The 70,528-nt window shown below is 46.6% G+C and overlaps 5 protein-coding genes, 1 long non-coding RNA gene and 1 pseudogene across 12 annotated transcripts; 4 read left to right on the top strand and 3 right to left on the bottom strand.

The window, feature by feature from the left end:
* Positions 1-689: 689 nt before the first annotated feature.
* On the bottom strand, positions 690-3,085 carry LOC136546424 (protein MICROTUBULE BINDING PROTEIN 2C-like). Its single transcript, XM_066538402.1, has 5 exons — positions 2,880-3,085; positions 2,738-2,786; positions 2,156-2,440; positions 1,253-1,474; positions 690-1,086 (listed from the first exon to the last, which is right to left on the bottom strand). The coding sequence occupies exons 1-5, from the start codon at positions 2,954-2,956 to the stop codon at positions 937-939; spliced, it is 783 nt and encodes a 260-aa protein (XP_066394499.1). The 5' UTR covers positions 2,957-3,085; the 3' UTR covers positions 690-936.
* A 12,846-nt stretch (positions 3,086-15,931) lies between these two features.
* On the bottom strand, positions 15,932-17,485 carry LOC136546423 (dof zinc finger protein MNB1A-like). Its single transcript, XM_066538401.1, has one exon. The coding sequence runs from the start codon at positions 16,939-16,941 to the stop codon at positions 16,177-16,179; it is 765 nt and encodes a 254-aa protein (XP_066394498.1). The 5' UTR covers positions 16,942-17,485; the 3' UTR covers positions 15,932-16,176.
* Positions 17,486-19,233: 1,748 nt separating this feature from the next.
* Positions 19,234-24,275, top strand: LOC136542052 (uncharacterized). Of its 7 annotated transcripts, none has more exons than XR_010780567.1 (5): positions 19,234-19,941; positions 20,014-20,155; positions 20,699-20,839; positions 21,071-23,748; positions 23,828-24,275. It is a non-coding gene; the product is annotated as an uncharacterized lncRNA (long non-coding RNA). The 7 variants fall into 7 exon arrangements; XR_010780570.1 differs by having other exon boundaries at positions 19,239-19,941; positions 21,071-22,018; positions 23,730-24,275; XR_010780569.1 differs by having other exon boundaries at positions 19,239-19,941; positions 21,071-22,018; positions 23,639-24,275.
* Positions 24,276-27,097: 2,822 nt separating this feature from the next.
* On the bottom strand, positions 27,098-30,196 carry LOC136544198 (uncharacterized; annotated as a pseudogene).
* Positions 30,197-30,538: 342 nt separating this feature from the next.
* Positions 30,539-37,229, top strand: LOC136546422 (uncharacterized). The gene is made up of 12 exons (XM_066538400.1): positions 30,539-30,992; positions 31,657-31,814; positions 32,031-32,253; positions 32,353-32,495; positions 32,605-32,807; positions 33,149-33,283; positions 33,559-33,687; positions 34,021-34,412; positions 35,420-35,630; positions 35,783-35,976; positions 36,173-36,664; positions 36,910-37,229. Exons 1-11 carry the CDS (start codon positions 30,631-30,633, stop codon positions 36,375-36,377), a joined length of 2,355 nt encoding a protein of 784 aa, XP_066394497.1. The 5' UTR covers positions 30,539-30,630; the 3' UTR covers positions 36,378-36,664; positions 36,910-37,229.
* Positions 37,230-40,807: 3,578 nt separating this feature from the next.
* LOC136546421 (rhamnogalacturonan I rhamnosyltransferase 1-like) lies at positions 40,808-44,387 on the top strand. The gene is made up of 8 exons (XM_066538398.1): positions 40,808-41,339; positions 41,682-41,749; positions 41,943-42,031; positions 42,123-42,288; positions 42,387-42,676; positions 42,767-42,971; positions 43,057-43,211; positions 43,599-44,387. The coding sequence occupies exons 1-8, from the start codon at positions 41,042-41,044 to the stop codon at positions 43,837-43,839; spliced, it is 1,512 nt and encodes a 503-aa protein (XP_066394495.1). The 5' UTR covers positions 40,808-41,041; the 3' UTR covers positions 43,840-44,387.
* Positions 44,388-48,549: 4,162 nt separating this feature from the next.
* LOC136544197 (uncharacterized) lies at positions 48,550-49,251 on the top strand. The gene has a single exon (XM_066536438.1). It carries the CDS (start codon positions 48,550-48,552, stop codon positions 49,249-49,251), a length of 702 nt encoding a protein of 233 aa, XP_066392535.1.
* Positions 49,252-70,528: the final 21,277 nt, after the last annotated feature.

Genomic DNA, 70,528 nt, shown 5'->3' with positions numbered 1-70,528 from the left:
GCCGTCGCAGCCGCCTGGCGGTGGATCTCATGCGGGAGGACACCTCCGGGAGCTGCTTGAAGTAGTAGACCTCATGGTGTCTCTGAGAACCCACAGAGAATAAAATCGGGGTGGGGGAGAGCTCTGGTGAGGAGATCGAGAGCTCGGTCGTTCGCTCAGCCATGGCGGCTATGGTGGTGATTGGAGCGCTGGAGAGAGGTAGAGGGCTCGGGGAGGGCAGAGGCGGCGGCGGCGTGCTACGTGCGGAGCTCAGGCGTGCTTTTGTAAGGCGAGGCGAGAGGGAGGGCTCGGTCGCAGAGGAGCTCGGCGGCCACCCATGGCGGCGGGGGAGGAAGACGACGGCGTGGGAGGGAGTCACTGCGGCGGGGGCTCGGGAGAAATAGAATCGAACCGTTTTTCTATGTAATCAGTGACAGTAGTAGGTAATTTTCCACCAACTCCACGAGGAGGTTCATATTGAGTGGTTTTGGAGCTACAAAAGAGGTGCTCGAAAACTCCACCTCCATTTGTACTACAGCTCCATGGAGTCGGCAGCTCCATAGAGTTTCGGAGTTAGGATGTTTGGCTGGATTTTTTAATAGAGTTGCTGGAGTAGAGCCATGTCAAATAGTCCCTATATATGAGATTGCAGCACGGGCCGCACCGCAACAAAACAAGAACGTGCGGCCGTCAACACAGGCCAAACCATCTTGTTGCTGGAAAAGTACACGATGCCATCTAGTATTAAGGAGGTTCAGTCACGTACAACACGGTTCATAGCCTTACAAGTTACAACAAGCTCACTGGCGGCCGTGATCAGATCCAAAGTGGGAGAAGAACACAAACAAGGCCCGGAGCGAGCACAGTCAGCAGGGAGTGGGGCGCCATCGGCAAAACACAGTCATCAGCGAGGGTATCGACTTCACTTGCTTTGGTTATACACTCCCTTCAGTCTGGTCAGAGTACAACGGCTTGAAGTCTTAACCTTGCTTCGGTTACTGCTCTCATGAACTCGTCGGTAGGGTTCTCCTTCGCGGCAGCTAGAGCTGAGGCGTAGGCTGACATTTCCTGCTCCATCTTCTCAGCATCAGTATCATCAACTGTGTCCTACCACATGTCAAAAGGGGCAGCAAGTTAGAATTCAGAAATAAAACATAAATATATGCATGCTTTCGCTGGTTAGAGTAAACTTGTATTACAGGAAAGAAAAATCGCACAACTATTATGCTAAAGACTGAAACGGAACTTCAACCAGGAAAAAATAGTAACTTACATCAAGTTGAACTGGCTCGCATTCCAAAGACAAATCATCAGTTCTATCCCTGGGTGGAGGGGCTTTGTCATTCTCTGTAATTTTCCTGAACAACTTCATAAGAGCAGAAACCTCAGCATCCATAGAAGCTACATCAACTTGGAGTTCTTCCACCTTCGTACTCGACACATTTGCCTCCCACTCTAACTTCTCTAGTGCTGCCTGCTTCTCTGCTAGCATGATCTACAATAAATGGAAGTTAAACAAGTTACTACAGTTTTGCTATTAAACATGTGATTTTAGAGAGCATCTTTAGTTATGTGTCACATAAATAAAGGTTACAGGAGGTGATTTCACATGATGCAAGCAATCTATAGCATGAACAAGCATAAGCACAAAAGTCAGCAACAAATATATCATAATGGACAAAGCGGTTCAAACATGAATAACAGGATCGCTTAGCAACAAACTTCAGGAAACATACAGGAAGAGTAGAATTATGAATGGGGCCCCCTTTCGTATTTGAAAATGGATTGTCTAAACCATGGAACAACACTGAATGTCCAACTACAGTGTACTTAGAGCCTCAAACTATAGCACAAGAAGTTCCTTTGTCCATTGCAGTCCAACATCAATCATGAAATGATAATACAAAGATGGACTAACTAGTGTGGGATCATCATGGGTTTATGAAAGATGGTGTACATATAATGGCACTATTTCAGGATGACCATTTAAATTAGCCCTCAATTGGGCTGCAAAGTATATTCAACAGTGAGCAATGCCAAAAGAAAAGCAGTTTTCTCTAACTTTGAAAGACAATAATGTGATAGGTAAAATGGTGCTTTCTCGTGTGAAATTCCAAAGAAAACAGTATATTCAATGTATTGCACTGCAAAAGGTATTGACCAAATCCTAATTCACCTTAGCACCATGTAGCTCCGAACCAGTAGATTCAATCAGTAATTCCTTCTCGGAGAGCTGGCTCCTCAAGCCATCAACTGCTTCATTCGCCGCAGTAATTCGGCCGATCAAGTTCTCCGCGGATCTCAGAGCTTCATCTTTCTCATGCAACTTCCTTTGCAGGCCACTAAGCTGCTCCTGGAGAGCAGTAATATCTTGTCTCCGCTTCTGAGCCTGATCCACTTGTGGCCGCTTCTTGGCAGGCGTGGCTCTTGTTGGCCTCACGGCCTTTGGGGGGTCAGGAACCTGCACATAGAGATGTTGGAGTAGATATCAGCAACAACCAGTAGTACCGCGGCTTGCATTTCTGGTAACCGCACTGTACACTATTAAAAGATAATTCCTCACTCTACTTCATCAATGCATTGTTCCGTGCCCAATCACAACAACTTCTGTGGCACTACTAGTGCAGAAAACAAAAGAAGATTCGAAAATCGATCAGAGGAACCCCACTTACTACCCAAAAAAAACACCTGATCTCAAAAGCTAGAAAAGCGCAGAGCAAAGTTGCAGGTATTTTGAAAGGGACGAGCGGAACCGCACCTTCTTGCTCTGATTCGGGGCCGCGGTGAACGATATCGAAGACAGCCTCCTGCATCAGGAAATGCGGAACGAACAGCTGAACCGAGTTCAAAAAGATTCAAAACGAAACGGCGGTGGAAATGCAGATCGAGGGAAGGGAGACCTGGAGGAGGGAGCTGAGACCGCGAGGCCGCCTCGGGTCCTCGTCCTCGAGGTGGGCCCCGCCGGCTTCTCGGCCATCTTCTCCGGCGGGGGAAGCGGCGGCGGCGGCGGCGAGGGGAGCACGGTCTCCCTCTCAGGTCAGGTGGTTCGGGGTACGGGAGTGGTGGACCGATTCTATCCCGCACGACCCGTGGAACTGTCCGAATGCCGCTTACAACACTAGCACTACCTGTGTAGTTGGCCCATTGTATGGTTAAAAGTAGTACGCCGCCTATCAGCGAATTTTTGCGTTGCTTTTCTTTTTTAAATGATGAATAAGTTGCATGGATTAAGAATGTTTTTCAGTGGGGCCGGCACCCAACACCCTTTGCTGAGTTCTGGGGTCCAAGTTTATTTCTTATTCTTCGGTCCTTCAGCAGTCAGCACTAACACCTACTACCTACTACTGGTATAGTGTTACCGCTACAATAATATTTGGTAATACAAATCACACAACTAAAAATAAATCTATCACCCCTATAATACACCAGTTAGAATAAATATACAGCCATACAACAAATGCATGCTCCACAGTCATAACCTATGCTACATCCACACCCATGAATACACCCAGAAAATATAACACCATCAAAACGGATGCACCAGATTATCTCTTAGCTATTCTCTCTCATTACTCATCCAAATCTGACGGCTCATGTTTAGTGTGTCTGCCCTCTATCGTCCTCCCGCGGACCTCCCACACGCATGTGCCTGCAGGTCAGGAGAGGACGGCGGCGGCTCCACGCACAGTAGCGCCCGCGCCTAGGGTCTAGGCGAAGGGCACGATGGCTCCACGCGTCGGATGTACCTCCGCGATGCGCAGGCCTAGGCGCGGGGCAGCCGTCGGTCTTCGAGGAGGCGTCGTCGTCTTCGGCCGCGGCAACACATGAGGCTGCCGCCGCCGCCGCCATCGCGTGCGCCCCGACGGCCACGCCTCCGCCGAGCGCTGCTGACAGGTCGCGGCGTCGCCCTGCCGCACTCCACCGGCACCATGAGTCCTTCTCGATGGCACGCGTGTCCTGACCTTGCCTAGCTTCCCGTCGGCGTCGTGTTGTCCGTTACCTGCATCTCCCTTCAGCCATGAGTGTCCATGAGGTATTGATCCTTCCCTCAATTTGCATATGGATAATTGAAGGCTTTTAATTAAGCCACAATTTTTGCATGGTTGCCTTCAGGTGGCTGAAGATCCACTCGAGCATGGCACCAGGTATTTGAATAGGTATGCCAAAGATCCATCAAAGCTATCAGGGACACTGTGGGGGTATGGCCCCCGGTATCCACAAGACAAGACATTGGTCGCACCATCAGAGGTGGCCCAGCCCACAAGATCAAGGCGTACACGACACTGCTCGGCGTGCACCGCAAGATATTATATAGTACCAAATAGGCTACTTTCCTTATAACTCTACCCCTCCAGAGTATATAAGGAGAGGCAGGGGTCCCCTAGTGGACACGATCTATACATCTCAATGCAATACATACTGATGGCCAAACCTGTCTAAATCTTGTGTCTTGGTGCTTGTATTACCATCTCACTCACCTCTACGATAAATCTACCATCGTGGGATACTCTTTGGAGGACTACCGACGATATTCTGTCGACAGTTGGCGCGCGCAGGTAGGGATGTGCGCTTGATCCATGGCGAGCCAGATGGGTCTCGTCATCAATCTCGTTGAGATCCATGCTGGTCCACGATGATGATTCATCGCTGGCTACATAATCCCCCGCGACTGCAGATTCGATCTCGAAACTGCCTCCAAGGTCGCCTTCATCAATAACTCGCCGCCCACTTCCTCGCTACTAGAGGAGGTAGATCAACAACGACGATCTGATCGCATCCATTGATTAAATCTATTGGAGGCTGCTTGAGAAACTCTAGGGGTTACGGCCCTACCTTTTGGGTTCACCGTCGCCGCCACCTTCCATGATGCCCTAAGGGGCAAATTCATCAACCAGGTTGAAGACGTCCATTCTCTCGCCGATCAGATAGCGCCATACGCCACCGATCAGTCGTTCTGTCTAAAACTAAGTCACGCTTTAATATTGTTTAAAATATTCTCTAATCTTTGTTAATCGCCATGATATTTCTCTGAGCTGTTTTCTCCATGTTTGCTCTCCAAATGATTTTCTGGACCCCTGAACAGTCCTGTTGATGCTCGGACGCCTCTAGAGATGGCCCTATCTCCGGCTCCTTCCTACACGTGCACGAGCGTCTACCCTCTACATTATGGGTGGTCAGCAGCGGCTCTTTAGCGATGCTTGTTCCTCCTATATGTGCACGGGCTCCGTGCTCCGTGTTATGGTTAACAGGCTAGCTAGGGCTGGAGACTCAGCTATACACTAACTGTTTGGACGGTTTATATTAAATACATCTTCACTCTAACTGATCGCCAAGCTACATACGCTATTTTTTTCTCTAGAGTTCATATATTTTTACATCATGTACTACCCGTTCTACATGTTTATATTGCAGGATCATCGTCTAGGTGATCGGACCACCTGGTGCTTGGACTTCTCCACCGATCAACTGGTCGGACCGCTAGGTTCATGGACTTTGTCGCCGACCAGTTGATCGGACTATTCGCCAATCGCTTCTCCTCAATGCTCACTTCACTGCCAACCAGTTGACCAGACTGTTCGTCGCTCGTGCTTCATCACCAGCTACACCGGTTACTCCTCGGTGCTCGGATTCTTCGTGCTCAAGGGCTAAGTGGGCACACTTCACCGCACGGACATCGCCAGCTATGCCGGGGACTCCTTGGTGCTCGGACCTCGCCAGCTATGCTAGGGACTTCTTGCTCCTCGGTGCTTGGGCATCGCCAGCGACGCCGGGAACTCCTCACTCCTCGGTGCTCGATCATCGCCAGCGACGCCGGGGACTCCTCGCTCCTCGGTGCTCGGACATCACCAGCGACGCCAAGGACTCCTCGCTCCTCGGTGCTCGGTCATCGCCAGCGACACTGGGAACTCCTCGCTGCTTGGACGCCGTCAGCTACACCGAGGACTCCTTGGTGCTCAGATTCTTCGTGCTCGAGGACTAAGTGGGCACACTTCACCGCACGGATGTCGCTAGCTACGCCGGGGACTCCTCGCTCCTCGGTGCTCTGACATCGCCAGCGACGCCGAGAACCCCTCGCTCCTCAGTGCTTGGTCATCGCCAGTGATGCTAGAGACTCCTCGCTCCTCGGTACTCGAACATCGCCAGCAATGCCGAGGACTCCTTGCTCCTCGGTGCTCGGTCATCTCCAGCGACGCTGGGAACTCCTCGTTGCTTGGACATCGCCAGCTACGCCGAGGACTCCTCAGTGGTCGGACGTCGCTAGCCACACCGGGAACTCCTCGCTGCTCGGACATCGCCAGCTACACTGAGGACTCCTTGGGGGTCGGACGTCGCCAGCTACGCCGAGAACTCCTCGCTACTCGGACATCGCTAGCTGCGCCAAAGACTCCTCGGTGCTCGGACCTCACCAGCGACGCCGGGGACTCCTCGCTCCTCGATTCTTGGTCATCGCCAGTGATGCCAAGGACTCCTCGCTCCTCGGTGCTCGATCATCGCCAGTGACGCCTAGGACTCCTCGGTGCTCGGTCATCACTAGTGACGTCGGGGACTCCTCGCTCCTCGATGCTCGAACATCGCCAACGATGCCAGGGACTCCTCGCGCCTCGGTGCTCGGTCATCGCCAATGACGCCGGGGGACTCCTCGCTCCTCAGTGCTCGGATATCGCCAGCGACGTCGGGGACTCCTCGCTCCTTGGTGCTTACACATCGCCAGTGATGTCGGGGACTCCTCGCTCCTCAATGCTCGGTCATCGCCAGTAACACCGGGGACTCCTCACTCCTTAGTGCTCAGACATCGCCAGCGACGCCGAGGACTCCTCGGTGCTCGGTCATCGCTAGCAACGCCGGGGACTCCTCGCTCCTTGGTGCTCGGACATCGCCAGCGACGTTGGGGACTCCTCGCTCCTCGGTGCTAAAAGCTCTAGTTTGGTTTTGGTTAATTGATGAAACCCTAAGTGCTAACCTAGTTTATCAAGTGATTATAAGATAGGTAGCACTACTCCAAGTGATGAAGCAATGGCGAAGATCATGACAATGGTGATGGCATGGTGATGGTCAAATGCTTAAACTTAGAAAAGAAGAAAGAGAAAAACAAAAGACTCAAGGCAAAGGTATAAAATATAGGAGCCATTTTGTTTTGGTGATCAAGACACTTAGTGAGTGTGATTACATTTAGGATTGATAGTCGTACTATTAAGAGGGGTGAAACTCATATCGGAATGCGGTTATCAAAGTGCCACTAGATGCTCTAACTCATTACATATGCATTTAGGATCTAGTGGAGTGCTAACACCCTTGAAAATGTTTGTGAAAATACGCTAACACATGTGCACTAAGTGATACACTTGGTGGTTGGCACATTTGATCAAGGGTGGTGAAGTTTAGGTGCAAGGGTAAGAAAACTCCACCGGCGGAGTGTCCGCCCGTAGAGTGCGGACAATCCAACAATGCCACCGGTGTCTTAGACAGAAAAGTTAGAGGTCACTGTAAGTGACCGGACGCTGGCCTCGGTTGGACCGGTGCGTTCGGTCAGTGGCAGTAGTGGGTGCCCTCGTCGGTCTATTGACCGGACGCTGGGTCACTCAGCGACCGGACGTTGATTGGCTGCGTCCGGTCAAACTGACGGGTCTGCACAGTACCTAGGGTATTGCACCGGACACTGGTCTATGTCCGATCAAGGTGGACCGGACACGTCCGGTCGAAAAAATACTCCTCAGGGAGCTTACTGGAAATGACCAGACGCTGGGGCTTCATCGTCCGGTCAGTTTTGCTAGAGCGTCCGGTCAGCTTTGTAGCCATTGAAATCTGACAAACAGCGTTTGAAGCTAGTGACGCGTGGCGTCCATCGAGCGACCAGACGCTGAGAGCTAGCGTCCGGTCAAGTCTGACCGGAGCGTTCTGTCAGCCCGCAGTGTGCCTAGTGAAGGGGTACAACGGCTCTATTTCGTGGGAGCTTCTATTTAAGTCCCATGGCCGGCTCAAGCTCACCTCTCTTGCATATTTTAATTGACATAGCAACCTTATGAGCTTAGCCAAAGCCCTCCCACTCATCTCCATCATTGATCCATCATCATTGTGAGATTGGGAGGGAATCCAAGTGCATTGCTTGAGTGATTGCATCTAGAGGCACTTGGCATTCGTGTTACGCTGCGGATTTCGCTTGTTTTTCTTGGTGGTTGCCACCACCTAGACGGTTGGAGCAGCGGTGGAGGATTGGCACGAGTTGGTGATTGTTCGTTGCCGTCTCTGGTGATTGTGAGGGGAGTTGTACCTTCCCCGGTGGAGTGCCGAAAGGTAACTCTAGTTAATTGATTGTGTCATTGAGTTACCTCACTTGTGGGTAGGTTCTTGCGGTGTCCAATCGTGTGGACGAGGTTTGTAGAACACCTCTTAGCCGTCGAACCACCAAGTGTTGGTCGACACAACGGGGACTAGCGTGTTGGCAAGCACATGAACCTCAGGAGAAAAATCGGTTGTCTCTTGTTTTGCATTCTCCCGGTGATTGGCTTAATCTTCATCTTATGATTGGTTTATTCCTCTACACGTTGGTATAACCATCCTACTCACTCGTTTATATTCTTGCAAACTAGTTGTAGCAAGCTCTTTAGTGTAATTAGATTTGAGAGCTTGCTTTGCTATTTAAGTTTGCTTAGTGGAGCTCTTTAGAGTAGAAAGATTGAGAGCTCTTAGTGAGTAGTATCATAGCAAGTTGTGTGTCTAGCTATCATTGCAACTAGAATTGTTGGATAGGTGGCTTGCAACCCTCATAGAGCTAGGGCAAGTTTGCATTTCGCTATTTGTCTTACTAATCAAATTGCTCTAGTTGATTTGTAGAATTTTAAATAGGCTATTCACCCCCCTCTAGCCATACTAGGACCTTTCAGGTGCTCGGATATCACCAGCGACACCGGGGACTCCTCGCTCCTCGATGCTTGAACATCATCAGCGATGCCGGGGACTCCTCGCTCCTTAGTGCTCGGACATCGCCAGCAACGTCGGGGACTCCTCGCTCCTCGGTGCTTGGTCATCGCCAGCGACATCAGGGACTCATCGCTCCTCGATGCTCGAACATTGCCAGCGACGCCGGGGACTCCTCGCTCCTCGATGCTCGGTCATCGCCAGTGACATCGGGGACTCATCGCTCCTCGATGCTCGAACATCGCCAGCGACGCCGTGGACTCCTCGCTCCTCGATGCTCGGACATCACCAGCAACGCTAGGGACTCCTCGCTTCTCGGTGTCCGGTCATCGCCAGCGATGCCGGGGACTCCTCGCTCCTCGGTGCTCGTTGAAAGCTCTAGTTTGGTTTTGGTTAATTGATGAAACTCTAAGTGCTAACCTAGTTTATCAAAATGATTATGAGATAGGTAGCACTACTCCAAGTGATGAAGAAATGGTGAAGATCATGACGATGGCGATGGCATGGTGATGATCAAATGCTTGAACTTGAAAAGAAGAAAGAGAAAAACAAAAGGCTCAAGGCAAAAGTATAAATAGTAGGAGCCATTTTGTTTCGGTGATCAAGACACTTAGTGAGTGTGATCACATTTATGTTAGATAGTCGTACTTTTAAGAGGGATGAAACTCATATTGAAATACGGTTATCAAAGTGCCACTAGATGCACTAACTCATTGCATATGCATTTAGGATCTAGTGGAGTGCTAACACCCTTGAAAATGCTTGTGAAAATATGCTAATACATGTGCACAAGGTGATACACTTGGTGGTTGGCACATTTAAGCAAGGGTTAGAAACTTCACTGGCGGAGTGTCCGCCCGTATAGTGCAGACAGTCCGACGATGCCACCGGCGCCCTATACAGAAAAGACAGGGTCTCAAAGAGTGGACTGAACGCTGGTCACGTGGTGACCGAATGCTAGGGTCCTACGTTCGGTCAGTGGTAGCAGAGAGCATGTAGTCATTGGTCTTCGATCGGACGCTGGCACGGTGCGTCCGGTTAGGCTGACATACGGTGACGTAGGCGACGCAGAGAAGTTGGAGAAGGACCAGACGCTGGTGCTGCGTCTGATCGTGACCGACCGGACGCATCTAGTCATGAAATTTCACGTTTGGAGCTTACTAGAAATGATCGGACGCTGGGGTCCAGCGTCCGGTCACTTTCTAACTGACGCGTCCGGTCATCACTTGACCGTTGAGATCGGGTGATCGACATTTGAAATCGATGACACGTGGCAAGCATCAGGTGACTGGACGCTGGGGTCCTATGTTCGGTCACCCCGTGTTGTGCCCAGTGAAGGGGTACAACAGCTCTATTTCATGGGGGCTTCTATTTAAGCCCCATGGCTGGCTCAAGCTCACTCTCTTGGCCATTTGCATTGACATAACAACCTTGTGAGCTTAGCCAAAGTCCTTCCACTCATCTCCATCATTGTTTCATCATCATTGTGAGATTGGGAGAGAATCCAAGTGCATTACTTGAGTGATTGCATCTAGTGGCACTTGACATTCGTGTTTCGCTACGGGATTCACTTGTTACTCTTGGTGGTTGCCGCCACCTAGATGGCTTGGAACAGCAAGGATCGTTGAACGGAGGTTGGTGATTGTCTCAGGCTCCGATCGTGGTGATTGTGAGGGGTCTTGTGCCTTCCCCGGCGGAGAGCCGAAAGGTAACTCTAGTGGATTGCTCGTGTCATTAAGTTACCTCACTTGTAAGTAGGTTCTTGCGGTGTCCAATTGTGTGGACGAGGTTCATGCAACACCTGTTAGCTGCCGAACCACTAAGTGTTGGTCGACACAACGGGGACTAGCGTGCCGGCAAGTACGTGAACCTCGGGAGAAAAATTGGTTGTCTCTTGTTCTTTGATATTCTTCCGATGATTGATTTAGTATTCATCTTGTGATTGGTTCACTCCTCTACACGGCGGTATAATCACCTTACTCACTCATTTATATTCTTGCAAACTAGTTGTGGCAAGCTCTTTAGTGTAATTAGAATTGAGAGCTTGCTTTGTTATTTTAAGTTCATCTAGTGGAGCTCTTTAGAGTAGCAAGATTGAGAGCTCTTAGTGAGTGGTAACATTATAAGTTGTGTGCCTAGTAATCATTGCAACTAGAATTGTTGGATAGGTGGCTTGCAACCCTTATAGAGCTAGAGCAAGTTTACATTTCGCTATTTGTCATACTAATCAAATTGCTCTAGTTGATTTGTAGATTTTTAAATAGGCTATTCACCCCCCTCTAGCCATATTAGGACTTTTCACTCGGTCATCTCCAGCGACGCCGGGGACTCCTCGCTCCTCGGTGCTCGGACATCGCCAGCGACGTCGGGGCCTCCTCGGTGCTCGGACATCGCCAGTGACGTCGAGGACTCCTCGGTGCTTCCTTGGTGGTCGGATCTTGCTACATCTCATCAGTGTGCTATCAAGCTGCTCCATGCTATTCAGATCAGGGTGCTGATCTTGGGCAGCACGTCTAGGGTCTTAATACGCACATGTCAGATGACGTCAGCAAGCTTTCAGACTTCTTTTTCTTTGACCCTACTACAAGATTCATTCTTCATCTTCCAGTAGGCTCGGGGACTAAGTGGGAACACTTCACCTTGCGGTGAATGTGCTTGTTCTCATCTCGAGGCTACACCCGGGGACTGACTGCCTGCTTGGCTGGTCTTCTACTTTCTGACTCTGGCACCACATGACTACGTCACCTACTGTCATGCTCGAGGACTAGCTATGCGGGTATGACCTCCGGTATCCACAAGACAAGACATGGGCCACACCATCAGAGGTGGCCTAGCCTACAAGATCAAGGCGTGTACGACGCTGCTCGGCGTGCACCGCAAAATATTGTATAGTACCAAATAGGCTACTTTCCTTGTAACCCTACCCCTCTAGAGTATATAAGGAGAGGCAGGGGTCCCCTAGTGGACACGATCCATACATCTCAATGCAATACATCAGAACACATGATGTAGGTATTACGTTATACTGACGACCGAACCTGTCTAAATCTTGTGTCTTGGTGCTTGTATTACCATCTCGCTCCTAATCTCGCTCACCTCTACGACAAATCTACCATCGTGGGATACCCCTCGGTGGACTACCGAGCATCTTTTGTCGATAGACACAACACCAATTCACCTGTTGAACATATACAAGGTCACGTCTTCTCTCTCCTCCTCTTCTTATTTTTCTAGATTGGTTAATGATCCATCACGTGGATACAAGTTCATAAAAATGATTTGAAATGGATCAATTCTAATCCGCACTCCATGTGTTTGATAAAATGTTTCTGAGAGTTTGGGAAATTATTTCCACGAATGCACCTTATTCCTTAAACAGCTGTACATAATATATCATATATTTTTAAAACTCTTGATAGTTTGACTAAAAATAGAACTAGAATTATATGTTTCTTAAAAACAAAGATAGCAACTAGTATTTGATACTTAGCTCCTGTTTGACACAACTACAGTCTGCCTTGGCTTCACCTACCATATGTATGGTAGCTAGGAGGTTTTATTTCACTCTATCCCTCAAAAGCGAGCCATTGAAGATACTGGTATGTTTTTTTTAAATAAGTTCGGCTTCTCTAAGATGTTAGCCAAAAAGACTAGCCCAATTTACTGATTTAGTCACTCTCTAAAATAGATTTGATAAAAAAAATACTAGAGTATTTCACCATACTATGTAAAATCAAAAGTCTATATGGCTAGTGAGGTAGGCTATCAAAAAGTAGAGAGCGAATAAGGTGGGATGGAAAGCTACTAAATTTAGAGAGTCATTTACAGAGTCTGTTGGAGACGTTTTTCCTTCAATAATAGTAAAATTAACCTTTAGAAAATGATTTGGCTAATCTCTTGGAGATGCTCTTAAGGGTCTTTTTCGTTGGTTTCTTACCTAGTGCTTTTTATTTCAAGAAGTCAAAAAGTCAACCAAAGGGGTGTAACCTAAACCTGCTTTTCAGAAGCAACTACTTTTCTATAGTATAGTTTTGAAGCACCTTAAACTCTGCTTTTGACTTTCGACTTTCCGAAATGGATGGAAGTAAAGAGCTTTTTCATAGTTGTTCTAAGAGAGATAGATACATGAGGTAAGTTTTATACTTATTTTAACTAAATAGTTTATATTTTTTTACAACATATGATTCGCAATAGCTTTTATAGCTCATAATTTACAATAGCTTTTAATGGGGCTATTTGGTTCCCTGTTTCAGCTTGACAAGCCATACATGCAACGCGTCATAAGTTCTCTGTGCATTATTTGGTTGAGGATACAACTTAGAGCCTCTTTGGCAGGGCTCCTACAGGGGCTTCAGCTCCGGCTCCTGCAGGAGTTGTGCCAAACGTCTGTTTTGGAAAGGGCTCCGCATGGAGAGCCGGTCAAGAGCCGGAGCCATTTTTTCCCTATGCAGAAGAAGCCTAAAAACGAGCTTCGCGCGGCTCCTTGCTGTGGGTTCACGTCGTCTAGTGCGAATGAGCCGTTTTGCCAAATGTTTTCCAGAACGGCTTCAGCTCCTCCAGAGGAGCTGCTCCTTCAGAGAAGCCAAAACCGAAGCCATTTTCAGAGAAGCCAGAGCCCTACCAAACAGGCGCTTAGACAACCATAGGAGAGCTTTTGCTCCCTGTAATGTCACCGCACGGAATTTCTACGCCACTCTGTGGCAAGCCACAGCCACGGTCTGCGGCGTGGCTAATGGCCGGCATCCATCTCAAGCAGTGGCGGAGGCACAGGGTATGCCAAGTATGCACGGGCATACCCTGCGGCACGGGTGAATATACTATTATATATACGTATAAGCATTTGTATTTGTAAAAAAAGGAAAAAATTTACCTGGAATGGATCACGCCACCACAAACGTCCCACTTGAGGCGGCCCACGCAGCAAAGAAAGTGTTGGTCACCCACGAATGGATCACGCCACGAAACGCAACACGGGCACATGCAGGCCCACACGGCCACACTGACCACATGACGGACGGAGCGAGTGGGCCTAAACTGCTTTTCCCTAATCTAATCTCGATCGGAGGCGACGGACGGCAGGAGCGAGGGGACGGTCACGGCGCCGCCGGACACCCTGACAGCCTGACGCCTGAGACGCGATGAGTACACCACACTTTCCCAGTTCCCCTGGTCTAATCTCTTGTGCTATTTGATAACATCACAATTAATAAATTATTTAATTATTTAGCATCGTGATTTTTAATATTTGTGCAGTAATGAAAAGAAACGCGGATATTACATCTCTTTTTCAAAAGCATGCAGCGAAGAAGGCGGCGGCGACAGTTGCTACATCTAATCGTTCCCTAGATCTCTGATCCAGTTGAACCTGTAGTCGAAGAGCAGACTCATGTAACGCCCCGACCCGGAAAGACGGCTAAGGCCCACTCTACACGTTAAATGAACCACACCTGCTAATTAACTCTCTTGCGCTTTCGTCCTCACTTCGCGCAAAAGGATCAATCCGAAGTTAACAGCCTCTTAGGTCCAGGCTTTTAAGCTTGTCTAGCGTTGGGTCATTTCCGGTATGGGACTAAACAGGGAATACTGCGCTGATGCTACAGTACCCCTAAAGCTATGGCACCTCACCGCTACAGTGTCATGAATTCGGTCCGGCCCAATGGGCTGGGTCTCACAACTCATGAGAGAGTAATTGGGCAAGTGTTGAAAGGGTATTTTCTTCAATGGTTTTAGTAAAAACAAAGTCACAAAATAAGATGTGAGATAGCGTTTTGGATGATTGTCTAGTCACTTTCATTGAGCATGATATTTTCTTTGAAGTTAATGAAGATGATATAACCAAGATATTTATGTCCCTTCGAAAACGTCGAATAAAACCCTCAGAAAAATAGCATCATAAGTCTCTGATACTTATTATGCCTATATTTTAATTATCGATATGACTTTTGAACTATTTATATTGTATTTAGTGGATGGTTTCAACTTAATACATGAATTTAAGCCTTATTGTATTACTTAGTGCATATATACCAAATTACGTTGTTAATTTTTAAATTATTACTGAATTAGTAAAATAGATTTACCAAATTATATATAAAAAAATTTTAGGCGGCGTACCTTAAGCTAAAATCCAGATTCGCCGCTGATCTCAAGCAAAGCCTGAAGACGCGTCCTAGCGGTCGCTTGCGTGAACCGCGGCCGCGGGGCCTAGGCCAAGCGGTCAATCGGGCGGCACGAATCGCACCCCGACACACACGTCGCGGCCGCAGTACAGGGCGGCGACTGACGGGCTGACCGTGACCCGTCCCTGGCACGGCGCGCAGGACGGGCCGTCGCCGTCGGAATCGAGAGGCGTCGCGCTCGGAATCAAGGCGTTGTCGTCGCCCGCCACGGCCCGGAATTTCGAAAAGCCCCCGCGACGCCGACGTCCAACCGAACAAATCCCCGGCTTGGCTTGGGTTCCACCACCAGGAGCCCCATCCTGCGCGAGCGTACTACGTCCATGCCCCGTAGGAGTACGTATGTGCGTGCCAAACAAAACTACCAATCACTTTGTTGACGTACATTTTCGGATCGCCTAGTCGCCCGGCCGCATCATTGGAGCTGCGCGTGCCCTTGTACGTGAGCCAGCCTTTCTGCCCTACGAGTACCACCGCCGAATAATATTCTCTCGGCCTGTGGCGTGATCTCGGCGGCGGCTCGGCCGGATGCACGACACGATCGACTCCATGCCGTCGTGTTGCTCTGCGGCTCTGGGACGGATTAGCAATTTATTTACATGTAGGTTTCTGCGTATTATATACGGGAGGATAACTAGCGACCGAACTGGAACGTGACCGTCGATCGATGGTGGTGGCTAAACGATAATACTAGTTTAGCGTTTGCAAGAACCGGCGTGACTGCGTGGCCGGCTTTAGAATATATGCCTCCAACACTTGTTGCTAAGACACGACTTCGGAGTTCGCCGTCGTTCTCCTTGCATCTGTTCTAGTGACTCTCATGGCCTCAAAAAGCACCATGATCAGCTCAAAACAAGGAGTACTCCAAAACAAGCAAAGATTCATGCAGGCCCGGCTATCCCATGTTAGCCTTCACTAGATTGGAGTACAGAGCGGGGCGATTTAAAACCAGCAAAACACTAGCGTAAAAGACTGTCAGAGTAGACGAGTAGAGATCGCAACAGTAGGCTCAGGAAACTGCAGCACCTATAGCTTCAAGAGCCTGACGCTCGGCGTGCTCTGTTGACCAGTTAACCATGGGCGCCATGGTGGCGGCGTCACGGGCTCACGGCAGGTTGAGGAACAGCGCCGGGTCGGTGTCGGCGAACACGCTGGTGCCCCAGTAGGACCCCAGGTCGCAGCCTGACGGCCACTCGAAGTGGCTCGGGTCCGGCAGGAGCTCCTTGGCGCCGCCGACGCTGCCAACATCTGCGAGCCCGAGCCCGGGCGCCGTCGAGGTGTCGTCCGTGAAACCGCTGACGACGGCCGCCGGAGGCGCGGCTGGCGGCTTCGTCTCCATGGCGACAACCGCTGCTGCGGGCTCCTCCGTCGCGGTCGGCTTCTCCGAGGCGGCAACCGTCGCTGCTGCGGCTTCCGTCGACGGTGCCGTGTTCGCGACGTCGGCGGTGGCGGTGGAGGCGTCCGTGCCGCCGGGGGAGGCGGGGTCCGGAGCCGGGGCGACGCGGCGGCGCTTGGAGTTCTTGGACCGCTTCGTGTTCTTGGGTGCGGCGCCGGCGGGCGAGGTTGACGAGGACGAGGAGCTGCTGCTCTTGCGGGTGCCGCCCCCGACGGGGACGTTGCGGAGGGACCCGCCCTTGGTCCAGTAGCGGCGGCACGACTTGCAGAAGTGGCGCGGCTGCGACGTGTTGTAGTTGTTGTAGTAGCAGAACTTGGTGTCCCGCGACCCGCACCGCGGGCACGGGTCGCCGCCGGGCGCCGGAGCCGGCTCCTCCTCCGCCTCCTTCGCCGCCGCCGGCGCGGGGTAGCCCTTGGGGCGGCGGAGGTCGACGCCCGCGAACGGCGGCACGGGCCGGGGCCTGGGCTCCTGCATGCGTGGCGCCGTGTGGGCAAGCGAGCGAGCAACGCGAGTTCTTCCTTCCCAGCTCGGAGCCTAGGGAGCGTCGCGGCGCGCGGGCGTATGGTGTGGGGTAGATGAGCTGCTAGCGTTGGTGGTAGCTCTCGATCGAGTTTATGGGCACGGCGCCGGGTCGGTGGAGCAGGTCCGGTCCGGTTAACATCTCACGGCTCCGCTTTTATTTACCGCCGGGGCGACGCGCGTGGGGAGGTGAGGTGAGGTGGTGTCGACTGTGGAGTTGCTGAGGGTGGCTCCCGAGCGCACGCGTCACTCTTCTTTGACCGCGGCACAGTGGCGACCGGCGGGGAGCCAGGGAGCGACAGGCCAGCAGCAGCAACTGCCGAGAATTTGTACTGTGCGGGGCGGTGCCGTACGCGTCCGCGGCACGCGCACGGCAGGGCCAGGCGGGCAGCCGCGACCGCGATCCCACTGGTGGCACGGGCACCGCGGCTCCGCCGGGTCTAGTACCCGTTACCTACCGGTGCCGTACCGAGCCCGCGCGCGATAACTGCCTCGTGGACCAGCGATCGCTGTACCCGCCCCGGTCCCGCCCGTCGGTGGAGTACTGGCGCGGAACTGCGGCTGCGAGAAGTTAGGTTTTGGCGGCCGCGGGACCAGCAGCAGCAGTGGCCTCTGGCCTGGCTGCTTCTCGCCTCGCCTCGGCCCTCGGGCAGGGGGCGCTGTGCGCCGTGTCGGCGTCCAGGCCATCGCCCGCCGCCGCGGGGGACCTCCGCGGCCACGACACCGAACGGGATTAAGGGCGTGTTGGGACCGCGTTTGTTGCGGCGGCGGTGAAAACAATCCGCGCCAAACGCTCCCACGCTGCGATGATTCTTTTCTCCGCACACGGCATCGGAACTACACAAATGAACTAGCGCCTGCGTTCTCGGCACCGCGGCCCTCGTGCCACGATACACGTACCGCACCGCGCGGTGGGTAAACGTGGTCCCAAACACGCCCTAATGGAGCGGCGGCGGTCTGCCACCACTAGCCGGCGATTTGGTTCGCCGAGTTGATGCGATGGACTGGAGAGCCGGACCGTGGACCGATCGCCTATGGGCCCGGGCGGCCGCGTCTGTTGATCTCGTATGAGCTACTGCTAGTGAGCCACAGAGGCTGGTGACCAGTGACAGTGAGGCAGCGTCGTGTGTGCCGGGGGGGCGGGGGAAGGGTGGCGAACGCGCTGATGGCGGTGGCCAGTGGGCCCCATGGTAGGCGCGGGGTGGTGGAGCGCATGTGCGCGATCGTGAGGATGAACGACGATGGTGCGTTTCTAGTTTGAATCACTGGTTTAGGCCGAGTGCTGGGCCAAAAAAGCGAGATGGGGGCTTTTGCTTGCTTGGTAGTGTAGGTGATAGAATCGGCACTAGGTTTTGTCTGCTATCTCTTTAGGGTTGGTTTGTTTTTTTACTTGTATCCATCTTAACTTACATGTTAATTTTTGTGTTGAAGTGAATTAGAATGAAAAATAGTTAATTTTATACTTCAATTCACCTTAATACATATGAATTATTTATTGAAGATAAATACAAGCAAGGCTGTCTCCAGAAATTTGAGGACCTAAAAGCCAAATGCCAGTTGGGGCCTAAACTTTACCATATTCAGATACAGTATAAACAAGAAATACAATTAATTAATTAATTATATAACTTCAATATGTAATTAAAGGCTTGCTTGCTAGGATAGATATTCCAACAAAATCACTAACCTTCTCGGTTGCCCAAATCGAGACCATGTTGGCATGTGAAAAACATTTGTAGTGTGCTAGTGCTAGACTACTAGGTTGGTCGTATGTACAGAGGCACTACATTCTACTGAGAAAGTGATGAAAATAAAAGAACCATGCACCAATGGGATACCTGTTTAATGACCAACGAGTGAAGACACTAACCTACTGTCACAACCGTGCCATGTAATATGCATGGTTTATACATCACAAGACACTACACAGTCATTTGGATATGCAACCAAACAAGCTTGTCCCCTGTTGTGCGCGGAGATGGGGGCCGTGCACGGGTGCTCACCTCGCTCACCCTTGTCAACGGGCCTAGATATGTTGTAAAAAAAAACGGGCCTAGATAGGATTGTAACAAGGCCTCATAGGGTTTAGAAGGGTCGAGGGCCCGCTAGGAGGAAAAGAGACAAAGGCAGTTTTGACCACAAATTCTAAAAAAAATGCATTGAAGAGTAAGTAATGGTATATGTTCGACGCTTGCGAAACTATAGCGACATACTTTTAATTTAAAAGCCAAAAAGATGGCCAGCTCCTCCGCCTGCGCCACCCTCCACGTCGCCCAAAATAGCCTCGGCCGTCCGATCACGCGTTTGGTGGCCCAGATCGCTCGAAGCAACAGCTTCTGCGACAGCTTCTCAGCTTCGACCACTCTTTATTGGCATCCACTAGCTTCCCGTGTAATTCTCTCAGCATAATCCGGCTTCTGCTCTGGAGCCAATCCATCAAATATATACTGCGGCTTCCGATTTTGGGTCCAGATCCTTCTATAGGAAAAAAAAAGAGTCGGCCTCATCACTTCCCCGTTCTCCCCCACTCCTCCCGTGGCTCGCACGGATGCCGCCGCCGCCGCTCGCGCCTCCCCTTCCTCTCCTTCTCTCCCACGGCGATGCACCGGCTACGGCCACGCCGCTGGTCGCGGGGTGCGGGCGGAGCACAGCCCTGGCGCGGCGTGGCTGGCGAGGGCGCCGGTGTGGAGGCCGCCGAGCGTCCGCCGGCGCGGGCGGCTCGGCGACCACCCGGCGCGAGCAGACCCCAGGTAAAGGCGGCCTCCCTCCCTTGCTCCTCTTCTCCTTCACACTCCGGCGCTGGGGTCAACCGGAGATCTGCGTGCTTGTCGTCCACCTTTGCTGGGGTTCATCGGGGGCCTCCATGACTGGATCCAGTGCCTCCATGGCCGGATCCGTTAGTTCCCCCACAGGATATTTGGAATCACATGATCCACTGGTCCGTCGGCGTCTTAGGTAAGTAAATGGCCTTATCTCTTTGCGTTATGGTTAGGGGATGTACTGATATTTGGGGATTTTGATTTCTAGGGTTCTGGATTGGGCAAGAACAGGGGCATTTCTATGGTGCTCTATCTTCTCCTCTCTGTAGATCCATACTCCATCTTCTTTTTTCTATGGATGCAAATGGAGCAGCCAAGGTGAAAAAGATGCTATCGATCTCCGCCACCAGGTGCCTTACCCTCCTCCCTTTAAACTATGATGCTGGATGAAAATAGTGCAGATTAAAAACAGAACTGTGTTAGGATAAACCATAACACGGTTGCTTCACAGGTTGGCAACTTGCCAGATGCCTCATTTATAATAAGGAATGTTTCTTTTCGGTGCATGGAGCAGATACTGAGTCTAGAAAATTCAGTCTCAATCTCTTTTCTGCATATATCAGTGCCAGTGTATGTGTTTTTGTTTTTTGAAGCAGACATATTATAACACTGAGATGTCAATAATCTTGCGCTATCAAATTTGGTTTTTGTATACGGGAATCATACTAATAGCATGTTGTTACTGTTACTAACATCCTGAGTTTTGTATATGCCATGCTACACTATTCATGCCTATGGTCATTCCAGATATAGCAGTCCACATATTTGCCTCAGAAGTTAACTTTAAATATATGTGCTAATACTCTGGAGAGCTTGATAAGCTACATGCTTGCCACCCAAAGTTTAGCTTATCAATTCCTAATGGTCTTAGTTCACCTTCCTTTTGTCTTCAGGTTCTCAGGTAATATGTGGTTACCTTTTCTCAGGTGGCAGCTGCCAACGCAGGTCTCTCCATGACAAGATTTGTTGATGCCGGTTTTTATTGGAGAATTTGATGATTTCAGAGGAAGATTGATCATGTTTCTTGATTATTGGTATTTTCGCACCATCTCCTTTATCAGTTCTACCTATTTCCCGATACATTCGTAAATTCTAAGTTCTATGCAACTGCTTGCTGTCTAAGATGATGCAACGAAATTGACTAATTATCCAGTTAGTCCTTCGCTCTATCGTGTACCTCAAAAAATGCACAAAATGAAATCAAAAGAGATTTGTTGCGTCATCATATTTTTCGACGCCAATTCTAATATGGCTTTATTTTGTAGGTTGGGCTCCCTTAATCATCCAGGGGGAACACCTACTCAATCCTCGGGAGGACACCTAGGGTTCAGTTCATCGTTTTGGTATGTTATCCACTTTCTCTGCCTTCCTTAGATGTTAGTTTAGATTATTTCATAATAATAGATCGAAATGCTGCCTACTTATGTACTCATATATATGTCCTTTCCTTTGTTTTCTGTGTTCAAATAAGGTGTAATATGTGTTCAGATGGCATGAAGATATTCAGAATCAAATTCCAAATTGTTTTGGATATCTTATTGGATTTCGTAGTTTCCAGTTCCTCTAATTGAAGATGGTATCAAGTTTGAGCTGGTCCAAATATGCTTATCTAACTATCGTGCAGTACATGCTCCTTGCCGCTGCCGACCCACTTATGACTTATCTCAACATATACGCTGTATAAATAGTTGTACAACAGTACCGCTATTGTTTATTTATAGCTCATTGCTTTCCTGCAATTTGCGTCAATGTGAGCTATAGGATTTTGACCATCTAGAACGAACCATGCTGCCATTAAGGGACCCACTATGCATCGTTGTTCTATTTGTCCGATAAAGTCAAACAGCTATAAGGCCTTTTTCTTTTATCATGCATTATATTACCTTACAATCATTCCAGTTTATTACATCACACAGGCTAGCCATTCCATGCAGGACAGAACCAACATCTACTTGTTTTTTCAGTTGCCATGCATAGCGTTTTTATTACATGATAATTGAATCAATGTTCTGTTGTGAGCGACAACATTTCCAAAAATTCGTCGGCTACTACAGCACATATGCTTCGAATTCAGTAGTATAGTTGAAATGTTTAGAGTTTTCATAAATACAGGTCTAATGAGCTCCTGATTTTATTTTCTAGCTTCCTCCAATATACCGCTCAAGGTTTGTTTAGCTGATCACAGATGTCAGCTGCTACCCTGCTGCCTAAAGGTTAATTTTCTTTATTGTTTTTAATTTACTTCAGTACATGTGTCTTTGGTTCTCCAAATAGGAGGTCTTTTGTTTGCTTCCATACGTCATGATTTCAACTTCCTATTTCTGCTCCCTATCCCAAAATGATGTACAACATAAATGAGTATGAGTTCCCTAGCTGAACTTATTTTCTAACTTATCTCTGTGTTTCGTTTTGCTTCACATGATGTTTGCAAACTACAGCCGAGCTGCACATGTTTTGTGGGCATAGTTTCTAAGAAAATATGCTAGATAAGGGGAAGTCAGCTGATGATCGATTCATCAGCAACATTAGTTGTTGCTCTAAATTTACGTACTCCATGTATTTCAGTTGAGTTGTTTGGTTATTAAATAATTGGGACATCAGAATCCATTGCCTTTGACTTTGATAGATCCTAGAGCTCATGGATTAGTTTATTTACGAATGTTTGACACTCCTACAACATGTTGTATAGAATATGTGTGCATGTAGATAGAAAACTACCTCAGGAACCTTAGTTAGCTAAGTGGACTGAAAGGGCCACCAAGTTTGATAAACTCTGTTAAGTTTCAGCCATCAATCATGGGTTTGGTGCTAATAGAAAATTAAGCAGATCATCCTGCATATATAACTTTGCCTGTAGTAATTACAGATATTGATAGAAGTTATTAGTTTATAATTCAACTAATGATGATGATAGTGGACTCAGCAGTTTATAGTTCGGTTTAGATAATAGTCATAGATGGAACTGCTGCTAGAAAACTGTTGTTGGTGACTGTTGCAAACAATACAAAATCTTTATAGTTTCAGTGATGCTGTTGTTGGTCACGGTTGGGGAAAAAGTAATAAATAGTTTATTTTCCCATTTATTTCCTTATGAACTCGTGTTGACGAACTCACAGCGACGAACTCACAGCACTACTATGCAAAAAGAGGTCTAATTGCAACAGCGTGACTCCTGCAAAATAGTTAGGCCCAACCTGCAGCTTCCAGTTAATCTTAAATATAGTTGGTTATGAGCACCATTCAACTACACTGAACACTCTCACTTAAAATGTCCAACTGGTTAAAGAATGTGCTGCCATGTCTGCCTCTAAATTACATTTAGAAAAGATTAGTAATGAAGCTACAAAGGAGGAACCTTGTCTATATCGAAGTAAGTTCCACTAAGGTTCAATGCAGTGTCCAGGAAAAAAAAGCTTTGGTTAGTGCTGTTTTGCTGCTTTACTGACCTCATCTTTGCCTTATTTTTCCTTCTCCATATTCTGGATGCACCAGTAGTTAAGTTGATCCGTGCCTGATATGTTATATATAGTACACGTATCATAAGATAATATAGCTCAGTTAACTGATGATGTAACTAATTAGAGGAACATACTAAGAATTTCTGTAATGAAAACCTCTTGGATTCGAATGGAATTCATAGGAACTCTGACATGTTGCTTAAGACTCTAAGGCGGTTAAGAAGACAAGTTTTTCCCAAGCTATCCTTGCAGATAGAAAGGCAAATCAGATTGCCCACATCGGAAACTGTTTTTTTTAGCAGTGTTGTTTCATATACAATTCTAGGTTCTATTCATGACATAGGTATCTACTGCCATTTCCATTTACTTTTGTAGGGTATACATACAATATACATAGACAGCTAACACATTAAGGGTGCACTTCAATGGCGTTAACATCTCAAATTTGCTTGCTCTTCATTTTCAGATTGATGTCAATTTGTCCGGTTCGTCATATCGATCTTAAACAACGTCAACACTACACAGATTATGGACGTTGTGGTCATCCATTATTTATTGTTGCAGGACACAGGCTGCTCATTAAGAGGCCACACATTGAAGCCCCCAAACAAATGGCCAGCCATTGATCAACATCTGCGTTCAATTTTACGTATATATAACTTGGCTCCTCAGCTTCTTCTATACTTTTGTGCACTTATCCAAGGGAGTCTTAAAAGAAGATTACCATGAACTGATCTCAAAAAGGCTGAAGAGGAGACCGCCATGATCTCCATAACCATAAATGTAAGCGAGATATGCTTGTGTAGCTGGTTGAACATATTCTGAGGGCCTTGTGTATGACCAGGATATTGTCTACTATTGTATAGACTCTTCTATGTAGATCAGCTAGCTTTTCTTCATTGTACTGCTTTGTTGTGTCAAGGATGAGTAAAGGATAAATGATTCAGGGCTAGATGACTTTTTTCTAAGTCTTCAATTCATAATATACTAAATCCATGGAACAGTTCAGTTTCATACATGTATTGCGCACTTGAACATTGTACTGCTTTCAACTTTATACTTAGTTCACTTAGATTTCTAACACGCCCATTGTTACACAAAATCTCCATTTACAGGCACACAGGCGCGCGGATGCGCGCGCCAATCTACTAGTGTCATGAATAATAATAAAGATATATCTTTAAAATGTGACATTTGTAATGGTATATATCAAATTAACCTATGCTTTTATTAATGCATAATGGGACAGATATTTGAGATCGCTTATATTTTGAACGCTAATTGTGGTTGTATTTGTTGTATCATCATTAATTATGTACACGGTAAAGAATGTATACGTCATAAGAATTTAACTATTTGAAAATTTTATTGTTATTTCTTTGTTATATACTATTTCCATTCAAAAAAGAACATAACTATAGGACTTGTGCAAGTTAAACTAACTTAGCTTTACCAAATTGACATTGAATAGTATTAATATTTATATATTCAAACTATGGTTAATAAAAAATATATTTCATAATTAATTTAATAATACTTATTTTATATAATAAATATTAGCATTTTTTATATATATTTTGATCAACCTTTCAATCATTTTACTTCTGAAAAAAATAAGAATTGCACCTTTTTTTGGAATTGGTAATTTTTTTGATAGAGGCAGTATAACTTTTTTTTTTATAAACAAGTGATGGCGGCTGCTGCTGCTGCTACTACCAAAAAAACATGCGTGGGACTCGGGCTTTTCAGGCTGGGTTGTGCTGCTTGAGTTTCAAAATACAACACCCTGAACGCCTGAACCTTAACAAAACCCAGCATCAGCAGGGCAGCAGGCCCAGCCCACTCCTTCCGCAGCAAAGACCAAAGAGCAAACTGCAGTAGCCCAGTGCAAAGCGAAACCATCAAACCGGGAGATATTTGGTGAGAGACCATTACGGGAAGTGGGCTTCGACGGAATGCCATCCCGCAACGGGGCTTCGCCAGGATGCCATTATCAAGTGCGACACAACCGTTAGGATGCCATCCGAGGGAATTTAGAGCCTTTTATTCCCCTTCTACCCCTCCCTTCTCTCTTTTTCTTTCACGGTCGCGATTGGGACGGACGGAACGGGAGCCACGAACGGATCGAGCTCTCGGGCTCTTCTCCTCCATCGCTGAGGTACCCCACGGCCGCCCGCTCGATCCGCCTTCCCACGCCCGGCCAAGCCCCCACAACCGCGTGCTCCCCCACGCCCGCCCGCGCTCCACGAGCTCCCCCGCGCCCGCCTGGCCAAGCTTCGCCTGCACGGCCTGCAAGCCATGGCCAGCTCCAGCTCTCCTTGGCGCGGCAGCAGTGCCTCCACGCCGGCCATGGACCACACCACGGCAACGACGCCCACAAGGACGAACAAGTACACAATACCGCGAAGCCGAATGATTTCAAACAATGAAATCCCTCTTATTCATTGCCCAGACTGTATGTGTCGGTTTTTGAAGGTCTGTACATCGAAGACAGAGAAGAACTATGATCGCCAGTTCTATGTTTGTCCAACTCGAACGGTGAGAATGGTTAGCTGCAAATTCTTTATGTAGTCCTTGCTGTGTGATTTGATGACTGAATCAATTTGATTGATTTCCATTCATGTGGTGACAGAGAGAAGGTGCTGGCTGTCCATTTTGGGAGTGGGAAGAGGGATATGAGCAATACTTGGTTGACCAAAAATTGGTGCCTCCAGATTATCAACCTGTTTTCGAGTCTACTAAGTTGCGGCCAATTGTCGAAGACAAGCCAAATTCTGGAGAATCAAACTATGATGAACAAGTAAAGCAGCTTAGGGAGATAGCAATGTTGCTGAAGTATTTGATTCTTGTCTGTGGACTAGTGTTAGTTAGCAATTTGTATGCAATTGTGAGGAGTGGATGAATCTTGTGTACTTAGTACCAAAATGTATCAGCTGTGCCAATGAATCAATGAAATGTTATGTTCTCAAGTGACAAATTATTTTCTCTGTTGCTGCAATGTTATGTATAGCCAGCCTAATCTCTGTATAGAGGTTGGCCAGGGCTGTGGAGTTGTATTTGGACTCCAAGTTTGGGTCTCTAGTTGTTTGGGTTGTATTAGGCAAGGATCTTGTGTATTTTGTAGCAACTGATAATCTATTGAAAACAGTTAAAGGTGGTAACCTCCTTTTGAAGACTTCATCAAAATATATCCTACATTGATGGACAGAGGGAGTAGTGTGTAGTGACATGGAAATATAGTTCCTGTCTTACTTGGAGTCCACCAAGGAGAAATAATTTACAGTAATGCAGGTTTTACAGCATGTTGCAAGCAGAACAATCCATGTCCAAGCAACATACAATTTGCAACATACAATGGCACCTTAAGATGGAAAAATGTAAGACTGAAAAATTGAAAGTGAAGGTGACAATTTGCAACATACAATGGCACCAACTCGAAGGGAATGTGGTGGTGGAAGCTGCTGATCATCAATCAGCAGCCATGCAGTGTTATCTAGCTCGACCACCAGACCCTACGAATAAATTCCAGTGATAACCCCAGCGAATAAATCAGCAGCCATTACAGTGTTATCAATCAGCAGCCATGCAGCCATACAATTTGTTTGATGAACCAGCTATCCAATGGCAGACTTGGTACCAAAATGTATCAGCTGTGCCAATGGCATAGGGTTCATAAGAAAGCATTCAACATATAATTAAGTTTCACAAACACACAAGTCTGGTAGCACACATGTTTTAAAATGGAAAAGGTTCACAAACCACACTAACTCATACAATTAAGTTCATACAGGACACAGGTTCATCAAACATATGTTTTGAAAATGACATAGGTTCTTAGATATTTTTCATTCTCCTTGGGACCAACTTCTTGGCTGTCGTTTTCTTCTTTCTTGGTGTTCCTTGAGTGGTGCTGGGCGACCCATCGATATCAGTAGGCTGGACTTCTGTGCCTTCTCCTAGCAAGAATGCCAATCGGCTGAAAAAAAGGAATAAATCAATTTAGTAACTGAACATTGTAATTCTCAAGAAGAATAGATGGATGTCGTCACTATGTTTACCCTCTTGTTAGCCTAATTGGGCTCTCTTGCAAGATTGTTTTCTTGGTTGGTCTGATGGGGCTAGTGAATACTATTGAAGTTTCCTGAACAAATGGCACTATAGCTGTTTCCTGAACAAATGGCACTATAGCTGTATCATTTTCAGCTTGCACAGATGCATTTTCATCTTGCACAGTTGCATGGTCAGATTGTACAGTAGGATTTTCAGGCTCCTTATCTTGCCTCTTTGTCCTTTTTGTTGGGATTTTAGCATTTGGCCCATATTTAGTAGTATTTTTCCTGGGCTTCCTTTTCCTGTAGAGGAAAATAATAAACAAATATTTAAAATAGCATGGTGCAATCAGTCAATAAATAAAATGAAGAACAAAAGATGCTACCTTTTCTTTGTCCCATTAAGTTTGCACTTGTAGCTAGTTTCTCCATGACCCAACTCACCGCATCCCTTGCACTTCCTTTTTCCCATGATCAGTTGCCTCTTTCCCATAGCAGCTTCCTGGGCTTCCAATTCTGCATCTTTATCGGCCTGATTGACAGCATCCTTTGCATCTTTTTTGCTCATTCCACCTTTTCCCCCTTCCAAACATCCTTTGATTCACAATTTTCTGGGCTTTCCAGCAGGTCTTTTAGCTAATGGTGCTTTAACAGCAAAGTCAAGCTCAACATCAGGCCACTGGGTCTTATCTGGAAGAGGTTCTATCAGTCTCTTATAAGCATTCTTGAACCTCTCCAGAGAGTAATAATCATGAACGAAGTCTTCCATCCTGACATCAATACTTTGTTGTACTGTTATGAGGCACAAGGCATGCTCACAAGGTTTTCCAGTGTGCTGCCACTGAAGACATGTACATTTATGCAAATGTGACTTCACAACATGCCTATTATGTGTGCTGGTTGTGTCATGTATCTCTGCAGCAAAAGGACCTGCCTTCACAACTGTTAGGTGTCCTAAACCCCTAGTCCTTGCTCTCAATTATCGAAGTACTGCTAGTAGGATTCTACCATGAAGCCTCTCTGAAATTGCACGTCTCTTGTGAAACAGTGTCATTATCATCTCTCTAATCTTGTCAGCAAGCTCAACTATAGGTAGATCTTTCCAATCTCTGATCCAATTATTGAAGCTCTCTGCAAGGTTGTTGGTAACATAATCACACTTGATTTCAGGGTTGAAGGCACTTCTCATCCATAACAATTTGTGATGGTTTTCAAGCCATTCCAATATTTGAGGGTTAGCTGAAACAACTTGGTTGAAAAAATATTTGAAAACTCTAGATCTATATGTTCTTGCTGCAGGATACATCTTTGAATATGTATCTCCCCCAAATCTTTTAATAAAATTCTGCATTAGATGCCTAAAGCATTCTCTATGTTTAGCTTGAGGGAACACATCTTTAATGGTTTTTTAGCCCTTTGCATGCATCAGTGCAGATAGCAAGTACTAGTAGGTGTCCTATAGCCTTATGCAGTTGAGTCATAAACCAAGTCCAGTTATCTATTGTCTCACCATCTATGAAACCAAAAGCAAGTGGATACATCCAATTATGACCATCTATAGCAGTAGCCGCAGCCATATGCCCATTCCATCTACCATTAAGTGCTGTTGAGTCTATGCTAACATAAGGCCTACAACCCTCTAAAAAGCCCTCAATGCAAGGACTTAATGCACAAAAAAATCTATGGAAGTACAATTCTCCATCTACCTGTTTTACGCCAATTTCAATGATACTTCCAGGTGATCGCTGCAGTACCTCTACCCTCCAATTGAACAACATTTGGAAGCTTTGTTTCCAGGTGCCAAACAACTTGTCACAGGGCATTTGTCTTCCCTTCCATACGGTGTCATAGGTAATCTTACATTTATGCTCTTTTTCTAGTATTGCCCTCATTTGTTTGGCGCCTATGGTGGGATCGTCCTTTAGGTGCTGAATGGCCTTTGATTTCATCCAGATACTTGTTGGAGTGGTGGTATACCGCCTTGAGCTAGCAGTACAGTCGTGTTTCGCAATCAAAGCTGTAACCTGCAACAAGCAAATAGCAAAAATATAAGATATATACAAACAAAAAATGGTGACATATAGTTAGGAAACAATAAATAGTTATACACCTTCACGGTGGACCCATCAGGTTGTCTACGCCCATTAATATGCCATGAGCAAGCATCATCTATGCAATTGGCAATGTACCTTGTCGGATCTGTTTTAACTATGCGGTATTCAAACTCCTTATTTATTGCAAATTGTTTCATGGCCAGTCTAAACTCCTGCATGTTTGGATACACGGTGCCAATATCCATAGAAGGGTTGTTAGGATCATAAGCATACAGTCCTTCCCCAGACACATGATCATCAACTGGAATTGCAGCACCAGTTGTGTCAATATCAATGTCAGTAGTTCTATTTTCAGCTATACTGTCCCTCTCAGCAGCAGCTTGAGCATCAGCCTCACTAGGCTTATCATGCTCATCACCCTCGTCTCTCAAACCCAAAAGATGAAACAACTGATCTTCATCAATTATATCTAGCATACCCTCACCTTCTCTATCAAATGTGTTTTCAATATGTAGTTCCTCCCAATTAACAGCTCCAGAATGCCCTGCAGCCCGTGAACTACCAAGAAAATCACATGCTTCCTGTGAATTGCCAACATCTGGAGTTTCATCTACAAGCTGAGGCGGATCATTGCTACCAATATCTGGAGTTTCTTCTACTGCATCTATACTATCGTCAGGCTCTGAATCGAGCCTGGACAAATTGTAAAAATTATACCGTGTTAGAAACCTATTGGACGAGGTGACTGTATTGGCTTCCCAAACTGAGTTAGATAAATACAAGAGGAAAGAGGAATCTTACAGAACGAGGTTACTCCATCTGCATTCCATGGGGAAGGTCACTGGCACTGCATCAGAGCTTGGAGAAGCTTGGCCGGGCGGAGTTTGGGGGAGCGCGCGAAGCGGGCGGGTGTGGGGGAGCTCGCGGAGCGCGGGCGGGCATGGGGGAGCGTGCGGTTGCGGGGGGTTGGCCGGGCGTGGGAAGGCAGATCGAGCGGGCGGCCGTGGGGTACCTCGGCGACGGAGGAGAAGAGCCCGAGAGGTTGATCCGTTCGTGGCTCCCGTTCTGTCCGTCCCAATCACGATCGTGAAAGGAAAAGAGAGAAACGAGGGGTAGAAGAGAAATAAAAGGCTTTAAATTCTCCTGGACAGCGTCCTAGCGGCTGTGTCGCACTCATCCTGGCGAAACCCAGTTGCTAGATGGCATTCCGTAAGCCCGCTTTGCCATAGTGGTCTCTCGCCAAATATCTCTCAAACCGGCGCCGATGCTCCGCCGGCGCCTGTGCCCCGGCGTGTTCCTCCGCCTCTTCGCCACTTCCTGCCGCCGCAGCTCCCTCCACCCCTCGCAGCCGCACCTCCCGAGAGCTACAGCTCTCCCGACGCTGCCTGTGGCGAAGAAGGTCCCCTTCAATGTGTCGGCGCACGGGAGGTCGTGGAGCGACCCGTACCACTGGATGCGCGACACCTCCGACCCGGACCTCCAGGCCCTCCTCGCTGCAGAGAACGCGTATGCCGACGCCTTCGTCGGCTCCGCAGGTGGCGGCGGCCTCCGTGCGCGCCTCGCTGCCGAGATGCGCGCCCGGTTGCCCGCTTCCGCCACCACACCGCCTCAGCCCTGGGGCCCTTGGTTCGTACTCCGCTGCGCCGTTGTTCACTTGTTCTATGTGTATGGCTGGGAATGTATTGGCATGATTTTCTAAATTGTGGCGATTTAAGGGCGTTGGTCTAGTGGTGCGTATTTAGTTATTATTAACTGTCAGAAATGAGATTTTGCACTTCTACTGTTTAATTCGTCGATTAGATATTCATCTGTTTTCTGAACTCAAATGCTAACAACTTAGTAGCACTAGGATAGATGTACAGGTCTGTGTTTAGCTTAGCTTTGAGTTTTGAAAGTATGATGGTAAGTATTCGGATTGTTTGGTTAGTTCCACAGTCGCAGGAGTAAGACAGTGTGCTTAAATGCATTTTACACAACTGTACCTAGGAAATTTTGCATGGTCTGTATACCCTATATGGATATGATTGAATTTGTTGCTTTTCAATTTTTATGTGTCTCTTTAGATTAAAAAAAACAAATTAGTGCTAACAAAAAATGTAGTGGAAGTGGGAAACAACAAATTTTATATGATGTTGCGTTTCAAGCACAAATTTTCAGTGCTAAAATATTTATAGTACAAGATTTAATGGTACAACATGATGAATCGTAGTACTTGATGAACAGTTCTACTTGCTCAAAAAGATGCCAGAGGTAGACCTTAGAATATATAACTTATTTTTTTGGAATTCAGGTTGTATTATCAATATGTTCCAGAGGGAAAGGAATACCCTGTTTTATCTAGGAAGCTGAGGCCTTCTAGTGGTCTGGTAGGAACTCTGCTTGATTACCTTTCTGGTTCAGAGAAGGAGCAAGTGTTGCTTGACTGGAACAAGGTTGCAGAAAAAAATGGTAGGTGCTACTTTCTAGGTTTATCCACATGCTTATCTTGACCTGATCTACTTCTGCATAGTGTCATATACATTGATTATTTTGCTCCTTTAAAGATAATGGAAAAAAAATCACCCAGCCTCTGCACCATGCCTATTTGCTCCTGTTTACTGATTTTTCAAAATGTGGATGTTTGTTGCTTGTCTGCATACATTTATTATTTTGGATATTGTGCAGGTTATGTTCACATTGGGACTTGTCGAATCTCTCCAGATCATAGGTTTCTTGCATATACAGTTGATACATCTGGGGGTGAACTATTTTCCCTTGAAGTGAAAGATCTTCTGTCTGAGCATGTCATCTTTAGTCCACCAGACAAGGGAATAGTTAGTTTAGCATGGGCTGGCAGCAGTGAAAGTTTATTTTACACTGTCTGTGATGACACTCTACGTCCTAACCAGTAATTTCTCTCCCGCCAAGGGCATATGTTCTATTAATATGAAGCTTGAACAGTTTTGGTCATTTTCTGTTTTAAAAATGTTTACATGTGATGTGACAGGGTTTTCTGTAAAAAGTTGCAATCGGACGAAGCAGGGTTTCTAGTTTTCACAGAGAAAGATGCAAACTGTTGCGTGGATATTACAAGCACAAAAGATTTTAAGTATATGACTGTCAATTCTAACACTAGGACATCATCTGAGGAAGGTTTCTTTTCAAACTTTTTTCTGATTCCCAATGCACTTTGCAGCATTGATCTTCTGGCCTTTTGCATATATACTTAATTATTATATTTTGCTTCTATGTCTGCAGGTTTTTGTGATCGAATCTGATAATCTAAGAGAAGGCTTATGGCCTATACGGAAACGTGTTGACAAAGTTCAGTACTTTTTGGAGCACCACAATGGGTTCTTTTACATTCTTACCAATGCTCCTGTAAATGATACCGAAACGACAACTGAAGGCTACTATCTGGCCAGGTGTAGGGCTGAAAAGTCACTGGTGGATAGATGGCAGGTGTCTCTCTTTCTCTGTAGTTTATTACTGGTGGATTTAGTTCCACTTTGGAAGTTGAACATATGTTCATATAGCTGGGGCACAAAAGAGATATGTAGGCAGTGCCTATTAGATTAGTAATGTTATGATATTTTTATTCAGTAACATTGATAATTTGATATCTCTAATATCAAAAGATGCCGGTCACATCCGCCTTTGAAATACACAACTTCAATACAATTCTCTGTGTTATGGATGAATTATTGTTGTTAACTATAAGCAGTTTTTTTATGTAGGCAATATTATTTCAAATTAAGGGTGATATTTTTTTCCCAAGTTGTTGATTGCATGCCTGTTTCTAGATTGTGACGTTACCTGCGTCGGACTGCACCATTCAGGATATGGACATTTTTCATGATAATTTAGTTCTCTATCTTCAAAAGAATGGGACTCCTCTTTTTTGCTCCATCAATATGCCAATTGATGTTGATGTTCAGGTATATTTTCTTGCCTTGTATCATTTGCAATATTGTTTGTTTTAGTGAGATAGAATTCATAGACATTTCATATGAGTCTGCTTATAGACTATAAAGCATCTGTTGCAAGCTTTGACTTATTTGGGATTGTCTTAAGTTTATTAATGACAGTTGTGGATTATAAACTGTATTTGATTTTTCTTATAGGAACTAATCATTACAGTTTGTTGCTTCTATTTTGTGAATCTCAAGTCTAGAACAACCAGATAGATTTAATAGCTTTATGAATCCTGCAGGAGCCAAAGGAACTTGATGATCTCAATCCATGGTTTTTCCCCATACCGTCAGAGTTATGCAGCATTGTTGCTGGATCCAACAATGATTTCATGTCATCTACTTATCGGCTAGTTGTTTCATCACCTGTGGTACAGCTTTTGCTTATATATGTCAAACGTGATTTTGTGTAATATTTTTATTTCAGATATCATTAGACCTCCTTTTCTTGAGTTCCAACATCTGATGCTTCATTTAACACTATTAGAGCATATAGCTTAGGGAATTCCATTGTACCACTCACATTGCTACTGCAGTTTCATTTACCATACAATTGACCGCATTTCACAGAACTTGTACAGCTAAACAATATTTTTTCATCATGTTAAACTGCCTAATTATTTTATTAACCAATGTATCATTCAGTACAGACTTGCAGCTTTGTAAAGTTTGTTCCTATAAATCTTTAAATTTGTGTGCCTCAGATACCGGACTTAACTGTGGACTATGATTTGAGAAAAAGGACTTTCACCATCCTTCATCAAGAGGAAGTAACTACCCCCTCTGCAAATCTAGGCAGCCTGGGCTTTCAATCCAATGCTTCAAGCATCCAACAAAACCTGCATCTTGTTGAAAATTCACAAAGTTGGAGTGATCTTTCCAAGCTATTCTCATGTCAAAGGATTGAAGTTACATCACATGATGGTGTTTCAATACCTTTAGTCATCCTGTATTCACGGGAAGCACATTGTCATGGAGAATCACCTGGGATCTTATACGGTTATGGAGCTTATGGAGAAGATTTGGACAAAAGCTGGTGTTCTCAGAGGTTAAGTCTCCTCTCTCGAGGTTGGGTTCTTGCATTTGCAGATGTTAGGTACGTTCAGGCTACAGAGCTGCAGTGACTGCTGTTGCCACCATATTTCAGAATTTTATATAAAAGATTGTTTAACAAGCAGCTTAGCATTCCTGCATAAGTGGCCAGGAGTTAATGCATGCCACAGAAAAAGAAGGATCCATATCCATTAATCCACTGAATCTTAGCAGTACATCAATTTTAACCTTTAGTTTCTGTTAAAGATATTGTTTGTCACGAGCCTAAGTACAGGCCCCCGAGACGAAATAGATGGGCCAAGGAGGGGGACCCAGGCCGGCCATGCCCTGGCCGACCGCGCCACCAGGGGGGCGCGACCAGAGGAGGGGCGGCCTTCCGCCACGCCGCGAATGTCCAAATCTCGGAGAATATATATAGAATAAAGGAAAGAAATAGGATCAGTTTAGAAATAAGATTAGATGGGATTTGATAGAGAAGTCCAAATCTATAAGGACTTTCTTCCTTTAGTTTACTTGAGATGCAAGTCCATTCAGGACTATAAATATAGGGACATTGTAACCATTCCAATCTAAGAAATAGCTTCGGTTTTCCTCTATCTCCCCTCTCCTGCGCCTCCCTCTCCCTACCCAGCGCCGACGCCCTCCCCTCTTCCTACTGCGTCGCCCGTGCCCAAGTAGGCCGCCGCCGCCACCAGCAGCAGGACCTTGACATTATTTGCTAACATATTGGGATAAATGGTGCTCCATCTCAGGCAAAAACAATGTGTCATTTACTGTCCTGGCATATGTAGTTCCCCATTGAACATTCCTTATTACAGGGGCACTGGACAGATTTACAAAACTAGTTGTTTTGCGGTCATGAAATTCTAGTTTTCATCCAAAGTTGCTTGGAGGTCTGAACAAGTGAACAACCAAGCTACTGATATCAGGAATGCTCTGCAATATGAACATAAAATTATTTTCTATTCATTTTCTGTTGTGATAATTCTTGTTTATATTGATAACTTCTGTTTTATATGAGGCACTAAATTCTTGAGCCTAATCATGTAGGGGTGGAGGGGATTTATCTTGGCATATGGCAGGAACCAAAGCTAACAAGATAAAATCAATTCAAGATTTTGCTGCATGTGGTATGCATCTCATAAAGGAAGGCTTTGTTCACCAAAATCGTCTTTGTGCTATAGGCTGTAGTGCTGGTGGTCTGCTAGTGGGCGCCGTCATTAATATGCTTCCAGACTTATTTTCTGCTGCAGTTCTCAAGGTAAGTCAATCAGCTCAGTTAGACATACAAATTCTTGGGCAAGTAAATGGATCCATTTCGTACTGGGATTTCTCTCCCTACTTATGCTTCTGCTAATACTCATTTTGTTCAGGTTTTCATTTATGGTTAACATGTATTTCTACTTAAAACAGGTTCCTTTTCTTGATATCTGCAACACAATGTTGGATCCTACTTTGCCTCTCACTGTCTTGGACTATGAAGAGTTTGGTGACCCTAATATCCCAGCTGAATTTGAGGCGATCAGCAGTTATTCTCCTTATGATAACTTAGCACCTGGTGTATGCTATCCTCCAGTCCTGGTGACTGCCTCGTTTAATGATACAAGGTTTTGCCCTAGTAAATTGATTCTTTTGTAGACTGCATGGATCATATGTATATACTTTTTCCACGTGAAATTGTGGGTTTTTTTTTTTTACTTATTTATCCTTTTCCTGTCACCTCGCATTCGCAGTATTTGGGTAGGCTTCTTAGTTGATCATTGTTAGTTTCCTTGCCAGTTTTTCATTATTTTTGTTTGGCAGGGTAGGAGTTTGGGAAGCTGCTAAGTGGGTTGCAAAAGTAAGAGATATCACATGCACATCCTGTTCCCAGTCAGTTATTCTCAAAACTAATATGCAAAGTGGCCATTTCGGTGAGGGCGGGCGTTTCATGCACTGTGATGAGACAGCCTTTGAGTATACATTTCTCATGAAGGTCTTGGGTTTGGATGACATAGCTATGACGTAGTGGACTCGCGCCTGAGGCTTTTCACGGAACAGATTTTGTGTGGCTCTGAAAGCAAAAACTGAGATAATTGCCTTTTGTGATATGCTCAGGGATAAGATTGCATCCTCATAATTATTGATTAAAAGAGCTTGCAATGGAAGGTGATGCGCCCTTGAGGTGTGTTCTGTTTGGCTTTCAATAGACAAGCTGTGGATTTCTATGTGCAGATTATCAACTTATGCTTTCAAAAATAGCACACTTGGATGCTACTCATCAACAGTGCAAAGGTGAAGTGTTCAGCACTTAAGGTCAGTAACCAGGAGTACTTGATATAATTGCATTATTAGTACGAATAAGTCTTGTTACAACAGTAGCCAGCGTGGTATCTAGCATACTGATCGTCTAGGAATTCTTCAGTGACAATATGATTTGATTATGTACTATCTCTTGCATGAAACCGGACATTTTTTTTGTGGAAACAAATCATCATGAATCATGATCAAATAGGTCTGACTGTGTCATGACTTTCAATGTTATTCCCCTGAGTGCGCAGGTGGCAGATGAGATCCTTAGATATGGGGCTATTGGCCAAAGGATAAATGGTTGAGCATGGATGTTGATTTCGACTTCTACTTCATACGGCAGGCTAGTGTATGTTGCTTTCTTCTCTTTGGCTCATCTGACAGATGATGTGCTCTTTTTACACTATCCTTAAATTAAGTTCAGGTTGTCACACTCTTGTGCTCATTTTTTTATGAGTGTAATCGTCCTCGTCCCCTTGCTATGCCACATACTCCAATGTTCAGTGCAACACTACAAATTAAATGATGACTTGCTAAAACTTATTGAGCACATTTCTCCGAGCTTATCCTAGTCACCGTTTCCTTCTTCTTTTCGAGGATTCTAGTCACCGTTTGTATATATATATACTTGTGTCCACTTTGTTCAGTGCAGCAATGCAAAGTAAATGATGACTGTTTGAAACGTACCGAGCACATTTCTCTGTGACTATCGTATTTTAGAGATTGGGCTTTCCATAGTGATGCAATTATTTATGCTTGTAGTGCACGGGTGCTCGTGCCAATAAGTACCAGTTGGTGCATATGGATCTGCGATATAAACAAAACAACTATCCTACCCAGAATATTCTATAGCTAGCAAACCCCAAGGATAAGTCTTGGAGTTCAAAACTGTCCTTGTTTTTGTCAGTACCTGCGATTCTACTGTACGGATACGCTTAGGGCCTGTTTGGCTTACAGGATTTTCAAAGGAATTCTAAAGGAATGAGAATCCTACGATTTAAAACACTGTAGCAGCGTTTGGAATGGAGGATTCGTGAGCTGCGTTCCGGAGGAAAGGCTCCCGCAGACGCCGGTTTCAAAGGAAAAAAAGAATCCACTCAGATCTCTGGTTTTGATTTCCTTTGAGCTGCGCAGTGTTACTTCCTGTGTTTTTCCTGTGTTATGGATTCCTGCGTTCCAAACACCCCTTCTAGTTATTTCCTGCGTTTTTCCTTTCCTCTGTTTTACCACTACACACTCACCCTATTCCTACGTTTTTTTCTATTCCCGTGTTTTTGATTCCTGCGTTCCAAACAGGCCCTTATTGTTACTCTCACGCCCTTTTCACTTCCTATATCACTCAACCGTGTTTCCAATTTCCAAACTATGCCCTTGTTTAGTTCGCAAAATTTGGATTTTGGGGCTACTGTAGCACATTCGTTTTTATTTGACAAATAGTGTCCAAACATTGACTAATTAGGCTTAAAACGTTCGTCTCGCAATTTCCCACCAAACTGTGTAATTAGTTTTTCTTTTCGTCTACATTTAATGCTCCATACACGGGCCGCAAACATTCGATGTGACAGGTATTGTAGCAACTTTTTGGATTTTGGGGTGGAACTAAACAAGGCCTATGTTACGCATGTGGTGATATGTACCTGGCACCTCTACCGAGTGCTTGAAGGTGAATCTAGAATAAAATATATGAATCTGATTGCTGGGCTGGTGTTCCAAGTCAATCTTAGTTTCGCTGGAGAATACTTAGGAAAAAACTTCGTTGGAGGATGCGCATGATTTTATCATGCACGCATGATCACACCTGATTTCGTTATTCGTCTCTCTAGGAAGCATTCAGTTGGTCATCATAACCATCCCTAAGTACCAACCGGCATGAGCTCCTGCGGCCACAACTTTACCATTATGGTTACAGAGATGGCCTCGGGACACTGGTGGTGGTGTTTGATTTGACAATTGTATGCTGGGCCAGCGCATACTATCGCATTCAGATTGGACGTCGAACGTCTTGAGATTATCTATTCCTTTCTGTCCAAAAAAGAATTAAATCTCATATTTGAGGGATAAATTAATCTCAAGCTTGACTAAATATATAAAAAATATTAATATTTAAGATGCTTAATAAGTTAAGTATCATTAGATTAATTATGATGTTGTTCTAATATACATATATTAAAGTATATAAATATTGATACTATTATTTATAACTTAAATCAATTTTGAGACTGGTTAGCTCCTTGAAGATTGAGATTTTTGTTCGAGCAGTCGACAGCAGTGTATAATAACGATATCATTGGCCCACCGCTTGCTTGCTGAAAACGCAGGACGCAGGCTGCGTTGGTTGCTATGCCGATTCGCGAGGTATTCTGTGATGCGATTATTGCTTCACCTTTGGAGTGCGTGGTGATTATTCTGTTGCTGCGGTTTGTTTGCTCCCAACTGCTGCTGTGGTTTAATATGTACGTAGATCGTCTTTCAAGCTCCTTGGTGTCAGTGTTGATGCACTGGTGGTACAAGTAGTAGTGATACTCGCGGAGTGAAAGTAAACCTTCCCATGGGGATTGGGGGGGGGGGGGGGGGGGGGGGGGGGGGGGGGGGGGGGGGGGGGGGGGTGGTGGACAGCGTGTTTGGTTTGATGGAAGAACAGAGTTGATTCCACTAGTTAACTTGCATTTGGCCAAAACTTATTGGTACCGAACCGTTCTGCAAACCAAACGCCAACGCCAGGTTAGGAGTTAGGGTCGGATCGTTCCGTATCCATCCGTCCGGTAAACCAAACACCCCTGGCAATAGGCGATACTCTCTCGGTCCTAAATTAAATCAATTTCTAAAGTTGTCCTTGAGAGAACCTACGGAGAGTGGGAGACGGACAGAGGGCGCGGCTTCACTCTATACTGACGATAAGTAAGCAGGTTCAGAGGTTCGACACCTGTTCCCAGAAGACCCATATATTTCTGTCTTTGTTTCACAGAAGAAACCTTACGTGTCAATTGTGACGACGCGTGCCAGCTGCTTATGCAAATATAAAAATATAGCTAACAAACACATACGTTTTCTGTTGATGATGATACCGGAATCTTACCATTATTGCTCCAGCCCAATGTCCGCTTGATAGCACGGCAAACTTATGCCACTGCGAATCGTTTCGGTTTCATGAGCAAACCGCTTTAACGATCACGGATGGCACCAAAATCTAGAAACTGAAATCTCGCAGCAATTGGTTTTACTCTTTTAGGCCAAGCATTCCTTTTCTACAACTACAAGCAATGCCTGGTTGGCTGGTTCAAGGGGGCTCTCCTGGCCATTTTCAAGCTGAAGACGATGAAGCCGCCTCGGTTTTTGTATGGGTCCGTCTCCGTGAGTCTATTCATGGGCGTTATTGTAGTTGTGGATGGGCTCCATGCTGCACACAAGAAGCCCCACGGACATTCCGGCTGTCACCCACTCTTTTTCAACTTTCCCATTTGTGCATCTTATTTCTCTTTGGCAGGCTAGGAACATTCAAAAGCGTGGAATTTTAAAAAAACATTCAAAAGCGTGCCGTGTGGGTCGCAGCCTAAGCCTTGCCCACATGCCAGTGTCACTGGTTGCAGATGACCCCCTCGCGCCCCCCCCCCCCCCCCCCCCCCCCCCCCCCACCCACCCCGTTTTTCCCTGATATATCTCGAGTCTCATATATCTCAGTCTATCTTATCTTATTTGTCTTGTATAAGCCAAAACTTTTACTAGCAATATCAAAAAAATTATAGAAGCTGAAACACAAAATCGACGTTAGTAGACTTTTTTTAGAAAAACTATTTTTATAATATACAGCTTTTTTTTTGTATATATAAGATATTTATCTTTTACATATTAGTACTACTAATTAATGCTTTAAAATTGGCTTGGGACAAAGCTAGATGTGGCAATGTGCTCGCGTCTGTGATTGAGGATCATTACAAAAAAAAAAAGACAAATCTGTGATTGAGGATAGATGACTTCAAGGTCCACTAAGCGAACTGAAGTCAAACTGGAGGCTTCCTACACCCTGTCCATGTCCACTGTCCCCCTGACATCCGGGCCCGCACATTGGTTTCCCTTCACAGGCTCATAGCCTCTTCCTCTTGCATACGGACAGGGCCCCGTGCGTACAAATAAGCCAAGCTGGGCGGCCACACGGGCACGACGAACTTGACGCGCGCCTCCTGCCCGCCGCCGGTTGCCGCCGCAGCTCTCACGGCGACGCCGGCACGTCACGGTTCGCCGGCCTGCTCTCGTGCACACTGGTTTTGGTAAGAGGCCAATAATCATAAAGGCAGGCAGGCAGTACGCTGAGAGAGCGCTAAGCTTTGGTCACGGGAGATCGCAAGAACCTCCACTATTCAGGTGGCCTAGGACTCTCAGACTCAGATGGAGGTTCGTCGTGCCTCGGATGAGATGGGCAGCGGCGGTGGAGGCGGGAAGTACGAGAAAGCGCGGCATTCGTCGTCGGCGCGGGTGAAGCTGTGGGTAGCGCGCGCCAGCACCGTGCTGCTCTGGACGTGCGTCGTCCACCTCGCGGCCTACCGGGAGCTCTGGGCGCCCAGCGTGCTCACCAGGTGGCCTGGCTGCCTCAACCAGCCGCACGTCGTGCCGGAGGAGGTGGCGGTGGCTGTAGCGGACGCCGGCCAGAGGCAGGCAGCGCGCGCCGTGGTGCTTCCACCCAAAAGTAAGTTGGTGGCATCTTGGTTCATGGTTTTTGGAATATTTGCGAATCAAGCTTCTCTTCTTTCATTGGTTAGGAATTTCTGACCTTTCTTGTTTCTGTCCTTCCCTTTTGAGAACTTTTTTTTGGGAAGAGATTATGTTCAAAAGTCTCCGAGGTTATTTCTAGACCATTTCAATTATATGCTCGTTTTGTCTAGTCACCGGCCAATTCGTCAGACTAAGTCCGCAGAATAATTCGATTAACCACTCCATGTATTTTCATGAGTTCCTCTATCTACGTCTTATGTCAAGGCACCAATAAGTAGCATGGCCAATCGTTTGATTTGATCAATACTATGTTCAGGAATCTACAAGAACAATGGCTATCTGATGGTCTCCTGCAACGGTGGGCTTAACCAGATGCGAGCAGCAGTAAGCACTGTGTATCGAAATCTAAATACAACTGTCACAAGTTATATTTCTGAATTTCTGCATTGTTAAGCTTTCTGTGTATCAAACCGAGCATACATCTACCACAGTTTTTATTCCTGAATTTTGACCGGTTGTCAAATACTAAAACTTCAGCCTCAAAGTTACACTTTTTCTTCATTTTTTGTTGTGACAGATTTGTGATATGGTAACGATTGCAAGGTATCTGAACGTTACTCTTATCGTACCAGAGCTGGATAAAGCTTCATTTTGGGCTGATCCCAGGTGATATTTTCTTTCTATACCAATCCACTTTTCTATCCCCTTTCCAAAAAGAATCATTTGCCTTCAATTTATTCTGACGCTTCTTTTCCAGTGATTTTCAAGATATATTTGATGTGGACTACTTCATAGCATCACTAAGAGACGAGGTCCGAATTCTGAGACAACTGCCTCCAAGGCTTAAAAGAAGAGTGGAAATGGGATTTCTTAGGTCCCTGCCGCCAGTCAGTTGGTCTGATATCGCCTATTACCATCATCAGGTTTGATTGCATCTTCCTTTTTCGCTAATGCGACATCATGAGCTGAAACTATATCCGAAACCTGGTGAAGATTGTTAGTGTTTATTTGGGGAAAACAGATTCTACCTCTGATAAAGAAGTACAAGGTCATTCACCTAAACAGGACAGATGCTCGCCTTGCAAATAATGGCTTACCCATGGAAATTCAGAAACTAAGGTGCCGTGTCAATTACAATGCTTTGAGATTTACCCCTGAAATAGAAAATCTGGGCAGACGTTTGGTTCAAGTTCTTCGCCGGAATGGTCCCTTTGTAGTTCTTCACTTACGGTATGAGATGGACATGCTTGCCTTCTCTGGATGCACACATGGTTGCAGCAACATGGAGGCTGAAGAGCTCACGAAAATGAGGTATTACATCCTTTTTTATCTCCCCCAAAATTTTCTCGAGCAGTTTTTATAATCTATTGTAAAAAAGTATTTGTATTTTGATCTTGGCAGATATGCCTACCCATGGTGGAAGGAGAAAGTGATTGACTCTGATGCCAAGAGGAAAGACGGGCTCTGTCCTTTAACACCGGAGGAGACTGCACTGGTGTTGCAGGCACTCGGAATTGATCGCAGTTATCAAATTTACATTGCTGCAGGTGAAATGTATGGTGGACAAAGAAGAATGGCTGCTCTTACCTTGGCTTATCCCAATGTGGTCAGTTCATCATCTTTGATGCTATTACTGCATTCTTATGATTGAGTTCCTAAAATTATTTACTATTGTGAATTGTGATGATCAGGTTAGAAAAGAGACATTATTGCCTTCAGAACTCAGTCTTTTCCAGAACCATTCTTCCCAGATGGCAGCACTGGATTATATGGTATCCTTGGAGAGTGATATTTTCATACCCACTTATGATGGTAACATGGCAAAAGTTGTAGAGGGTCATCGGAGGTACTTTGCCACATCCTAATAGTAATTTGTCAGTAAAAAAACTCACAGGTGTGGCCGCGTGGTTATCCTTGCAAGCTGACACTGTGCTTGACAATTTTATGTACAAGCAAATTTCGTTCATGCTATGGAATTTTTCCTTAGCTATGCTATACGATACTATACTATCATATATATAGTAACATAATCAAATGTTCGGATCCTTGTGAGAATAGAATCTTGTGGAGGGAAGAATGACCCTGTGTGCATAGTTTTACCTTTTGGCATTCTAGGTAATACTGTAGTTACTTTCATATGGTGAAACTGAAGTGTCACGATCTTTTGTCTTGATGAATCCTCCTGCTTTTGAACTGCTGATGGGAACATGTCTTATTATTCTTGTGGGCACAGATACTTGGGATTCAAGAAGACGGTACTGCTAGATCGGAGGCACATTGTCGAGCTTGTCGATGAGTACAGAAATGGCACATTGAGCTGGACTGATTTCTCCTCTGCTGTCATGGCGTCACATATCAGCCGCATGGGCGAACCGTCTAGGAGGCAGATGATTCCCGACAAACCCAAGGAAGAGGATTACTTCTATGCGAACCCACACGAGTGTTTGCCAGCAGAAGATATTTCAGTCTTGTGATACCCGCAGCACAGTGAATGCGCGGCCTTTCAGAATTCAGAACCACACACTCTACAGGATTGGCAAGGATTATGCTGTGCATGCATGTTGAGTTGGCAATAAACGGAGGCGCCTCGTTTGTTCCTATGAGCAAGCATATATGAGACGAAGGACCTCCTCCTTCGGTTAGGTCAGCGTCGGGAACCGAATACTGGGTACCTAAACCGAATACTGGGTACTTAAAGAGGAGAAGCTAATAATCATCAAACTCTGGCTTCGTTCAGCAAGTGGTCACGGCCCTATCAGGATCACCGAGCATTCTATCCCTAGCACCGTCTATCGTGTTAGCAGGGCAGGCTCAAAGAAAAAGGAAGACCCGACACCTTCGAAGGACCTTCTTTACCTCTGGTTTTTCTTCTTTCTTCCATCTGTAATCTCTGCTCCCCCTTGATCTATAAAAGAGAGGGCAGAGCACCCCACCAAGGGGATGGATCAATTCAACACACCACGCATCACATAACATATAGCTGAGTAGCAACCAAGCTCTCAGTGTCCTTTCAACCTTTCCAGCAGAGATTCAGGACATGTCCCTCTCTCGACCGTTTGCACCCCCTACTACGAACCTTTCAGTGCTAATAACACGAGCAGCAGCCGCAAACTAGACGTAGGGACATTCTGCCCGAACCAGTATAAACCTTGTGTCTTTTAGCACACCATCCGGGCCCAACGCGCAACAAATACAATTTACTAGTTGGTGTTTATTCGAAACATCGACAGTTGGCGCGTCAGGTAGGGAAACTTTGCGTGTTCTGATGTCAACATTAGGCCACGGATGGCTAGCCACGGAATCAGCTAGGTCCCGAGCGCACACGTGCTCTTCAGTGACCTAGACTTCATCGTCACGGTGGGAGGAGAGTTGGCATTGACTCACGCCGTCGTCTGACCTCTCCCCTCCATCGGCCTCGACTACGGGAGGCTTGAGCGCCAGCTCAGCGTCTCCCTAGGACCCCAGCAGTCCAGGGAGGACCCACGCCGCCTCATCCTCTCTCCGAAACAGCCCACACAGAGCGCCCCGACAGTGCTTCCGTTCGGTCTCCGTAACGTCGCAGCGACCGTCAGCCTTCTTGTGGCACAGCGCATGATCCCATTCCCGCGAACAACAAATTCATGGGGATGATCAAACACGTCACTGAATCTCTCCATGGCCTCCTCGCAGAGGAGCCGGGGTCGCCCTCTAGCTCTGACTCTAACAGGGGGAGCCATCACCCCTCCCGGAAATGCTTAATGACGGGTACCCCCGAGGGACATGTCGAAAGCATCTCTGAGGAGGAGGCTACCCCGGCGAACAACCTCGGCGATAGGGCCAAGGGGGAGAGAGCGGCCCCACCTCGCATGGGGGTGGAGCAGTTGAAAGCCCAAACCGAGAGATCGAGGAAGCACGAATCCAGCTCGAGCAGGAATGCGCGGAGCTTGATCGGGAGATAGAGCGCCACAGAGACGGTGGGCGCGCACGCGTCATGGCCCGCGACGTGAACTGGAGGATCATCGTCGACGATGAAGCCCTCCCTCGCTTCACTCGGGCAAGCCAGAACATCGCCGCTGCAGTGGCCCTGCTACATGGCCTTCCAGAGGCCGCGACGCTCGAGGACCGTTGGACCCACCATGGGATTCGAACGCTACTCGAGCGTGCGGTGGCGCAGCAGGCAGAAAGTTCGTTGTCTCGACGACGCGAGCTCGATGTCAGCCAACGCACGCTCTCCGAGCGGCCCGGTAGGGATGCGTTGGTCCACCCGGCACCATAGGGCGGCGGGCGGCGCGTCGCGGTCCTAGTACATCAGCGTCTCGGCTGCAACCGTGACGCACACAGCACCCTCGACGCCCGTAGATGTACTTACAACGACCCGAGAGAAGGAGCCTACCGTGGCTATCATCCTCGTCGCAGTGGATGCTACGACAGCGGCGAGGACCGAACCTCGAGCCTCGACCTGCCGGGCCCTCAGGCCTTCGGCCGTCACATCCTCCACGCTACTTTCCCGCCGAGGTACCGACCATCGACCAATATCCCAAAGTACTCTAGGAAAATAAACCCTAGATTATGGCTTGAAGACTATCGGCTTGCCTGCCAAGCCAGTGGTGCGGATAATGACGACTTCATTATCCGCAACCTTCCACTATTCTTAGCCAATTCGAAACGAGCGTGGTTGGAACACCTACCATCCAACGCTATCCAGAGTTAGGTGGATCTAAAGAAGATCTTTGTGGGGAACTTCTAGGGCATGTACAAGCGCCCTGGGAACCCATGGGACCTCAAGAACTACCAATAGAAGACCGACAGTGCAACGAGCTACCTAACATCGCTGATGCTGATGTTATAGGAGCTTTCTTGTCCAGGATTACCTATGAGTCTTTGGTTCATAAGCTGGGACGCAAGGGCCCATGAACCACCAAGGAACTCCTGGACATCGCCACTAGCCACGCCTCAGTAGAAGAAGCGGTCGGGGCGATCTTCGATCATCTCGATAGCAAGGCAAGGCAGGACGAGGGCACCGATGAAGGCGCCTCTAATTGTTCTGCCAAAATGAAGAACAAGAAGCAACGATGCGAGGACTCACTCATGGTCGCTGCTGACCGCAAGGGTGGTCGAAAGCCCACGGAGGGCACTCTGAACCATTTCAAAAAACTACTCGAGGGGCCATGCCCAAACCATGCTTTCCCAGTCAAGTATATGTACAAAGACTGTAGCCTCATGCGGCGGTTCTTGTCCGAATAAAAGGTCCTAATATGGCTAGAGGGGGGTGAATAGCCTATTTAAAAATCTACAAATCAACTAGAGTAATTTGATTAGTGTGACAAATAGCGTAATGCAAACTTGCTCTAGCTCTATAAGGATTGCAAGCCACCTATCCAACAATTCTAGTTGCAATGATTTCTTAGGCACACAAACTTGCTACTCTAAATAGCTCAACTAGATAAATGTAAATAATAAAGCAAGCTCTCAATTCTAATTACACTAAAGAGCTTGTATCAACTAGTTTGCAAGAATGTAAGCAAGTAAATAGGGTGATTATACCGCCGTGTAGGGGATGAACCAATCACAAGATGAAGATCAAGCCAATCATCGGGAGAATGCAAATGGCAAGAGACAACCTATTTTTCTCCCGGGGTTCACGTGCTTGCCAACACGCTAGTCCCCGTTGTGTCGACCAACACTTGGTGGTTCGGTGGCTAAGAGGTGTTTCACAAACCTCGTCCACATGATAGGACATCGCAAGAACCGACCCACAAGTGAGGTAACTCAATGACACGAGCAATTTACTAGAGTTACCTTTTAGCACTCCGCCGGGGAAGGTACAACTCCCCTTACAATCACCGGAGATGGCCATGAACAATCACCAACTCGTGCCGATCCTCCACCGCTGCTCCAACCGTCTAGGTGGTGGCAACCACCAAGAGAAACAAGCGAAATCCATAGCGCAACACGAATACCAAGTGCCACTAGATGCAATCACTCAAGCAATGCACTTGGATTCTCTCCCAATCTCACAATGATGATGGATCAATGATGGAGATGAGTGGGAGTGCTTTGGCTAAGCTCACAAGGTTGCTATGTCAATGAAAATGTGCAAGAGTTAGAGCTTCAACCGGCCATGGGGCTTAAATAGAAGCCCCATGGAATAGAGCCGTTATACCCCTTCACTGGGCAAAACGCGCTCTGACCGAACGCTCCGGTCATACTGACCGGACCCTGGACTCAGCGTCTGGTCCACTGATTTTTGCCACGTGTCACTCTGAGTTAAAACTAAACCGTTAGATCACAATGGCTAAGTGCTGACCGGACGCTCCGGCTAAACTGACCGGACGCTGGAGCCTCAGCGTCCGGTCAAGTATAGTAAGGGTCCAAATCTATTTTTCCTCGACCGGACGCGTCCGGTCCACCTCGATCGGACACAGCCCAGCATCCGATGGTATACCCTAGCTACTGTACCGCCAGGTCAGCGTGACCGGACGCAGGTAGTCAGCGTTCGGTGCATTCAGATCCAGCGTCCGGTCACTTGATCGACGCTGGCATCTCCTCTGTCTTCTTCACCCTTGCTCAAATGTGCTAACCACCAAGTGTATCACCTTGTGCACATGTGTTAGCATATTTTCACAAATATCTTCAAGGGTGTTAGTGATTCACTAGATCCTAAATGCATATGCAATGAGTTAGAATATCTAGTGACACTTTGATAACCGCATTTTGATACAAGTTTCACTCCTCTTAATAGTACAACTATCTATCCTAAATGTGATCACACTCACTAAGTGTCTTGATCACTAAAACAAAATGGCTCCTATATTTTATACCTTTGCCTTGAGCCTTTTGTTTTTCTCTTTCTTCTTTTCCAAGTTTAAGCATTTAGCCATCACCATGCCATCACCATTGTCATGATCGTCGACATTGCTTCATCACTTGGAGTAGTGCTACCTATCTCATAATCACTTTGATAAATTGGGTTAGCACTTAGGGTTTCATCAATTAACCAAAACTAAACTAGAGCTTTCACCGGAGGCTCCAAAAAAGGGGAGCACAGAAAGGACCCTGCCCCCACCGCAGACGATGCCAAGGAGAAGGCCGACGACTTTTCAACACCAGATGGGTGCCTCATGATCTTCAGAGGATCAGCAGCCTATGACTCCAAACATTGTCGGAAGGTCACGCGCCGTGAAGTCTATACGACCGAACCGGCCATGCCTGCCTTTCTTCGGTGGTCAGAGTCCGCCATAATCTTTGATCGGACCAACCACCTGGAGAGCATCCCGCATCCGAGGAGATATCCACTAGTGGTTGACCCAATCGTTGGCCCGAAGCGGCTCACCAAAATACTGATGGATGGAGGCAGTGGCCTCAACATCATGTATGCCAAGACGCTCGACAAAATAGGCATCGACCGAACACGCCTCCTCCTAACCCGAGCACCTTTCCACGACATCATGCTCGGAAAGCAGGCTATGCCACTTGGGCAGATCAATCTGTCTGTTACCTTCAGGAATCCATCCAATTATAGGACAAAAACCCTCACCTTCGAGGTGGTCAGGTTCTCCAGAACCTTCCACGCCATCCTGGGACGTTCATGCTATGCGAAGTTCATGGCTGTCTCCAACTATACATACCTCAAGCTAAAAATACCAGGCCCCAACGGGGTCATCACCGTCGACACCTCCTTCCAGCGCACCTATGAGTGCGAGGTCGAGTGTTGCGGTCACGCCGCAGCAATCGTCGCCTCTAAAGAGCTCGCCGCCATCAAAGAGGAGGTCACCAAAGAAGCGCCCGACCCCAAAAGGTCGATCGGATCCTTTGAGCCAGCAGAAGGTTCTAAGGAGGTCCTAATAGACCCTGGGAGCACCGAGGGAAAAACGGTGCACGTTGGTACCATGCTTTCCTCTGAATAGGAAGACGCCCTCGTTGGCTTCCTCCACGCCAATAGAGACATCTTCATGTGGAAGCCCTCGACATGCTAGGCATCCCGAGGGAAGTCACTGAGCACACCTTGAAGATCCACCCAGGCTCCAAGCTAGTAAAGCAACACCTACATTGCTTCAACAAGGGGAACGCAGGACCATCGACGAGGATATAGCAAAACTTTTAGCGGCCGGATTCATCAAGGAAGTATACCACCTAGAGTGGTTAGCCAATCCTATTCTTGTATGAAAGAAGAGTGGGAAATGGAGGACATGTGTCAACTATATGGGTCTCAACAAAGCATGCCCAAAGGATCTGTTTCCTTTACCGCACATAGACCAAATAGTTGACTCTACCTCGGGGTGTGAAACCCTCTACTTCCTTGATGCGTACTCCAGATACCATCAAATCACGATGAAAGAGTCCGACCAGCTCATGACATCTTTCATCACCCCCTTTGGATCGTTCTGCTACATCTCAATGTCGTTCGGTCTGAAGAACGCTGGGGCTACGTACCAGCGTTGTATGCTCAAGTGTTTTAGGGACCTCATCAGGCGGACTATTGAGGCCTACATTGACGACATCGTGGTCAAGTCCAAGCAGGCTGGCCACCTTGTTGCCGATCTTGAGCAGACCTTTGCAAAACTCCGAGCGAATGGCATAAACTCAATCCCGAGAAGTGTGTTGTCGGGGTCCCAAGGGGCATGCTGCTTGGTTTCACCATCTTCAAGCATGGCATCGAGGCCAGCCCGGAGAAGATCTCAGCCATCACAAGGATGGGCCCAATTCAGAACATAAAGGGGGTACAGTGGGTTATGGGGTGCCTCACCGCACTCAGCTGCTTCATCTTATGCCTCGGTGAACGAGGTCTCCCCCTTTATCGACTTCTAAAGAAGGCCAATCACTTTGAATGGGCATCCGAGGGCCAGGAGGCACTTGACATGGTCAAACAGCTTCTGACAAAGGCCCCGATCCTAGTTCCTCCTACCAATGGAGAATCCCTCTTGCTCTACATAGCAACCACCACGCAAGTGGTCAGCGTCGCCCTAGTAGTGGAGCGGGAAGAAGAGGGGCACGCCCTCAAGGTGCAGTGCCCTGTGTACTTCATCAGCGAGGTCCTATCCAACTCAAAGACCCGCTACTCCCAAATCCAGAAACTCCTATACGTCGTCCTCATCACAAAGAGGAAGCTACGCCACTACTTCGAGTCACACCTAGTGATGGTCGTGACATTGTTCCCCCTCAGCGAGGTCATCCAAAGCTAGGATGCCATGGGAAGAACCACAAAATGGGCACTCAAGTTGATGGACCAGGGCATTACGTATGCCTCTTGAATAGTGATCAAGTCCTAGGTGTTGGCGGACTTCGTCGCGGAATGGACCGAGGTCCAAATGCCCCCAGTGGTCGTCGATCAAGAGTACTGGATGATGTACTTCGATGGATCACTAATGAAGAAGGGTGCCGGCATGGGGCTAGTCTTCGTGTCACCCCTAGGGGTACGCATGAGGTACATGATTTGCCTACACTTCCCTCCTCTAATAATGTGGCCAAGTATGAGGCGCTCATCAATGGCCTACGCATCGCCATCGAGTTGGGCATCCGATGCCTCGATGTTTGAGGAAATTCCTAGTTGGTCGTTGACCAAGTCATGAAGGAGTCAAGCTGCCACGACACCAAAATGGTTTCATAGTGCCAAGAAGTCCGATGGCTGGAAGATAAGTTCGACAACCTCGAGCTCAGTCACATCCTGAGGCGCCTCAATGAGGCAGCTGATGTGCTTATGAAAGCGGCATCCAACCAAGAGCCGGTACCAATAGGGGTCTTCGCCAGCGACAACACAAGCCCTTGGTTTGCTACGAGGGGTCAGAATAGGCCAATGACAGTCCACCTGATCTGGGCTTAGGGGGTGATCAAACCTCAGCTCCGTCTGGCCCTGAGGTCATGGAGCTTGAACAAGATCCATTAATAGAGCCCAACCCTCTGGTCAACTGGAGAATGCTCTATCTCAACTACCTACTCCATGACACACTATCGACAGACATGGCGGAGGCTCGATGACTCACACACTGCGCCAAGTCCTTCGTCCTTGTGGAGGGTGAACTCTACAAACAAAGCCACACCGAGATCCTGCAACGCTGCATCCCCATTGAGCAGGGGAAGCACTTGCTGAGCAATATCCATGGTGGGGTTGGCGATCACCACACCATGCCTAGAACCTTGGTTGGAAATGCTTTCTGATAGGGCTTTTACTGGCCCACTACAGTAGCCAACACTGAGCAGATCATGCGCACCTGCGAAGGGTGTTAGTACTACGCTCAGCAAACTCACCTCATAGCCTAGGCACTCTAGATGATCCCCATCATGTGGCCCTTCATGGTCTAGAGGCTCAATCTGGTTGGACCTCTCTAAGAAGGCACTCGAAGGATACACCCACTTGCTCATCACCATAGACAAGTTTACCGAATGGACAGAAGCTCGGCCGATCTCCACGATCAAGTCCGAGCAAGCCATGTTGTTCTTCCTCGACATCATCCATTGTTTTGGAGTACCAAACTCCATCATCACAAACAATGGCACGTAATTCACTAGCAAGAAGTTCCTTTGATTCTATGATGAATACCACATCCGGGTTGATTGGGCCATCGTCGCGCACCCTCAAATGAACGAGCAGGTCGAGCGCGCAAATGGCATGGTCCTACAGGGCCTCAAACCCAGGATCTTCAATTGGTTGAACAAGTTCAGCGCATAGTGGGTCGCCGAGCTCCTCGTGGTACTCTAGAGCCTAAGGACAACTCCCAGTCGAGCCACTGGCTACACGCCATTCTTCATGGTCTATGGTTCCGAGGTTGTCCTCCCAACCGACCTCAACTATGGATCACCAAGGATCATGGCATAAAATGAACAAGGAGCTGAGGCATCCCACGAGGATTCCATGGACCAGCTGGACAAAGCATGTGACGTTGCCCTCCTCCGCTCGGCCAAGTACCAACAGGCGTTGCGATAGTACCACAACCGATGGGTGCGGGGCCATGCCTTCAATGTCGGGGACCTAGTCCTTCGCCTCGTATAGAGCAATAAGGACCACCACAAGCTCTCTCCGCCCTAGGAGGGGCCGTACATCATTGCGGAAGTACTCCGGCCAGGCGCCTATAAGCTGAAAACCATCGACGGCGAAGTCTTCACCAATGATTGGAACATCGAGCAGCTATATCATTTTTACCCCTAAATAAACACATACTTTCTATTATCAGTTTTGTCATTGCAATTCCCAATCTTTTGTGACATCCGACCCCTGCAAGTGCGAGGGGTCGGGTCTCACTCAGGGGCTGACATGAGTACATTTATCCTACGAACATTCTCTGTGCCTGTCCTCTTTTCTCACGGTAAATCCTAAGAGCTAGGATTTCGGGAACAAGCTCTAAGTAAAACTAGGTGGACTACGAGGCACCAATGCCCTAGCGGCTACGGCGCCTTTGCTCACCAGCGTGATCAGAGCTAGCTCACCCGCGCTCCAAGCTTTTATGAACTTAACTATGGGAAGGGTCAGAAGGCACTAAACCTCTTTTGCAAAAAGAGGGAGAAGAGCTGAAAAGCTGTTTGTTGTAGCGAAATCTAAGAACTTGTCTATTTTCGCACAAATTCATCCCTTGGCTTATCTACCCAACTAAATTCTTGCATGGGATATCCGCATCCTTTATATCCGTAGGAAATTCTTGTTTCAACAGGTAGCCTGAATCAACCAAATGACACAACCATTGCTAGGAAACAGATGTGACAAGCTTACCCTTACAAAGTGATTTCATCACGAAAAGAAACTGATGTATTCATGAATGCAAAAAACTGTTCACATGGGGGCTCCCCACAACTTAAACGGTTACATTTGCTGACCACTTCTACTCTAAATACTACTACAGCCGCCACACCACGCTCTCCATTGGCAACATCCTACCACTCCATAGGACGTCGAGCACCACGTTGGTGACCGTGGTGTCTTCGCCAATGCATTTGGAGACTACGTCATCATGATCAGCCACAACCCTAACAACGGCACCTCGAGACAAGGCAGCTCCTAGATGGGGATGCTACCCGCCGAAGTATGGCTGTCATGGCTGGTGGATGTCTCTAACATCTCATCAAACTTGATGAACTAGCCGACCTAAGCAAATGCAAGGGCGAAACCCCCATCAGCGTAGCCCTGGGCGGCTTCCCCACCGATAAGGCTCGCCCGGAGAAGATTCGCTAGAAGAAGTCTACATACGGCTCCATCCTGACGAAGGCCTCACAGATGGTGATAAAGCCAGTGACATGCAACACCCTCCTATGTGCCTCCTCCTTCGGTAGAAGGGGCTCCTTCTCGGTGAAGGCAGCCAGCACCATCTCATCTACGTTAGATAACCTCTAGCTCAACATTGCGCTCTGGATTCACAAACAGATCTATGAGTTCTCCTCTCCCTCGCTTCACCCTCTCTCACTTAGGAACCACCATGATGCACGAACGCACTTGGCGAGAAGGAAGAAGGAGGAGAGGCAGCAGCTCAAGAATAGGTGGAGAAATAGGACGAGAACCCTCTCCCTTCCCCTATTTAAGAAGGAGACGTAGCAGTTGGAGAAAGGTCCCTTCCCCTATTCAATGTGGATGGGAGTTCGATGGGACACGTCTTGACCGACGGGACATGCCCTGCTCGACGAGATGGCGCCTGGTCAAATAGCACGTGGCATGGGTATGCTGGGCGCAAGAAATAAGGCGCAACCGCATGCAGGTGGCTCTTCGCCTTCCTAGATAGGACCTGGAAGTGCCCAACAATGGAACCTCCATCAAGGGACGACCAACGTGCCTCCTAAGTTGATCGGACGGGCTAGATGAATGCCGAGCAATGGGTGTGAGGTTGAGGAACCAAACGGACACCGAAAGATAAGCACCCTTATTTACTTACTTTAAGTATCAATTTCAATACCGAGCCTCTGACCCCAGCAAAGGCAGGGGTGCGGACATCACTCAGGGGCTGCCGAGAGTGTCTACTCGTTTAGACATTTTCTTCGCTCGACCCCTCCTTATGTTTAAAAACCAGAGGCCTAGTGTGCGGGTGTAAACTTTGAGTAAAACTGGTCAAACCGCTAGACCCTACGCCCCAGCGACTATGACATTTTTGTTGACCAGCGTGATCGAATTCTTTGTCCCCGCACCCCAAGCTTTAGCATCCACCTTCTCGAGAAGGTGAAAGGATCTAACAATGCCTAGAGGAGGGGGTGAATAGGCGTATCTAAAATTTACTGCAAATACTAAGTTCAAATCTATCAGTTAATGTCGGAAGTCCTGGCGTTTGGGTCAGAACTCCCGACGTTGTTAGAAGCTTCGATGCAAACGTCAGCAGTTTCGACGCCTACATGAACTACAAAAGTAGTGCCAAATTTAACTTTGCGGATAAATAATATTACAACCTCACTTCCTAGTGGTTTGGTGAAGATGTTGAGTCACTCCCTTGACGCCGTATTGCCTCCAAACCGTAGATCGAGTCCAAACCCTAAAATAGAAGTTTGGGAGAGAAAGAGACAAACAAATACAAGTAATCTCTAGCAATCACAACAACAATAAACACACGGGACACAAGGATTTATCTCGAGGTTTGGCAACCCCACAAAGGAGCTCCTACGTCCTTGTTGTTGAGGTGACCACCAAGGTCGGAGTCTCTTCCACCTCCTTGCCTCTCTCAAAGCGACCACAAAGGTCACTTGAGCTTTCCACTAAGAAATCAAAGGGTGATACAAACTTCCCAAGGCTCTTCCATAAGATGGAAGCTCTTGGGAAATGCCTAGCCGGCTAGGGGCAAAGCCCCAAGAGTAATAGACACAAAATCAACCAGGTTGATGAAGAAATCAAGTGCTCAAGCTTGCCAAAGTGATGCTCTCACTTAATACACTCTCCTTTCACTCAAAACCCTAAGAGAATCGAAGATTAGAGCAAAGGGGGAAGGAGAGGGGTGCTTTAGTTGCTTGGGAGCTCTTAAGCACAAAGTGGGTTAGCTATAAATGAGTTTGTAACGGTTAGAAGTGAAGAGAGTGGTATTTATACTCCAAGTGAAAATCTAACCGTTCAGATCTATGTTGGAAGTTCCGATGCAGATCTCGGGACTTCCGACGTTAACAGAAAACACTGTTCACACAGGGTCAAAAGTCCATGTGTGTAAGTCAATGTTGGAACTCCCGGCAAACGTCGAGACTTCCGACGTGCGCAGTTAAGCAAACAAGTAAAGCTCCAGGTGTTGAGACTCTCGACAAGGTCTAAGACTTCCAACGAGCGTAGACAGCCAGTCAATCAGAACTATAGGTGCTGGGACTCCTGGCTTGGGTCAGGACTTCCGATTCTCGGAAGTTTCGACTCACGTCGGGACTTCCGACGTCCACAGTAACCACGCAGGCTAAGTGACTAGATGTCAGAACTTCCAGCAAGAGTCATGACTTCCGACTGTCGGGAGTTCCGGCTTACGTTAGGACTTCCAACACCAACAGTCGTAGAAAAATAATCTACGTGCTCTTGGAGTGCTAGAGTGTCTCTCTTTTGATTTTATTATTATGCTTGAGCACTCTATCTTCCTCAGACCAACTAAATTTGCATCCCTCTTTATAGTGCGGCGTATCCTAAACTCAAAAACAAAATTAAAACCTTTGGAGAGCGTTTTGAATTCGTCCGCCTTTTCAACTTCAAGAATTAAGGGATACCATTTCATCTTTATCAACTCTTTAAATCTTTCATGGGACTAATAGCTGTGACATATCTCATTAAGATCATATTAGTCCCTAATTTAGAAGTCATCAATACACCAAAACTCACATAGGGGGCAAATGCACTTTCAGAAGGGTTCGGAGGGGTCTACCTGTGGAATCTCCTTCAAGGAGAAGCTATCAGGACACCCAAGTCGATCGAACGGCTTGGATCGCTGCCGAGAGATAGAAATGAAAAATTGCGATGCTCGTGCAGGTTACACCGGCCCCATCGCAAACGTCAGACCTGAACCCCACATGAACATGTCCGGTAAGCGCTCTGCGTCACTCACGCCAACAAGGTAACATCACCGACCCTTGCCTTCGTTTCCATTATATCGTACATTCATCCCATATATCTAAGTGTTGCATATGCAATTGCTGCATCTCAATGCTTTGCGTCGCGTCACAAAGCGGTAGTCGCCTCATTCGATACGAGCGGCAACTGACCGAGGTTCGAAGGCCAACCCACAAAAGGCTCGAGGCTGCCTCATGTCAAACAGAGCCAGGGGAGAAAAACCAAGATGAGCCCCAGTGGCCTTACTCGACCCTGCTCAGAAGTGGATAGGGACATCCTAACCTTTCTCGTTTGATTCTAACCTCGAGCCAAGCCTATAGAATCTCCATCGAGGAGAGGCCAACGGGCCACCCGATCCTATCGAACGGCTCGGGCATCTACCGAGAGGCGGGTTAAGAAGTAGTGGAATGCTACATGAGGGCTCTGCTGACCCTATTAGCAGATGACAGACCTGGATTCCACTCGAACATGCCCGTTAGCGAGCTCATTGAGCGCAACACTCAAGCCATCGAGGCAAGTATCGTTAACTCAGCCCTTATCAGACCCCAAGGGGCTCGGGGGCTCGAGCCGCCCGATCCTAGATCGAGAGACTGAGGTTTGATGGCCGGCCCATGAAGGGCCCTAGGCCGCCTGTTTACACCAAAATTTGGGAGAAGAGCGTGGGAACTCATAGGCTTCCAAGATAGTGCCAATGAAGGAGTCGATTGTGTGAAGATTGATATCTGCTGATTCAGATGCGATACTGGGATTAGTTCTCTTTAAATGACGTCGGCAGATAACGATGATGAGATATGATTGGCATCGAGGAGATACATATCGAACTCTACAAAAGGGGAAAGATTAGAGTATAAGTTATCTTAAAATAGGAATGTTTTCTTCATACCAAATATTATACTGAGTCATACTCGAATAGGATTTGTTTTTAGACGCCGAGTATAAATATCAAACCCCGGCTATTGTAAAAGACACACAATCAATTAAATACCAGTTATTTACTTTTTTGGCTCTGGCCACCCCTTAGGAGTAGGAGTCGAGTAGATCTCGGCGAGTTCTTCAGCAAGTACGCCTGCATCATCTGGTCGACCTCCACTGCTTGTTTGTAAGTACCGTCATGGCTTATTCCTCTGTTCATATGGCTGCATCAATCCGGTTGACCTCCACTGCGACTCTGGTATAAGTTAGTTATCGACTCTTGTCTAGTTCAAGTATGGTTGCATCGATCCGGTCGACCTCCACTGCTCGAACTAGATTAAGGTCATGTTATCGGCTCTATCTAAGGGTGGCGTTCCTTCGGATAGATTCATTAAGTTACCGATATTGCTTATTGCTTCCATTATTTATTTAATTATAACAATATCACTTTGTCCGATTGGGATTGATCTAGATCGGCCTTATATCTTTGTTAACCCATCATTTGTTAATCTAAACTGATCTAATCTACACTTTAAATGATGAGTTATGTTTTATCGACTGTTTTACATCAACCTTGATCGTGCATAGCGTACGGTTAAGGCATGTTTAATCTTGAGTAGATCTATGGGCTAGCAAAAACCGTTCTATGGCCCGTTATCATGGCTTGTGTGATTCTGCCTCACACCCAACTATTAGCACCGTGGAGTGCAGATCATTATTTGGTAGATCTATTCCTGAGAGGGCATGACCTTAACTTTGTGCTATGCCTGAATCGGTTGTTTTAACCGATATCGAACGCTTTCACAAATAGTTCGTATCATAAGACCGTTGAAGTAAGGATAGGTTGAAAGATATGTTAGCCCATGATCTTATTATTGTATTATAGCCTACATGATTCTGCCTCATGCCCCACTGATATTAGTAATAAGTTAGGGTCGTCGATTCTATTATTGTTTCTACGGCCTGCATGATTCTGCCTCATGCCCCACTGGTCATAGCAATAGATGAGATCTAATATGTCCATTAGATTTATCTCTATTAAACGGTTGAATGATGATGAACTGTTTCTTTCATAAAAAGGGGTTCGGTTACTTACAGCCATTGGCTTAACATGAACTAATTATTGTTAATATCTTATTGCCATTGACCAATATTTGTGTAAAGAATGATATCCATCCTGAACAATAACCAATTCTTCTTACACAACTCCATGAGCTTTAATTGATTTTTTCTTATGAATATGATGGAATTGACTATTTAGTCGATCTCCTTTCATATCGGCTCTCAGAGCCGCACATTCAGGACTGTTTGGCAACACCGGCACGTTCTGCCCTTAATTACTGATAAACTTTCTCTCTTTATCAATTGTAGGGTCAAATTGACTAGCACATCTCAGGAGGAGTGCACAGGATCGACCATCCCTGTGCTGAAGCTAGGTGGATCTCCAGCTCCATCAAGCAGACCCTTCCGGCTTGCTCATGTGCCCTTGGCACGGGATGAAATTCCATGTCGACACACATTTCTGGCACACCCGATGGGACCCCACAATCATCATGGCGGTTCATAACAACAAAGACATCCTTATGCTACATTATGAAGATCTACTTGATGGAGATAAAGATGTCATCAGCAAAGTTATAGAAGAGTTTTAGAGCAAATGTTTGTTGTCCTACACCAAAACATGTGACAATATAATTATTCAGAAATTTCCACTACCGAGAGCTCTATTACACGGGTAGACAGATATAACTGAAGCTGAAGATAGGTGTTTCTTTGCAGAAGTTGTAGACAAATTTGTTCGTGATGCCATATCAAGTCAGAATGAAGCTTTCTTGGACACATTCCACAATGCCATGAAAGAAGTGATTCATGGGTGTCCAGTTGGTCAAGTTGGGCCAGCTTATTACAATATTCTAGATCTGTCGACCCAAGGGACTAATCAAGTCGGTACCAGCCATCAAAAAGCAGCACTAGTTGGTAATGGTGATGTCCAGGCAGTTTAGCGTTCATCTGAACAAACTCAAGGTACTAGTACGAATCAGATACAGTATGACCCTAGACCATTAGTATAGCATGTGCAACAGTCAGTGGGGCAAAGTCAGAACTAGGTGATCAATTTTGGCACATCAGGCCACGTACCATCGTCGGCTCAAAAAATAGCACCATCTATTCAAAGGATCCGTAGAGATATAGATCCTTATGTCTATAATCAGAGACTTTAAGCAGCAAGCCAGCAAAGGACCCAACAGATAGAGGTTCCACAAGGATATCACTATGGATTAGATTATAACACCCTTCATGTGATTTCAAATCCAGGGTATCAAGGCACACGAGATTTCAATCCATAGATGGGTCAGCAAGTACAGAGAAATCAAAATTCAAATGTTGATGAGTTATTGTTGAAGGTGATCGAGATGATGAAGAATTAGTTCGGTCTGAAGGGCTAATCTTCTCGTACAAACGCCCATATCTAGAATGGTATGATTTGGTCGTCCTTCCCACAAATTACAGGCTCCTAGAGTTCGCTAAGTTCATTGGCCAAGACAGTACAAGCACGATAGAACATGTCAGTCGGTATCTTACACAATTAGGCGAAGCATCAGTTGATGATGCCCATCGAGTTTGTTTCTTCTCCTTGTCCTTATCGGAGCCAGCCTTCACTTGGTTTTCATCATTGCCAGTCAATTCTATTGCCAATTGGGCTGACTTAGAGAAGAAGTTTCATACATATTTTTATACTGGGACCGGAGAAAAGAAGATTATCGATCTGATAACTATAAGGCAGAAGACTAATGAATCAGGCATTGAGTTTCTTCAGAGGTTTCGGGAGTCTAGGAACTTGTGCTTCTCATTAAACTTGGTTGATGATCAACTAGCTATTTTAGCTATTCAAGGAATGCTGCCAATGTGGAAAGAAAAGCTGCTGGGACAAGAATTTGACAACTTGGGTCAATTGGCTCAACGAGTGGCAGCACTCAATAGCCAATTCCAGAGTATGCACAGAGATACCCGATTCCAAAAGAGTACCACAGTGGCCGAAGCCTATAATCCATACTCAGTTGATGACAACTATGAAGATGAAGAAGAAGAGGTTGCTACGGCTGAATGGAATTAGGGCAAAAAGACAGTGATGGTGCCAAATCCTTGGAGAAGAAGAGTCAAGGGGAGCTATGACTTTGATATCACCAAATCAGACAAGCTCTTTGATTTGTTGCTTGAGAAAGGGCAGATCAAGTTGCCCGATGGTCATGTTATGTTGCCCCTTATCAGTTGAAGAATAAGAAGTTCTGCAAGTTCCATAATGCTACTTCTCATTCCACCAACGAATGCAGAATTTTCCGGCAGCATATATAGATGGCTATTCAGCAGAGGAGACTCAAATTTGATACATCTTAGAAAATGAAAGTTGATGATAATCCTTTCCCAGGAGATCAAAACATGGTTGATGCTGGGCTACTCAAAGAAAAGACTAAGGTCCTAACATCAACCAAATCAAAAGAAGCTAGAACAGTCGATCCCAAGATGCAAATATCGGCCGACGAATACAGGGAAATTAAAAGACGTCACAATGAGCAAAAGAACCAATATGAGCAGGGACGAACATCAAAAGTAGGGATGACAAAGCCACGAGTTACATCTCAGATTCTGTTGAATAAGTGGCAGCGGCAGAAGGAAAAGGATTATCAGTGTTGGTTAAAGGATCAAGAATACCAGCGTCAACTAGAAAAAAAGGTATGAAAGGAAACAAGCCGAATCACATTGGAATTGTCCTTTCTTCAGACATTGCTGGAATAAAGGTTTGAAGTTGCCTACCAAACATGACTATCTAGAATGCAGCAATCAGTATTGGGAGTTTAAGCAATCTCAAACCAATCACCGGTCTATCCATACTCAAGATGCATATCATCATAATAATATGGATCGGCGCTTAAAAAATTAAAGTGTTCATAATCGGCTAGAAAAAGAGTTGTTGACCAAGACTGGGCTGATTATGAAGAAGAAGGCAATGAAAGAAAATATGTTTAGTAAGAAGGCCAATGGTGTCCAGGAGGTTTGACAAGAAGCCAGAAGAGAAGGGTGCAACGCCTAAGGAATAAAGAGATAGAACAGGCTCAGGCATCTGGTAAACCTCAAGTATGGCGTACTAAGCAAACAGCCGATAGAAAGCAACCATCGGCTAATATTCAAATGGCTTTTCTATTGCCATCAGAGTTTAGAGCTCTGACAGATCAAGAAGTTTATTTGGATTTCGATGAATCGGAGTATGAGGAGATAGTTGCCAAGTTAACGGTTGTACAACAAGCAATATTTGACAAAACCAGTCAAGCATCGGCACTTAAAGGCTTTATATATGAAAGGTCTTGTTGATGAAAAGCCGATGAACAAGATGTTAGTGGATGGAGGTGCTTCTGTCAATCTTATGTCTTACACCACTTTTTGTAAACTTGGCAAAGGACCAGGAGATCTGATGGATACTGACATGATGCTTAAGGATTTTAGAGGTAATGCATCTAAGACCCGGGGGCAATAAACGTCGAACTAACAATCGAAAGTAAGACTCTACTCACCACATTCTTCATCATCGATGGAAAAGGGTCGTACAGTTTGCTCCTTGGCTATGATTAGGTTCATGTGAACTATTATGTACCATCAACCATGCATCAGTGTTTGATTCAATGGCATGGGGATGATGTTGAGGTGGTTCGCACTGATGAATCTGTGAGCATCGCAACAGCTGATCCAGTCTTCTGGGAACTAGGAGACTTCGAATGCTTTTCTGGCAAGTTATGGGAAGGAGGTTTCATTAAGATCAACAATGAAAGCCAATAGCCGATGCAAGCGATCGGCTCTGAAAGTTTGTTTTAGTGAATAGTCATGGCTTCACATCGACCATTGTAATAAAGGAAAATAAGCATTAGTTCTGAGTATGGGTTTAGGCCAACATATGAATGCTAAATGGAATCCTAAGTGCGGATTAGAATTGATGGATTTCTGAAATGAAGTTTTGTTGCACTTAACAAAATGCTTGCTCTAGATTGATCAATTGTCTAACCTTTGGTATGAAAAGTTCTGAGGCAAAATATTTAAAGGGATGTTATTCTAACATCTGATCAACATTTGATAGCTGATTCGTTCTCGACTCTAATAGTCGATACCAGGAGGGTATCGTCTCTAATTCAAAAAATGAAAATCTTCAAAGACAATAAAAGTCAATATGATATGTATCGCCTATAGAGCAAAAACAAAAAGCAAAAACAATCATACACAAGAGCATTGTACTAAGACACATAAATAAAAAGAATAGGAGTCTTTGTTCATCGGATTACCCTAGATACAATCTAGTCAAAGACCTTGTTCACCACATCCTGGGCGGATGTGATGTCTACTATGGCCTCCGCTACCATAACAAATTCTTTGAGTAGATCCTCATGTTCCTCAGGGTCGTTGCCCATTGGGAAACCAGTCCCCATGGCATGGAGCTCGTACCTAGTTTGGACTTATGCCGTGGTCAGCGCCACCGCAGCACCATGACGAACACCGTGGAGGGCGATCTCCTGAACACAGGTCGGGATGTCTCGAAGGCGAGCGTTGATAGGGGAACCCTGAGCATTGACGGTGTCCACGGCCACATTCGCTGCCAGTTGGAGAGATTCCAACTGCACCGTCAGGGCTAGCAATCATAGGAACAAAAAGACTATCAAGATAAAGACAATGGAAATCAAAGGGTTCTCTTAATAAAAGTCATGGTTTCAGAATTAATTGGACTAAGATTAGAAGTCTGCGATCGGCTGTATCAAATCAGCTCTTTAGCCGAAACAAGAAGCATAATTAAATAACAGAGAGTATGATCGATTCTACACAAGATATGCGTTGACATGCAGATTTCAAGACTAGAACGTCGTGGATCGCTCTCAACATTTCTAGCCAAATAGCATCAGCTCCTGCGATCTGTTGTTTGCCTTCTTCGGCTGATCTAGGGATGCTCTCGAGGATGTACTTATGACGGTCAATGGCAATAAGACTCCAGAGAAAGCTGGGGATGGATTACCCTTGATGGCCAAGAGCAAGATAGCCGATATGGTTGCCTAATCGCGAGAGACCTTATTAGATCAAACGTTGTGTGCCTAGTAATAATTACATTTTGGAGACACTGAGAGGAGAAGAGGAATTCGGTAGAGCAATTAAATGGGGAATATTTAAAGGAATATTACCCTAATGTTTGGATTAATACTTGACAACCAATTTGCTCGGTTGTCAACTCTAATAGCCGATACCAGAAGGGTACAATGTGTATTGCCCGTAGGAGCGAGACAAACACGAACAAAGTGATGCATGAAGTAAAAGGAAAATCATTGGAGATGAGGGAATTGTTTGCTGATATCACTTATTACAAACTACAGATCAGAAAACACTTTGTTTACTATATCATCAGCCTAGGAGGTCAGGGCTACAGAGTTGGTGGCGTCGAAGAAATCCTCGACTAGGCGCTCATAATCTCCAGGGTATCCTGTGGCTGGAGCTCCATGGGGAAGAAGCCAAAGATCATGGCCAGAGTGAACTTGCGTAGCAGCCAACGCCATGAAGAGCGACTTCTCTGATCTGGTTCAGGATGTCATGCAAGCGAACCACCGGAGCGGTGCCCCTGGCATTGACGAATCCCACTGAATGGTCTATAGCTAAATGAAGGCTTTCTAGCTGAGTCGATAGATCAAAAAGATTTAAGGAAGATGTGATTAGGATCTTGGAGGCAAAAGTTAAGAAGAAACAAAAAAATATGGTAAATGTCTCACCAGCGATTCTGGCTTCAGCTTTGGCCAGCCTCTCCCACATCGGGTTGGCCTTAGGGGATGATCATCCCTAAACTATGGCTAGAGCCGACTCTACAATAAAGAGGCAGTCGACAAGTTTTGCGTCGGTCCGATTAATGGAAGCGATTGGGTCATCGTTATCTCTCGGCCTCCTCAGATAGCAGGGGAGCTAGCAATGAATTGGTGCAGAGGATGACCCCAAAGACTGAGCAGAGTTAGCCCTCTGCTCTGGAACGACAGGAGCATCACGAGGTGCACCCTCTTGATGATGGATGCGCTAACATGATGATGCAGATCCATCGAGAGCCTCCTCAGCAGACCTCTTGCTGTTCTCCATGATCTCAAACCTATGAAAAAGTAGGAACTATACTAAGGATGCAGAAGGTTTGAAATGAAGAGGGTTGTTTTTTTATCCCTAGCCGTGGCCCATATATATAGCCCAGGAAGGCGAGGAGATAGGTTTCATCGGAGGTGTGAAATTGAAATCAGATACAGAAACAGATCGACACTCTAGAAGTTCAGGGGACAGATGACGAAGAAATAACGGATTCAGACTTATTGCTTCCCCAAATTACAAAATATCATGGGAGAACTTACATTGACCAGAGACCGACTCACCAAGGCTTCTTTGGATCGAAGGGAGTCCGGGTTCCTAGAAGGCTGAAGGTCATCATGAACCGAGTCACGTCAGCCCATTGATAAAATTGTGCTAGGAGAAGGGGAAAGGTCGCCCGCCTAACATATGCCCTGCTGATTTCTTAATGACTGGAAAACTATAGGAAAGAAGCATGTGGCTTTCCTGGTGGGCGTTTGGTGGAACGAATAAGGGAAAGGTGTCCACACATTTTAGCTCTTGTAAACACTAGAACAGCTCTACGAGCATGGTGAGAAGACACATGTGATATCATAAGACTTCTTCTAGTCGTAGTAGCTCATCCTCTTACTCAACAAGGCGCTAGAATGGGTGATGCAATCACCCTATGCACAAGAATTCTTCTAACCACTCAAGATCTTCATAGCAAAAGGATAGACCATGTAGGGTCCGGCAGAGTTGGAAGCACTCAAGGAGGCAGATAGAAGAGAAACATGACTGAATTATTGAGTTGCTCTCGCCATGGTCGGATAGACATTTTATAGCTGGCCTAGAAGGATGAATCCAAGTGCCCATGAAGCAATGATGCCCTCATAAAAGTTTTGAAGCATGGGCTCATGAGCTAACATAGACGGCGACAAACAGTGGACCCCAGATCAAGATTCTTTACCTATGACTGTGGACCTATTGGGGGCATAGACGTGATAATTTTGGAATAAAATTACTTTTATCCCAAAATTGGGGAGCATGTGTTTACACCAAAATTTAGGAGAAGAGCGTGGGAACTCGTAGGCTCCCAAGATAGTGCTAATCAAGGAGTCGATTGCGTGAAGATTGATATCTGCCAGTTCAGATGTGACACTGCGATCGGTTCTCTTTAAATGACATCAGCAGATGACGATGATGAGATATGATTAGCATCGAGGAGATACATATCGGACTCTATAAAAGGGGAAAGATTAGAGTCAAAGTTATCTTAAAATAGGAATGTTTTCTTCGTACCAATGATTGGACTGAGTCATACTCGATAGGATTCATTTTTAGGCTCCGGGTATAAATATCAAACTCTGGCTATTGTAAAAGACACACAATCAATCAAATACCAGTTATTTACTTTTTTGGCTCTGGTCATCCCTTAGGAGTAGGAGTAGAGTAGATTTTGGTGAGTCCTTCAGCAAGTACGGCTGCATCAATCTGGTCGACCTCCACTGCTTATCTGTAAGTACCATTATGGCTTATACCTCTATTCGTATGGCTGCATCGATCTGGTCGACCTCCACTATGACTCTGGTATAAGTTAGTTATCGACTCTTGTCTAGTTCAAGTACGGCTGCATCGATCCGGTCGACCTCCACTGCTCAAACTAGATTAAGGTCAAGTTATCGGCTCTATCTAAGGGTGGCGTTCCTTCAGATAGATTTATTAAGTTACTGATATTGCTTATTGCTTCCATTATTTATTTAATTACAGCAATATCACTTCGCCCGATTGGGATTGATCTAGATTGGCCTTATATCTTTGTTAACCCATCGTTTGTTAATCTAAACTGATCTAATCTGCACTTTAAACGATGAGTTATGTTTTATCGGCTGTTTTACGTCAATCTTGATCATGCATAGCGTGCGGTTAAGGCATGTTTGATCTTGAGTAGATCTATTGGCTAGCAAAAATCGTTCCATAGCCCGTTATCATGGCCAGTGTGATTCTGCCTCACACCCCACTATTAGCACCGTGGAGTGGGGATCATTATTTGGTAGATCTATTCCTGAGAGGGCATGACCTTAACTGTGCGCTATGCCTGAATCAACTATTTTAGCTGATATCGAACGCTTTCATGAACAATTCGTATCATGAGATCGTTGAAGTAAGGATAGGTTGAAAGATATGTTAGCCCCATGATCTTATTATTGTATTATGGCCTGCATGATCTGCCGCATGCCCCACTGATATTAGTAATAAGTTAGGGTCGTCGAGTCTATTGTTATTTCCATGGCCTGCATGATTCTACCTTATGCCCCACTAGTCATAGCGATAGATGAGATCTAATATGTTCAATAGATTTATCTCTATTAAATGGTTGAATGATGATGAATTGTTTCTTTCATAAAAAGGGGTTCGGTTACTTGCAGTCATTGGCTTAGCATGAACAAATTATTGTTAATATCTTATTGCCATTGACCAATATTTATTTAAAGAATTATATCCATCCTGAACGATAACTGATTCTTATTACACAACTCCATGAGCTTTAATCGATTTATTCTTATGAATATGCTGGAATCGACTATTTAGTCGATCTCCTTTCATATCGGCTCTCAGAGCTGCATATTCGGGACTGTCTGGCAACACCGGCACATTCCGTCCTTAATTACTGATAAACTTGCTCTCTTTGTCAATTGCAGGGTCAAATTGACTAGCACATCTCGAGAGGAGTGCGTAGGATCGACCATCCCTATGCTGAAGCTAGACAAATCTATAGCGCCATCGAGTGGACCCTTCTGGCTTGCTCGTGTGCCCTTGGCACGAGATGAAATTCCATGTTGACACCGCCTCACGTCGAACAAGAGCCAAGAGAGAAAACATAGATGAGCCTCAGTGGCCTTCGCCCAACCCGCATAGAGACGGATAGGGTCATCTCAACCTTCTCATTCGATCCAACCTCTAGCCGAGCCCATAGAATCCCCATTAAGGGGGAATCTATTGGAAGGCGGGTTAAGGAGCAACAGAATGCCACCCGAGTGCTTTGCTGACCCTATCATGAGCGACGGGACCAGATTCCGTTCGAACATCCCCGTTAGGGAGCTCATCAAATGCGTCACTCGAGCCATCAAGGCAAGTGACATCGCCTCAACCCCTCCAATTGCGAAAAATATGGACGGGACAACAGTCACAAAAATGAGTTGACCCTTGACCGAATCCCCACCACGCACGGGGGCCCAGGGAAGGTTGGCCTTGTAAGGAGACCGAACACACGGTCGTAAAACGATAGCTAAAATCCTAAGAAAGGGGTATGTATGAATACAACAGTAGTTTCACTATCCTCTCTTCGATCTCCAGTGACATTTGACCCCAGCAACCGCAAGGGGTCGGATCTCACTTGAGGGCTGATAAAGGTATAAATACCCCCTTTTTCAAAACAATCGCTACGTCGGACCTCTTCCTCATGATTAAAGTTAGTGGCATGGTTTGTGGGAACATATACCCAAGTATGCCTAGTTAGACTACAAAAAACCCACGCCCCGACGACTATGGTAACTTTGCTCACTAGCATAATTGAAGTTTCCCTCTTACACACCTCAGGCCCTATGGTCTTAACGAACAGAAGGGTCGGATCGCATGAGCCCCTTTTTCGAACACAAAAAGGGAAGAAAGCAAGTTCAATCAAATGAAATGAAATTATGAATTTGTTTAACGAAACAAAATTACGAATCTATTTTTAAGATACAAAAGTGCTGACACTTGTCCATAGATTAAAGATAATATCCAACCCATTCGACTAACTACCCCCTTCGGGGAAGAACCATATCTTCAAGTTTGCTCACTAGGGTTTCCGCAAGAGGAGTCATCACCACTTCTATTTCATCCAGCTCGGAGGCTTCATAGCTAGGCGCGAAACCAAGGCTCATCGCCTCCAAGTTGATGCTTTCATTGTAATGCAAGCGGGCGATGGCGAAGGCTTGGGTGATCCCTAAGCGAAGAGCTTCCTTCTCTAGCTGGCGCACCCACGCCATGATATCTATGGCATGAGCCGCGAGCAAGCTGGTCCCCTCTACCTGCACCACTTGTAGGTCATCGCAGACTACGCTAAGGGCAACCTTTAGGACATTGAGCTCGTCGCTCTCTGCCTAAAGAAGACTCCTCGCCTTGGCAAGATCCATGGCCAGTCCAGCAGCAGTGCCCTCGACCTCTAGCTTTTGGGCTTTTACAGTTCCAAGCCCAGCCTAGAGGGAGCTAATCCTATGCTAGGCCTCGTCGCGCTCTCGGATGGCCTGGTCGCGCTCCCCGCGGGCCACACCACACTTCGAGTGGAGCCTCTCCGTAGTCTGGCATAGCTCATCCCGCTCCTTGCGAAGCCGAGCGACCACCTCAGCATCCAATTTTGCCTTTTGCTCCAGGGCCATAGACCTCTCCTCGGCTCCCAGCATGAGATCTAGCTCCTTCTTGGCCTCGGCCAGAAGGTCAAAGATCCATTGGCAGGTCTGGGCATCCCACTGGAGCAGCTCACCCTGCTCCTTCTACACTCTGGCAGCCTCCTCCTCATCCTGTTGCGCCCTCTCCGATAGTTCCTCAAAAGACTTCTTGGCGTCCTCTGTGTCCCGGTGGGCCTCGGCCTCCAGCCGTCAAAGATTGTCGGCCTCCATGGCAAGGGGAGTCAACTCAGCCACCCTTTGTTGGAGCTAGGTGATCATGTCCCTATGCAGCCATGCCTCATCAACGAGGCAGTCCCAATCCTCCTTGTGTTAGTGAAGGAACCAGAATTTCTCCCTACTATGAGCAATAAGAGACTAAAAAAGACGGTGGTCAGAACACAAAAATAGAGAAAGAAAGAGGAGGGCGAGAGTCAAGACTAAGTGAATACATGGTCGGTGGGAACGATGATGTCTCGCAGGGCACCCTGGCCTAGTTCATAGCTTCCAGTGCGGTCGTGATCCCCTCGTTGAGAGTCACCCACTCCATGCCCTCAGCGGTATCGTCGAGGGTGAAGAGTTCCGACGATGGGTCCTACAGACTCACCCACCAAAGCAGGGGCTCATCCTGCATGGGCGGGTGGCTGCCTCTTGGTGTCAGGACTAGGGACAAGTCCCTGCTAGTCTCCTCAGCAACCACTGCAGTGTCTAGGGGTCCCTCGACCATGACCCCCTCTGTCCTGACCACGACGGGCGTCGTCTCTCGGGCCGTCGATAGCACGGGATGTGCCACTGCCTCGGGCGCCACCACCATAGCTTTTGGCTACAACCCGTCCATCATAGCCACCATCACCTTAGCCTCCATCGGCGAGACCTTGTCCAGCTATGCCACGCCCATCGTGGTCGACACAACAAGTGCGGCCGATAGCTCCGTTCGCTCCGACATCGACAGCGAAATCGCTTTCGTCGCCGGTTGCGCGGCAACCTCCAAGGGCGCCCCCTCAGCCTCGCTGATCGCTTGACCCGCCCAGGGCACGAGCACCACTGCAGGTGGTGCTTGACCGGCCGATGAGGCTGTGACATCGTGTGGTGGTGCCTGACCGGCCGACGAGGCTATGACACCGGCTCCGCTCTTGCTCGAAATGGGAGCGACGTTAGGCGACGGCCCCTACCTTGCTTGAAGGGCGACACTCTTCTTAGGCACCAGTGCTAAAGAAGTGCCCCGTCTGACCCCTCTCCCGATGCTGTAGAAGAAACAAAAGGCATGAGTCACGATGAAAACAAGTGAAAGTAGAGAAAAACAGAGAAAACAGAGAAGCTGGTGATTTACGTTGGCGTTGTTGGGCGGTGGAGACGTTTGGGGGATGAACCCCTGGGCCCCTACTCTGCCTCATCGGGTCAGGACCATTTTGAGCTCGCCTCCTGCTCCTGGGTAGAGGGGTCTGCCTCCCTTGCGTCTGGGGGTGCGGCAGCGGAGCCACCCCCCACCACCAACACCTCGGGCACAGTGACAGATCCGCCCACCCTTGATAGCTCTTGAGGTGCGGTGGTAGGGCCACCCCCCCTATGCTGGCACCTATGGCATGGCGGTAGACCCGCCCACTCCTGCTATCTCCTGGGGTAGGTCAATGGTTCGGCCCATCTCCGCTGGCCCCGTGGACGCGCTTTCCCTACGTGGAATGGGAAAGGCCGCTGCATGGATGAGTGGATACCTATCAGTGTATCCTCACTCGCCAGGTCATCCCACTCAATGTTGGTAACTACTTCATC

The sequence above is a fragment of the Miscanthus floridulus genome, chromosome 3 (genome assembly GCF_019320115.1).
Source record: "Miscanthus floridulus cultivar M001 chromosome 3, ASM1932011v1, whole genome shotgun sequence".
Lineage (NCBI taxonomy): Eukaryota > Viridiplantae > Streptophyta > Magnoliopsida > Poales > Poaceae > Miscanthus > Miscanthus floridulus.
This window is presented reverse-complemented; position numbering and strand designations above follow the sequence as displayed.

Excerpts from the sequence above, each read along its gene's own strand:
- LOC136546424 (XM_066538402.1), bottom strand. The coding sequence starts at position 2,956 with ATGGCCGAGAAGCCGGCGGGGCCCACCTCGAGGACGAGGACCCGAGGC. Across the intron at positions 2,787-2,879 it reads GTCTCAGCTCCCTCCTCCAG|GAGGCTGTCTTCGATATCGT; the intron begins GTCTCCCTTCCC and ends TTCCTGATGCAG. Across the intron at positions 1,087-1,252 it reads GCGAGCCAGTTCAACTTGAT|GACACAGTTGATGATACTGA; the intron begins GTAAGTTACTAT and ends GACATGTGGTAG.
- LOC136546423 (XM_066538401.1), bottom strand. The coding sequence starts at position 16,941 with ATGCAGGAGCCCAGGCCCCGGCCCGTGCCGCCGTTCGCGGGCGTCGAC.
- LOC136546422 (XM_066538400.1), top strand. The coding sequence starts at position 30,631 with ATGCTCCGCCGGCGCCTGTGCCCCGGCGTGTTCCTCCGCCTCTTCGCC. Across the intron at positions 32,496-32,604 it reads CACTAGGACATCATCTGAGG|TTTTTGTGATCGAATCTGAT; the intron begins AAGGTTTCTTTT and ends TATGTCTGCAGG. Across the intron at positions 32,808-33,148 it reads CACTGGTGGATAGATGGCAG|ATTGTGACGTTACCTGCGTC; the intron begins GTGTCTCTCTTT and ends GCCTGTTTCTAG.
- LOC136546421 (XM_066538398.1), top strand. The coding sequence starts at position 41,042 with ATGGAGGTTCGTCGTGCCTCGGATGAGATGGGCAGCGGCGGTGGAGGC. Across the intron at positions 41,340-41,681 it reads CGTGGTGCTTCCACCCAAAA|GAATCTACAAGAACAATGGC; the intron begins GTAAGTTGGTGG and ends TACTATGTTCAG. Across the intron at positions 43,212-43,598 it reads GTTGTAGAGGGTCATCGGAG|ATACTTGGGATTCAAGAAGA; the intron begins GTACTTTGCCAC and ends TTGTGGGCACAG.
- LOC136544197 (XM_066536438.1), top strand. The coding sequence starts at position 48,550 with ATGCCTGCCTTTCTTCGGTGGTCAGAGTCCGCCATAATCTTTGATCGG.